At 39.9% G+C, this 72,089-nt stretch overlaps 2 protein-coding genes across 2 annotated transcripts; one reads left to right on the forward strand and one right to left on the reverse strand.

Moving 5' to 3' along the window:
* Positions 1–37,724: 37,724 nt before the first annotated feature.
* On the forward strand, positions 37,725–41,744 carry LOC145004960 (putative protein phosphatase 2C 44). Its single transcript, XM_078963993.1, has 5 exons — positions 37,725–37,915; positions 38,737–38,988; positions 40,141–40,417; positions 41,042–41,196; positions 41,371–41,744. Exons 1-5 carry the CDS (start codon positions 37,865–37,867, stop codon positions 41,506–41,508), a joined length of 873 nt encoding a protein of 290 aa, XP_078820119.1. The 5' UTR covers positions 37,725–37,864; the 3' UTR covers positions 41,509–41,744.
* Positions 41,745–42,306: 562 nt separating this feature from the next.
* On the reverse strand, positions 42,307–45,024 carry LOC145004959 (uncharacterized). The gene has a single exon (XM_078963992.1). The coding sequence runs from the start codon at positions 44,938–44,940 to the stop codon at positions 42,523–42,525; it is 2,418 nt and encodes an 805-aa protein (XP_078820118.1). The 5' UTR covers positions 44,941–45,024; the 3' UTR covers positions 42,307–42,522.
* Between the last annotated feature and the right edge of the window lie 27,065 nt (positions 45,025–72,089).

The raw sequence follows: 72,089 nt of genomic DNA on the forward strand, positions 1-72,089 counted from the left end.
GATCTGAATCCCTTAGCATATCTTAACTCATAAAGTCGACTTCTTGGTGGTTCGCAACCCACCAAATGAACCCAAACTTGGAATATAGCAACTAACTTCCATGGGAATGGCTAGATCTCATGCATGGTCAAAAATAGACCTTAAATATCAAAACTTTACTGCTTATGGGACTCACATGTCACTAGGGGTGGCAACCCTAGACCTAGAAACGAGTTTGAGTTATAATGATCCATTATTGGGACTAAATAGTTCCAAAAGCATCACTACACTAGATCTAAGCATACATGAGGAAAGTTGAAAGCTTTATACCTCCAATGAGTGCCAAATGCTAAGGTAATCTCAGATCCTTGAGCTCAAGATACTTAAGTTCTTCTTCTCCAACTTCTCTTTTCTTCTTCCAAGCACCAAATCACCAAAGTAAGCTTCACAAGGACAAAAACACACAAGGATGAAGTACGAAAGGGTTTCTAGGGTTTTCTAAGGTTGAGAGGATGGTAAGGAGGCTAGGGTTTGATTCATAATGTTGTATTTATATAGCTTAAACACTAAAACTTAAGGTTTGGAATCTACTCAAGTACGCTGCGCGTACGTGCATGCGTTCCCCATATCCAATGCTCCTCTACGCCCCCACGTATGCCAAGGCTACACCCAGCATACGTCTTGTGGGCAGCCCAATTATTTGGCCCACTCACTAATGGTCCACTCAATGATCCATCTATTAAATACATAGCCCAACAATTAATTAAAGAAGTATTAAATAATTATTACCTCAAGTGACGGTTGTTACAAAATCTTTAATGAATATTTTGAAAAAGAACCAAACAAAATGAGTTCTAGAAGACCTAGTATCCTCAATAAAAGTTCTATGCAGACAACAGAACCTCCAACCCAAGAAGATCAGATCCGTGGCTATCGAGCAATTATCAAAAGCATATATCAAGTAGCTAGGGCAACAAGAAGGGTATTTGGAAGAAAAAATTACAGCATTACTTTAGAATTAATTCTGGACCCAGAAAGACAGCTAGAACTATCAAGAGAAATGCGAGCAAACCTTGTCCCAGTAGAAGTATGTTACTCCAACAATAGAAGTACTACAATGCACAGAGTATACCTACACTATTCTGAATAGAGAATCCTATGTATCAATGATAATCAAATCAACCTTCCTTTAAGTTTATGTAACCAACAGAGCTATCAAATCTTAAGGACTTCAGGTGTTCAACATATCCATTAGGGATATTCATGATAAGGTTACATACATTACATCGAAGAAGTGCTGGTACGAATGCTTTGGTGGTTCTAAGAGATACCAGATGGGAAGATAGTTGGCAAATCATCGAAACCATGGAAGTAGATCTCTCTGCAGGAACACAGTTAGTCTACATGTTTCCTGATATGGTTCTAAGTATAGATGAGTTCCATAACCATGTATGAGTTGCTATAGAAACTCACGGATATGATAACTGGCAAGGCGGTGAAAGTAATCTACTAGTCATAATGGCCATGATTAGTAGGCTATCAAATACAAGCTACATGGGATTCCAATATAGTGTGGACAACGTTGTGGTCCATCTCACAACAAATGGCATTATAGCAACAACTGGTGAAAGAAGAAGTGTAGAAAAACTCGAAGGTATGAGATGGAATCTAAAATCTTCTGAACAAACTACGGTACATGCCCCTTCCAGAGTAGCAGTAAATGAAAGGCTCAACAGATCATTAAGCCTTCAATTCGAGAGATATCGTAGAGCACCCCAACTAGCAAGGCACTCAGTTGACAATAATGATCAAGAAATAATGGGTAATGATAACTTAGATGAAGATGAAGAACATTTCATAGGAATATGCCTACAAACCCCACAGACAGAACATATCCCTTGTGATATATGTTTCTGTGAAGATTGCTTAAATGAAGTATTAATAATCCTAGAAGATGAATCATTAAACAAACCTAAGTGGTCCAACAAACTAAAATGATCAAAACAAAAGCCATGGTAAAATGGTCAACACATAATGAACCATCTAGAAAATAGGACTCAGATGTGATGTAACAATAAGCACAGCCCCGATAGAAGAGATTATAGCAACTGGCTGGGGAGATGAATTCTTAGAAGATAAAGCTACCCCAGGATGGGTAACGATTCTTAATGAAGCAATAGAACAAAGTGATTGGAATGAAGATGAAGGAAGTGGAAGAAAGATTCTTGCCATACAAGAGAAAATTTTATAAAATCAACAAGACTTTCTTGATGAATACCTACCACAATGGGACGATCAACTAGCCACTCAAAAACAAAGATCAGAGTTAGAATGGGAAAATCCATTCGCAACAAAGCGTGGTGAGGACCATACAGTGCTCCATCTTTCTAAAAATGACAACACAGACGATGATCTTCCATACCCAAAATTTAGAAAAAACAAACATTTGGCAAAAGAAATCATCAATAAACATGAAGATAACGCATTCCCAACAGCCACAGATGATGTAGAATCGAGCACAAACTATCAACCTCCACCAGATACAATAATGGAGCCAGCAGTATATCCGCCAGCAAGACAAAATCCACAACCAACATACAGGCCAAATTATTAGTCTGGTTACCCTCAGGGAAAAGGCAACACCTTTTATGGAGGATATGGTGAGTATTATAACTCCCAGTAGATACTACCATCTGCATGGATAGATGCGGGAGTAATGCTTGTCCTACTAGCAGATCCAAGCCTATGGTCAGACGTCATATCAAGATGGGAGTCTATAACAGTCAATAGACTAACCAATCAAACATGGTTTCATAACAAGGCAAATTTAGCCTATATGGAGAATCTTCTTGGAGAAAGCGAAAAATTAATGTCGCAACAATGGTGAACTACATACCCAGGAGCATACTCTGCTCTTGAAACAATCGCAGATGGCCCACAAAATATAACTTCACAAGTAAGACAACTAATTATAATGGAGGATCCATATAGAGGATCAACTGATGAACATGACAGGGCCTACAGGCACCTAATATAATCACATGTGAAGAAACCAAAAAGTTATCGTCATTCTTGCAAGATTTTAGATGAATGGCAATAAAGTCTAGAAAATTATACATTCCTTCAACAATAGAAAAACCATTTGCTAAACTTCCACCCTCTTTATCCAAGAAGATAGAAGAATCATTTAAGGCCAAACACCCTGGTCGTAATGCAGAAGTCTTACCTGCAATCAAATTTATTCATAATTTCATTTCAAAAATGTGCAAGGATGTGGCTCTCACCAATGTATTAAGGGATTTATCTCTTTCTTTTGCCATACTAATTCCTTGTTATTATAAAAATGACAGGAAAAAATATGGAATTGAAAATCAAGGACATACAAAGGAAAACCATAGAATTCTCATGTGAAGCCATTCAATAGAAAATACAATGTTGATAGAGGGCGAGTAAAGAAGTATAAATGCTTTATTTGTGGAAAGGAAGGACACTTTGCAAAAGATTATAGAAGTAATCAAGGAAATATCGCAAGATCAACTATTTATCAAGAATTAGATCTTGAAGACAACTGGGATATTATCTCAGCAGACCTTGATGATAGCAGTGTATACATCATATCAGAAGGAGAAAGTGGTGTTCATCGAAACATTCGTTTTTTAGTCCAAGACACTCCTTTTGAAGAAGCAGTCCTCATGGCGATGAAAGAAATTTATGAAATTAATGATGAACAAAGCATAGAAGAAGGTTGTGATAGTCATCATGCATTCATGTTTCACCTTGGACCACCAACAAAAATAGCAGACATGGTCTAATCAGCGGGATCATGGAAGCCAGAAAAAGAATTACCTACCCAAAGCAAAGTTTGTGATCACGATTGGAAAGAAAACACAATCACAAATTATACAATATGCTATTACTGTGGAATATTAACTAGTGACATGTCAAGGCTCAATTGTCCTAAGTGCCAACTGACAACATGTGCTCTTTGTGCAAGAAACTATCTTGGCAAAATAGTTAATGTTAAAGGAAAGCAATCGCATAAACCAGAGGAAGAGGAAAGGAACTTCAAAAGTAATAAAGTAAAGATTCTTAAATAACTTTTAAAAGAAAAGATAGAACAAGTGCAACAGATGATTAGGGATCAAGACAAAGAATACTATGAAAACAAAGCCGCTATGAAAAAGAAGGAGAAATTATGGAAAACAAAGGAATGGTTGTTAATAAGGGACCTTAGAGATGCCCTCAAAATCATTGATTAGCTAAGAACTGAAAAGGAAAGTCTTGAAGAACAGAAGAATGAAGAAATAAGAAAAATTAAGGCACAACTACAAAAGAGAAAAGAAGAAGAAACTCAGTTCTCTAGTAAAGAGTTTCTGCCACCAGGAAGTCGTTAGATAGCAAGACCCTTCATGGAAGCAGAATTTTATTATTCTGGAAACACTACTACAACTCCAAAAGTTAAGAAGGTCACCAATCAACTTTACAATGTGAAGGTTGAGTTTGAAATTCCTAACTGCCCAATGTTTGGAACCACTGCAATAATAGATACAGGGGCATCAACATGTTGTATAAAAAAGAAAGTCATTCCAGAAGAAGCAATGGAACCTCTAAATCATTATGTTTTCTTCAATGGCCTAAATTCAAGACAACAAGCTACCCATAAGATAAAGTAGGGCTACTTCCTAATTACAAGTTAAGAATGGACAAATCTAATGTATGGAGATAAAAGACTGAAGACTTATGATTATGATTTAATTAGAAAAATCAAGTATTACAAAAACACACATTTTTTTATTAAAATACCGCAGAAGCTTGATTATACAATGATGGTGGTAATGGGTTTTTCGATGATTTTTTAAAACTAATACAAATGCCTTTATATCGGCAAAACATAAAGAAATGGCATATGGAATATGCCAAAGCATAAAGGAATAAACCATAGCATATGCCAGGGAATATTCTCGGACCATTATTTGATTATATTACATTGGCCCCACATGATAAATCATATTAATAATTTACATAATAATTCATACTAATGGAAGACATCTTTTATTTCATATGTAGGCCCTTCATGCTTCAAGACAAAGTGGAACGGGACGATTCAATTTCAACACTTGTAGGCAATAATCATCTGATCTCGGGTCCAATATCAATATTGAATGGTCATCTTGTAGTAAGTCTTCATATTTGTCATTGATTACATCATTTTCAGATGTTGTTATGTCCCAGTCAATGTGCAAGTTCTTCCAGTTCGATGAGGTTCTTCTGTATTCTTTCTTTTGAATTTAACATCTTCCCCTTGGTTAGACTAGTGGTTATCTTTGGTTGACATTCCAAATTAGATTTGGGCTTTGCATTGTATGATTTCTTGTAGGTTTCGCATGGCTCTGACTGCTTCATTTGCTGCTAAAACATTGAGGTCTTGAGCGATCGATCTCCATACATTAGATTTATCCATTCTTAATTTGTAATTAGGAAGTAGCCCTACTTTATCTTACAGGTAGCTTGTTGTCTTGAATTTAGACCATTGAAGAAAACATAATGATTTAGAGGTTCCATTGCTTCTTCTGGAATGACTTTCTTGTTTATACAACATGTTGATGCCCCTGTATCTATTACTACAGTGGTTCCAAACATTGGGCAGTTAGGAATTTCAAACTCAACCTTCGCATTGTAAAGTTGATTGGTGACCTTCTTAACTTTTGGAGTTGTAGTACTGTTTCCAGAATAATAAACTTCTGCTTCCATGAAGGGTTTTGCTATCTGAGGACTTCCTGGTGGCAGAAACTCTTTACTAGAGAACTGGGTTTCTGCTTCTTTTCTCTTTTGTAGTTGTGCCTTAATTTTTCTTATTTCTTCATTCTTCTGTTCTTCAAGACTTTCCTTTTCAGTTCTTAGCTGATCAATGATTTTGAGGGCATCTCTAAGGTCCCTTATTAACAACCATTCCTTTGTTTTCCATAATTTCTCCTTCTTTTTCATAGCGGCTTTGTTTTCATAGTATTCTTTGTCTTGATCCCTAATCATCTGCTGCACTTGTTCTATCTTTTCTTTTAAAAGTTATTTAATAATCTTTACTTTATTACTTTTGAAGTTCCTTTCCTCTTCCTCTGGTTTATGCGATTGCTTTCCTTTAACATTAACTATTTTGCCAAGATAGTTTCTTGAACAAAGAGCACATGTTGTCAGTTGGCACTTAGGACAATTGAGCCTTGACATGTCACTAGTTAATATTCCACAGTAATAGCATATTGTATAATTTGTGATTGTGTTTTCTTTCCAATCATGATCACAAACTTTGCTTTGGGTAGGTAATTCTTTTTCTGGCTTCCATGATCTTGCTGGTTAGACCATGTCTGCTATTTTTGTTGGTGGTCCAAGGTGAAACATGAATGCATGATGACTATCACAACCTTCTTCTATGCTTTGTTCATCATTAATTTCATAAATTTCTTTCATCGCCATGAGGACTGCTTCTTCAAAAGGAGTGTCTTGGACTAAAAAACGAATGTTTCGATGAACACCACTTTCTCCTTCTGATATGATGTATACACTGCTATCATCAAGGTCTGCTGAGATAATATCCCAGTTGTCTTCAAGATCTAATTCTTGATAAATAGTTGATCTTGCGATATTTCCTTGATTACTTCTATAATCTTTTGCAAAGTGTCCTTCCTTTCCACAAATAAAGCATTTACACTTCTTTACTCGCCCTCTATCAACATTGTATTTTCTATTGAATGGCTTCACATGAGAATTCTACGGTTTTCCTTTGTATGTCCTTGATTTTCTCATTCCATATTTTTTCCTGTCATTTTTATAATAACAAGTAATTAGTATGGCAAAACAAAGAGATAAATCCCTTAATACTTTGGTGAGAGCCACATCCTTGCACATTTTTGAAATGAAATTATGAGTAAATTTGATTGCAGGTAAGACTTTTGCATTAAGAACAGGGTGTTTGGCCTTAAATGATTCTTCTATCTTCTTGGATAAAGAGGGTGGAAGTTTAGCAAATGGTTTTTCTATTGTTGAAGGAATGTATAATTTTCCGGACTTTATTTCCATTCATCTAAAATCTTGCAAGAATGACGATAACTTTTTGGTTTCTTCACATGTGATTATATTAGGTGCCTGTAGGCCCTATCATGTTCATCAGTTGATCCTCTATATGGATCCTCCATTATAATTAGTTGTCTTACTTGTGAAGTTATATTTTGTGGGCCGTCTGTGATTGTTTCAAGAGCAGAGTATGCTCCTGGGTATGCAGTTCACCATTGCTAATACATTAATTTTTCACTTTCTCCAAGAAGATTCTCCATATAGGCTAATTTTTCCTTGTTATGAAACCATGTTTGATTGGTTAGTCTATTGACTGTTATAGACTCCCATCTTGATATGACGTCTGACCATAGGCCTGGATCTGCTGGTATGACAAGCATTACTCCTGATTCTGTCCATGCAGGTGGTAGTGTCTACTGGGAGTTATAATACTCACCATATCCTCCATAAAAGGTGTTGCCTTTTCCCTAAGGGTAACCAGACTGATAATTTGGGATGTATGTTGGTTGTGGATTTTGTCTTGCAGGCGGATAGACTGCTGACTCCATTATTGTATCTGGTGGAGGTTGATAGTTTGTGCTTAATTCTACACCATCTGCAACTGTTAGGAATGCGTTCTCTTCATGTTTATTGATGATTTGTTTTGAAAAATGTTTGAATTTTTTAAATTTTGGGTATGGAAGATCATCGTCTGTGTTGTCATTTTTAGAAAGATGGAGCACCATATGGTCCTCACCACGCTTTGTTGCGAATGGATTTTCCCATTCTAACTCTGATCTTTGTTTTTGAGTGGCAAGTTGATCGTCCCATTATGGTAGGTATTCATCAAGAAAGCCTTGTTGATTTTATACAAGTTTCTCTTGTATAGCAAGAATCTTTCTTCCATTTCCTTCATCGTCAATCCAATCACTTTGTTCTGCTGCTTCATTAAAATCGTTACCCATCCTGGGGTAGCTTTATCTTCTAAGAATTTATCTCCCCAGCCAGTTGCTAAAATCTCTTCTATCGGGGTTGTGCTTATTGTTACATCATATCTGACATAATAATCCTATTTTCCAGATGGTTCACCAAGTGTTGACCATTTTTCCCATGGCTTTTGTTTTGATCATTTTAGTTTGTTGGACCGCTTAGGTTTGTTTAATGGTTCATCTTCTAGGATTCTTGCTTCATTTAAGCAATTTTCACAGAAACATATATCACAAGGGATATATTTTGTCTGTGGGACTTGTAAGCAGATTCCTATGAAATGTTCTTCATCTTCATCTCAATAATCATTACCCATTATTTCTCGATCATTATTGTTAACTGAGTACCTTGCTCGTTGGGGTGCTCTACGATATCTCTCGAATTGAAGGCTTAATGATCTGTTGAGCCTTTCATTTACTGCTACTCTAGATGGAGCACATATCGTAGTTTGTTCAGAAGATTTTAGATTCCAGCTCATACCTTCGAGTTCTTCTACACTTCTTCTTTCACCAGTTGTTGTTGTGATGCCAGTTGTTGTGAGATGGTCCACAACATTGTGCACGTTGTATTGGAATCCCATGTCGCTGGTATCTGATATCCTACTTATCATGGCCATTGTGACTAGGAGATTACTTTCACCGCCTTGCTAGCTATTGTATCAATGAGTTTGTATAGCAACTTCTACATGTTTGTGGAAATCATCTATAAGTAGAACCCTATTAGGAAACATGTATACTAACTGCATTCCTACAGAGAGATCTACTTCCATGGTTCCGATGATTTTCCGACTATCTTCCCATCTGGTATCTCTTAGAACCACCAAATCGTTCGTACCAGCACTTTTTTGATGTAATGTATGTAACCTTATCATGAATATCCTTAAATGGATATGTTGAAGATCTGAAGTCCTTAATCTTTGATAGCTCTATTGGTTACATAAAGGAAGGTTGATTTGATTATCATTGATACATAGGATTCTCTGTTTAGAGTAGTGGTTGTATACTCTATGCCTTGTAGTACTTCTATTATTGGAGTAAAGTACTTTTGTTAGAACATATTTGGCTCACCTTTCTCTTGATAGTTCTAGTTGTCTTTCTGGTTCTACAGCTGATTCTAGGGTAATGTTGTAATTGTTTCTTCCAAATACCCTTCTTGTTGCCCTAGGTGCTTCATATTTCTCTGATCATTGCTCGATAGCCACAGATCTAGTCTTCTTGGGTTGGAAGTTCTTTTTTCTGTGTAGAACTTTTATTGAGGATACTAGGCCTTTTAGAACTCATTTATGTGGTTCTTTTTCAAACTATTCTTTGGTTCTTTGGTTATTTTTCAAACTGTTCTGCTATCTACATAGAATTGTTCTTTTTCAAAATTCTTATTGAGGATCATAAGCATTTTTGAAGTTAATGGGTTAACAGGGTAGTATGTTGGGCATACAAGCCAGTACGCGTAGCGTACAAGCCATGCAGTAGTACGCTTATCGTACAGTGGAGTACGCCCATCGTACTCTCAGGTTTTGGGCTTTGCGATGTTTGGGCCTCGGTTTGGGCCAATCTTTGGGCTTAGCAGTTATTCAGGTCTCAATGGGCCATTAGAAGTCAAATAATGGACCAATGACATGTTTGGGCTTAATGGAAGGCCCATTTAAGGAGTTTGACCCAATTTAGAAAATTAGGCCATTAGTGGGCCTTTAGTGGGTTTGGAAAGATTAGATGGAACTGGAGCTAGGTTATGGTCCAAATTAGATTAGGGGGTAAAATAGTCATTTTACCCTAAGAAAGGTTATTGGATTTTGACTAAGTATTATTGTGATAATGATACCCAAGGAGTCGTGGGAGCAGCCGATAGAGATTCCTTACCGAGAGGTTCAACAGCCAGCTTTGTGAGGTGAGTTTTCCTCCAGTATGAACAGGTTCAAGGCACCAATGGCGGCCATTTATGTATGTTAGCATATACCGGACTTAGGTCCGATGCCGGGGTTGGCCCGATGTAGGTTAAATGTTTCCGGATTTCGGTCCTATGCCGGGGAAAGCTCGAGGAATGTTTGTATGCTTGATGTCTTCGTGATTCTTGCATGTGTTTATTTATATGTTCTGGGCTTTCATCCGATGTCGGGGTAAGCCCAAGGAATGTTTAGCTTATATGTTATGTTTATATATTTCGGGCTTCGATTTGATGTCGGGGCAAGCCCGAGGAATGATTATGTGCTTATGCTATGTGTATATGTTATATGCTTTGTTGATATTTTATATGTATTTTGGACTTCAGTCCAATGCAGGGCGGGGTCCGATGCCAAACTTCGGTTCGATGCCGGGCGGGGCCCGATGCTGAACTTCGGTTCGATGTCGGGTGCGGCTCGATGCCGAACTTCGGTCCGATGCGGGGCGGGGCCGATGTAGCGGTCAAGGCCCAATGTATGTTATTGTGTGAATATTGTATAGTATGTGGTAGTTTGGGGAGACCTACTAAGCTTCGTGCTTACAGTTTTCAATTTTATTTTCAAGTACTTTCGGTAACAAGAGGAAGAGCTCGGGATGATTGTAATGCACACACCATATGTTCAGCCTGAGATTTTTATACGCTGATCTTGTTGATAGATGTTATGATATTTTGAGATAGACTAGTTATGTTTTATGAGATGATTTGGATTATTATGGTTTTATTTATAATTTAAAATGAAATTTATGGACTGTATTTTTGGGATGTTTTAGATTTTATTAGGATCTTCGAAGACGTATATCTTTCCGTCTGTTCTTTTTAATGGGAATTTACCACTAACGGAGAGATTATCAAGTCTTTTAGTCAAACTTGATATTGAGTCTTCCAAGTCAGTTGGTTGAACTTCCTTTTCTATCAGAGTATGAACTACTTGCTTGAGCTTATCAAACTTTTCCTCAAGTTCAATTGACTTCTGACTTTGATTGATGGCTAAATAAAGTAAAGTGTTATTTTGTTTTATAACAGCATTCACCTGTATAGCCACACCTCCTTTGTAATCAGATGTTTTTGCAAAACCAACTACTGGTGATTCAAGATCTTTTGTAGCTTGTATGGCTTCTTGATATTCAGTAGTTTTCCTTTGATTGGCAAGACTCATCCGGTGATGACCTTCTTGACCTCGTGAAGAAGCTGTTCAACCTTCTGGATTTTTTGATTTAAGTCTTCTATTAATCTAAGGGCCTCCTTTTCGACTAACTTTGGTTGCTCAACAATTTCCTGAACAAGGTTCAAGACCTCTCTTTTAGTGAGTGGTTTAGACCGATGGATCTCAGTTGAAAACTTTTCTGGTTTCACTCTGTGTTTTTCTTAGTAATTCCTCACAAGATTCAAGCTTCTCTTGACAACTTTGGACCCTTGACTCAAAATCTTTTTGTTTTTCAGAAATATATTTGAAATTTTTAAGTGCTACTTTCGAAAATAGATTTAGACAATTATAAACACAAGCTAAGTTATTAGCTAAATTTGTTGTTGTAGGTTTAGGACTATCTTTGCTAAAGGCGATATATTCGGGATCTATAGTTCATGAATTATTGTACCAATATTGTATTTCTTGCTCAAATCGCTCAGAGATAACATTAAAAACTTCAAGGTTATATTTACAATCTTGTTTTAGACTCACCAAACGGTTAACTTCAAACTTTTCTTGATTCTTTTGGTACTTTTTTATAAAGAAACAATTGCGTTGTCTTTTATCGAAAACAAGAGGTTTTTAGAAATTTTTAATAGAAACATTACCTTAGAAATACAAATATTTGGTAAAATAATACCTTTACTATTTTTCCTGAATATACTCTAAGAGTTTAGCCTTCCTTAGAGCTAAGAATGTTTTGATTCAAAGCTCTGATACCAAGATGAAAACAACGTTGCCAATAATTTTTATCTTGTGCTAAAGCTCAAAAACTAAAATTTTAACGTACAAGTACTAAAATTGTAAAGTACAAGTATTACAAAAACACACATTTTTTATTAAAATACCACGTATGCTTGATTATACAATGATGGTGGTAATGGGTTTTTCAATTATTTTTTTACAACTGATACAAATGCCTTTATATAGGCGAAACACAAAGAAATGGCATATGGAATATGCCAAAGCATAAACGAATAAACCATAGCATATGCCAAGGAATATTCTCGGACCCTTATTTGATTATATTACATTGGCCCCACATGATAATTCATATTAATAATTTACATAATAATTCATATTAATGGCTGACATCTTTTGTGTCATATACATCCCCTTCTAGCTTCAGGACAAAGTGGAACGAGACGATTCAATTTTAACGCTTGTAGGCAATAATCATCCCATCCCGGACATTTCACATGTTTTCTATTTAAATGCAAGTCATTAATTCTTTGAAACTAGTATAGTTCAATGTAGATTCATTTATTGGATTAAATGCAATTACAGAATCATCTTCTTGAATAAGAATTGCATTACCAAATATCCAGTTGGATCGGATTTTGGAAATCATTTGACCCTAAGTATTATGATAAATGCAAATCTTGTTGGTCAAGAATGATGACAGTGACACCATCAAGTGGCAAAGTATCTATTGTCATTACTTTACAATAATTGATCATTCTTCGTCTTTGATTGTGTAGATGAAAAGTGCATCACCAAATATTCAGTTGGATAGAATTTTGGAAGTCATTAGACCACAAGTCTTCTGACTGATACATATCTCATAGTATCAAGATAAATGATGAACATATGACTTTGTGATGCTATCAATTGTTGGAATTCATTCATGCTAATTGTCCATTCAGATTGGTCAGAAAATGAAGTTCATGGTTAATCGGGCAAAATGATAAGAAACTCAGATCCAATAGGAAAGTTAGAATCTTGATCAAAAGGTTAATGGTCATCTAATGGAATTGTGAAACAATTTCCCAACTCGTTTTCAACTAAAGTATTGCCATAAGCGATATTGTTGGATAGAAAAACGAAATCCTTTATTTGATTTGAACTGATGAGTCATAATGTGCTTACAAATAGTTCATGGATTGTACCATGAATAAGTGTTACAAGAGCAATTAGTCTTGTACAAATTACGAAAGACTTACCTAACACTCTATGAGATGGGATATTTCGTTGGACACCCTAAGTATGTTTTTTAGAAACCCTGTGAGAACAAAGTATTGGTTGCTTGAAGGAAGTCTTTCGAAAGAGAGAAATAATATCCAAAAGACCTAATGGGATCCATATTGCTCTTGATAAGACTCAAGAATCAATTAACAAATAGCCTAAAGGAAAACAATAACACTTAATTAGAGGATAAACATATTAAGAATGATGACATCCCTATACCTTTTCCATATAGATCTGATAGAAGATGCCATTGACCTCATTGACTCCATGTCACTTGGGAAATAAGTCACCGATAGATTGCAATCAGAGTTTGTCAGCTATCGGAAGCTAGGGAAGTCCCAATAAGCCAAAATTGGACAAAGCTATAAGGGATGAGATTCAGTCCATATATGTTTGAATTGATCCAACACTTGGATTTAAAACCATATAGTGTTTATAGATCTTTAAAAGATGAAAAACATGGATAGGAATACACATATATTCAAACCAAGATGGGTTGTGGAATATATGTAGGCTTGAGAAGTCTATTGATGGACTACAACAAGCATCTAGTGTTTGGATCCTTTGCTTCAATGAAGAATTCAAAATTTGAATTACGAGAAACAAAAGATAGTCTAGATAAATGTCGAAGCTAATGGGAGCATCGTTATCCCTTGTATTGAAATAAAAAACAATATCCTAACTTTTCTAAGTGTAAAATCTTTACATAGCTTAGGATTTGTCTTGCTATGAAACATAAGAGAGGAATAAGAAAGAATGCTTAGAGTATATGGAGATAGATCTAAGTTATTCATTAAATTAAGCCAAAGTACTTGGAATCTTGAGAAAATTTGAGATGCATAATTCTTAAAGATTTCGTGCTAGTAAAAGTAATAACTCATATTCCTTGTGCATGATAAGTCATTTTGGATATAATCAACAAATCAAGAATAAAGAATATTCTTTGGGGTCCTACAAGGACGAAAGAGATAATCTTGTTAGTGTGGAAGAAAGCCATGAAAGAGTTACATTGATGGTCAGTTTCTCACTAATAGAGAAGTTTTTGTTTAGCAGTAAAAGTATGTGCTCTTAATAAATAATAAAGTATTAGCTTGGAAGAGTAGCAAGTAATATAATTAAGTGGATTTGATTGCGTTTAGCAAGATTTTAAAGAAAAACTATGTGACTAAAAGAACTTCAATAGTGACCCCAATGTTGTATTCAATCATTGATGGTTCTCTTGAAGTTTCTTGTGACTATAAGGTGACTTTACCTCTTGTTTGGATTGCAAGTTACATAAGATCACATGGTAAATACTCAGTAAGTACTTTCATGAATGTGAAGAACATCATAGTCAATTGAATCATATAAAGATCTAATAACATTTGATTTGCATGTGTATTTTAGTTTGTTTTAGTTTAGGAACTAATGCAGTATATGTCTCTATTTGATTTGAGGATTATTAAGTGGAGTACTTAATATTTGATGGAGATCGGTCATTTCATGTAGGATATTACTGTGTTCCACTTTTTCATGTTTAGAACCACTTCTAGAATAATATATTATTTAAACTTACACAATTAATCCTACTCTGGGAGATAGTAGTGAACTAAGATTATCATAGTATTGGTAGATTGTTCATAGAGATAAACATAGCTAAGTTTTGCAACCAATATTGATGAGTATGTGAAAATGAAGATTTAAGTATTGGAGTAACCACGCTTAAAGATTACTTCATGGACCATGTCATGAGTAAATTAAGATGACTATATTTCTTATTCTTCAAATGGAGATGCTGTAACGCCCGTGTTTCTGGGCTTGCCATTTTTAGCAATGTAATAGTCTAGGTTAACCTTGTAACTCAACTTGAAATAATAAGAATGTATTATTTGTGAATTATGTGATTTATGTGTTTATTTTCTTGATTTTTATAATTTAATGAATTAAGAATAAAATAAGCGTCAAAATTAAAGTGTGAGATAAGCCCGACATCTTTGCATAAAGTTGTAGCGGTTGAAACAAGGATTCCGGAGATATAAGGAATGCCAAAATTCGAGTTATAACGAAGAAGTTATGACCTGTCGAAGTTTGGCGATAGAACCGACACGACGCCGAGTGACGTAAAATATGAATTTAAGATAGAGCGATATTTAGCCTTAGCGATCTAAATGAAAGTCGTAGATTTCGTTAAACCGAGAGCGTGCATAAAAGGAACGCCCAAATCTGACTTCGTATGAGGAAGTTATGATTTTCTGAAGTTTCGACGTGGCAGTATGTAGCCCGAATACTCGATTTGAGATCGAGCGGTTTTTAGCCGAAACAATCTAAATGAGAAACGAAGATCTTTTTGTTAGTAGCAAAACAATGAAAAGTTAGGCGAGAAAGGACGTCGGACGAAGAAGTTATGAATTTATAACGAAGTTTTTCTGTCCCGGCCTTCTAAAAATAAATACTAAAAATAAAAGTCAAAATTAGCCGACGGAGTCTAAATGAAAGTTGTAGAGTATGGTCTGACCTTCGCGTGGATATAAAGAACGTCGAAAACGGAGCTCATATGCGAAAGTTACGCAATTTAGAAGTTTGACAAGTCAATTACGCCCCGCGTAATTTGAGTACGCCCCGCGTACTCAGTCGGATGCAACTTGTCTGACCAATACTCGAGTGCCACCAGTCGACGCACGCAGTGATGTCAAAGTACACCCCATGTAACGCGAGTACGCCCCGCATACTGAGTACGCCCTGCGTAATTTGAGATTACGCCCCGCGTAATCCCAGACCCAGCAGCCTATAAATAGAACTCGAATTCAGCCATTTTCTCTTGTTCAAACTCTTCCCTCTCTCTAAGTTTTGCCTCGTTTTGCGTGTCATTTATGCCCCAAAGCCCCGGTATCATTCCCGAGCCCCGAAGCAAGATCCGAAGCCCCGAGGATCCCGAAGAGCGTTATTCTCGAGCCGAAACGTTGCCCGCGAGGAGCCCGGTTTTGTGAAGATCTTCCAGATCTACGGAGAAACACCTCTTCTGCAAGCCATAGTGCTGCCCGATCATCTTCTGATCAAGTGAGTGTGTAGTTATTTTCATTCCAACGCAATATTATGAAGTATTTCCTATAAAATACGTGTTATGTGTATATATTTGGTTGTTATACGTGTGAGTGTATATTCACTCTCTTCTATCTTATAGATCTGATGTATTCTCTATGAAATACGTGTTATGTGTGTATGCCTCATCTGTTATGTGGAATATGTGTTGATTAAAACATGTTATACAGGTTTTTAAACAATGTATAAAAATGTATATTTTTATCTACTAATATGTTGGGTAGAACATGGGTAGGTAATTGGTGTGTAATAAACAGATGAGAGGCCTCGGTGTTATTGGTGTTATTCTAGTCATTCAGCAGAGTATGGATGATGACCACGGACTATTCTAGACTGTCCTGTGGAACACTAGCAGGCTCATTACCTGTAGGTGTTGTGAACGACGGGTTCACCGGTGTACTCTATCCCCCACATGGTTGCCTTTAGGACACTTATTGTTGAGGAAGCCCCTCTGCAGTAATGTCCGTCCCGATGAAAAATCCTGAAATAGGTTCCTTATAATAGACGTTATTTTTAGGAACGTAAAGTGAGGATAACGGGAATGGGTAATCGGGTTTATTGTTGATTATTGAAATTAAATATAATTATTGTGGGTTGAAAACCCTATATGCTCACCAGGCTCCCAAGCCTGACCCACTCAGTTGATTTATTTTACAGGAAGTGGCGCAAGAGCTTAAGATGGGCGAACATCAAGTTGTTTTGTTTACAAGTCTGTATATGTATATATTTGTTGAATGACTTGTAATGCTATCATTTATGCTTTATGATCTGTATAGGAACATGACATCCCGACTTTTGATTATGAAATGAAATCATATTTCTTTATGAAATGTTTTGATAAATATCTATTTTATCATGTTTTGTTTTTGGGAACAAATTCCGCATCTCTTTTAAAATTAAAAGGATTTACTCTGAAAATTATTTTAAAAAGCATAAATGAAATCGGTCTTTTCTGGCCGAGATTTTGGGGATGTCACAGTTGGTATCAGAGCATTAGTTTAAGCGAACTAGGAATTTGTAGGATTTCTAGACTTAAACTTAGGATGCTAAGTGGAGATTGTTAGGTGTGTGTCTGATAAATTTTAGACACGAGCACTAGTTTATTTTAGGAAAGTTGCCTAAAATGCTTTTATGTGCTAAATTTTATATGTTGCCATATATGATATTATTTGTTCGGATCTACGGTTTGTTGCCAACCGGATCTGAAGGTTTATGTGTTTAGGATTCTAAGCGTATATATACAATATTAGAACTAGCATGTAATCGTTTGGAGTAATAAGGTGAAATTATTCGGTGTATAGATCAAAATGGTGAGAACAAGAAGCGGAGTTGGAAATGCTAATGAAAACAGGAATCAACCGCCTGTAATCGAGCAAGTACCTGTCGTAGCTGCTACACCTGAGCCGATAACAATGGTTGGTGTACAAATGATGATTCAAATGATGTTAGATCGTCAGATGGAAGAACCAAGACGCCTGCTTAGGCAGAATCGTGAAGAACCGTCAATTCAAGCGGAAGAGCCCGAGGAGAATGGAGGGCAGTCTGAAGGAGAAAACTTTAGTAGGATCATTGGTCAAGACGAACAACCAGTGGTTAGACGCAATAACCAGTATGGAGGAAATGATGGTCGTGGGTGCAAGTATAAGGATTTCATGGCATCCAAACCACCATGCCTATCCGGAAGCCCGACGCCGGTGCAAGTTATGGACTGGGTCTCCGAAATGGAGACTATGTTTGAAAGTTGCGAATGCAGCAACAGGCAGAAGACCGCTCTTGCGATCCCTCTGCTAAAATCTCGCGTGTTGAGTTGGTGGAAGCTGTTAGCTGACTCTATGCCCAAGGGAGAAGCAAGCAAAATATCTTGGGAAGACTTTCTGGAACAACTAAAACTGCAATACTGCTCTGAGCAGGACCTTCTGGAAATCAGTAATGAGTTTCAGAATTTGAAGAAAGGGAAATTGAGCGTTACTGAATACGCTACAAGTTTCACGGAAAAGATGAAGTTTATCCCATATTTGGTACCTACAGAACTCTCTAAGGTCAACAAGTTTGCCCTTGGACTACCAGCGGACTATGGTCCAATGGTTAAGCAAGCAACCACATTGAAAGCCGCCATCTGGGCTGGTAGAAATGTTGAGACCCAGATCAGGGGAAAAGGTCTAGAAAGGTCAGAGGTTGGTGAGAAAAGGAAAATCGATGGATTTTCAGGGTCCAGCAAGAAAAGTAAATTCTCGAAGTCTAGTTCGAGAGGAAGTGGAGGAAAGGTAGAGGCGAAATGGTGCGACAAGTGCAAGAAGAAGCATCATGGGAAGTGTGGCGGGGAAACCACATGCTTCAAGTGTGGAAAGCTAGGGCATTATGCCAATGAATGCACTTTCACCAAGAATGTTTGTTATGGTTGCGGTGAGGAGGGGCACATCACAAGAGATTGTACGAAAAAGAAGGAAGCAGCAAGACCCAACATTCCACCAAAGCCAAAGGCGAGAGCATTCCAGATGACACTGGAAGCTGCTAAAGATGAAGCTGATGTCGCTTCAGGTACCTTTCTTGTTAACAAATTGCCTGCCCAAATTTTATTTAATTCTGGAGCCAACTACTCCTTTATATCGCATGAATTTGGTAGAAAACTAGCTTTGCCTATTGTGAGACTAGATAATGCTTTATTAGTCGAAGTTGCTAGTGGCAAGATTGTACCTGTTAGCCATCGTATGAAAAACATTTTAATTGATTTGAATGGGAATAAGTTCCACGAGGAATTATTACCTATAGAACTTAATGGTTTCGACATCGTTTTGGGAATGGATTGGCTTAGTGCCAATGATGCCGAAATTTCATGCAAGAAGAAAATAGTGAAAGTGAATTCGCCTGGAAAGGAATCGTTTATGGTGTATGGAGATAAACGCAGAGTAAATTCTGGAATCATTTCTCTAATGAAAGCCAGAAAATGTTTGACCAAGGGGTGTACATCATACTTAGCATTCGTGATCGATGCTAAGAAGGAAAAGAAGGTGATGCAAAATATTCCTGTTGTGTGTGATTATCCGGAAGTATTTCCCGAAGATCTTCCTGGATTACCGCCCGATCGACAAGTAGAATTTCGTATTGACTTGTTGCCCTCAACAACGCCAATTGCAAAAGCACCTTATCGATTAGCACCGACGGAGATGAAGGAGCTAATGATGCAACTTTAGGAGTTATTGGACAAAGGTTTCATTAGACCTAGTTCATCACCCTGTGGAGCTCCGGTGTTATTCGTAAAGAAGAAAGATGGAAGCATGAGGATGTGCATTGATTACCGAGAGTTGAATAAGGCAACAATAAAGAATAGATATCCGTTGCCGAGGATTGATGACCTATTCGATCAGCTACAAGGTTCAAGTTATTTCTCAAAGATCGACTTGAGGTCAGGATATCATCAGCTAAAAGTAAGAGAGCAGGATATAGAGATGACTGCATTCAGAACCCGATATGGACACTATGAGTTTTTGGTTATGTCGTTTGGACTAACCAATGCTCCAGCAGCATTCATGGATTTAATGAACAGGGTTTGTAATCCGTTCCTTGATAAATCTGTGATAGTGTTCATTGATGACATTCTGATTTATTCAAAAAGCCAAGAGGAGCATGGCAGACACTTGCGAGAAGTTTTGGAAGTCTTGAAGAAGGAGAAGCTGTATGCGAAGTTCTCCAAATGTGATTTTTGGATTCGAGAAGTCCAATTCTTGGGTCACGTGGTCAACCAAGAAGGTATAATGGTTGATCCAGCAAAGATGGAAGCAGTAATGAAGTGGGAACAACCAAAAAGTCCCACGGAGATTCGAAGCTTTTTAGGATTAGCTGGATATTACCGAAGGTTTATCCAAGGCTTTTCTTCGATCGCTAGTCCATTAACAGCTTTGACCCACAAAGGAGCTACTTATGCTTGGAATGATAAGCATAAAGAAGCATTCGAGAAGCTAAAGAAGAAACTATGCGAGGCACCGATACTTTCTCTACCCAATGGAGTTGAAGACTTCGTTGTTTATAGCGATGCGTCTGGTGTTGGATTGGGTTGTGTTTTGACCCAAAGAGATTGTAACGACCCGTTCCCGGTATGTTAATTAATTGTTAATTGTCTAAGTTTTCAAGAGGGACTCGGCGAGTTCTAGCCTGACTCGCCGAGTTGGGTCGCGTATTTTGTGCACGCGGGAGCCGGGGACTCGGCGAGTCCGTCCGTCTGGGTGAAACCCTAAATCCCCCGGGTTTGCCCACTATTTAAACCACATTATAGGCTCATTCTCGCCACTTTCACCCTGAGAACACAGTGAGAGAACCCTAATCCTCCCTTGAGAGCTTATAAGTGATTTGGTGCCATTCTTGTGAAGGTGTGAAGAAGGAGAAGAAGAAAGAAGCAAGGAAACGAGTTGTAGTGCAAAGATCCAAGGGCAAATCTGAGTTTATTGAGGTATTTTCGGAGTTCCCTTCTTGTTATATGCTTTAAACTTCCATTAGAGCTCTTCTAAGAGCTATTTGATGTTTGTTCCAAGCCTTATGTTTGCATGAATGTCTTAATAAGTCGAAATACCTTTGGATCTGAATGTTGGGGTGTTGTAGAGCCTAGATCTACTGTCTTTTTGGAGTTACATTGCATATTAGCCATGGATCTACTCATTTTGTGCATCTTTTGGCCCTATTTCCCTTATTCATGAGGTTGTGCACGTAAAGTTGGAAACTTTACGTGGTAAAACAGCTTATTGGACCCAGATCTATCATTTGCATGTGTTGGATTCAAGAGAAATCGAGTGAAAACTAGCTGCATGGCAACGACTCGGCGAGTCGGGATGAGCGGCTCGGCGAGTCGGGTCGCGAGTCCCCGATTCCTTCGTTTTTAGCAGTGTCGAGTGCACCCAGTGAGTTAGAGAGTGGACTCAGCGAGTTGAGGGTAGACTCAGTGATGGAGGGACTCGACGAGTTGTTCATACAACTCAGCGAGTCCAAGGCAATCTCCTTAGGATCAAGAACAACTCGTCGAGTCTGTTCATACGACTCGGCGAGTCGGATGAAGATTGTCTGAGTTCTTGGATCAAGAGGGTACTCGTCGAGTCGATGCCACACTCGATGAGTCGCAGTGAGTATGAGTTGGAAGTGAGAGTGAGACTCGGCGAGTTGGGCGGCCCAACTCGGCGAGTCAGCCCCAAAAGTAAGTTGACTTTGACCAAGGGTAAAAGAGTCATTTTACCCCAAGTGCAGTGTTTAGTATTTGATTGAGTGTGTTCATGGACTTATAGCCGAGGAGATTCAGGAGCAGCAGCCGTTAGCTTTCAGAGACACACACTCAGCCGCCAGTTTACGAGGTGAGTTTCCTTCCAGTAGGGACGGGTCTAAGGCCACAATGCCGGCCCGTCCAGTTACCAGTAGTTTCTGGACTTGATCCGATGCAGTAGTTAGTATGTTTGATGCCTTCGTGGCTCAGACAGGATTTGTGAGCTATGTTTTATGTGTCATGTATTATGTGTTCTGGGCTACGGCCCGATGTAGTATGTAGTATATGCGCTCATGCTAGTTGTTATGATATGCTATGCTATGCTCAGTTCCGGACTTCGGTCCGATGCAGTCAGTTCCGGACTTCGGTCCGATGCAGCCAGTTCCGGACTTCGGTCCGATGCTGTTAGTTCCGGACTTCGGTCCGATGCAGTTAGTTCCGGACCTCAGTCCGATGCAGTTAGTTCCGGACCTCGGTCCGATGCAGTTAGTTCCGGACCTCGGTCCGATGCAGTTAGTTCCGGACTTCGGTCCGATGCAGGGGACAAGGTCCCAGTCAGTTTCGGACTTCGGTCCGATGCAGTTTCCGGGCTTCGTCCCGATGCAGTGGGAAAGGCCCAATATGTGTTTATATGTTATTGTATGGTATGTGGTATTTTGGGGGAGCTCACTAAGCTTCGTGCTTACAGTTTCAGTTTTGGTTTCAGGTATTTCCGCAAGCAAAGGGAAGAGCTCGGGATGACGGCATCGCACACACCACCGCCTCAGCTTTAGCCTGGGATTGATCTAGTTGTTTGATTTGATGTAGTATGATACAGTTTTCCGCACAGTATTTTATTATGTCTTGGAATACATCACGCATGGTTCTATTATATGATACTCTGATTACATTTTTGATTATATTAAAAACAAAAATTTTTGGGTCATATTTTTGGGTCGTTTCAAGTTGGTATCAGAGCCCTGGTTTGAGGGATTCGGATACACTTCCGGGTGTATCTGAACTCAAACTAAGGGAAATGAAAGATTTTATTAAAATAAAAACGTTTTATAAAAAGAATTTTGAAAGTACTTAGAAAGGAACAATTTTTTTAACAAGATAGAGGTGTGTGCATGCGGTCAGCCGAGCTCATGTAAGTACTCCCAAATTACCCATACAAGTTATTTGTTCAATTTTAGTTTTAGTAGAACAGCATGCTAGTATAGGACTAAGGATTTAGGAGAATGCCTTATGTGCCTGCTTATGTGTTGCAGCTTTATGAGTATTGCATGCTAGTACTGAGTAGACAGCAGTAGGATAGCCTGATTAGGTTATGCCTGATAGCAGGAGCTTAGCATCTTATGCTAGTGCAGTTTCTTGTTATGAGAATAGTTTGCTTGAGTCTGTTTTCCGTGTCCGAATGCTGCTTGCTTTGTGCTTAGTGGGGTTCCAAGTGATGGGAGTTAGCCATTAGGTGAACACGTCACACCACATGTGACTAGGATTGAATAATCTCAGAGTACTGGAACTGGCCCTATTGCGCAGCTCTTGTTTGAGTCCAACCGTTATAGGGACGGGTCTTTTATTCGAAGGATTATCTGATCCTCATCACATGTGATGGTGTTTAGGTAATGGCTAGTTGGCGTTATGAGGAAACCTTCAACAGCTGAGGACCAGTTGTGTTCAGCCTGAGATTTTCCTAGGGCAAGCCTAGGATGAGAGTAGCAGAGAATAGCAGTAGTAGAAGTGACTTGGTGGGGTCAAGGCAGTTCTTGAGGAAAGTACGGATAGATGTGGAAGGTAGTATGGGCCCGTACTACTAAAAGCAGAGGATCCGTACTCGAATCAAGGAAGGCCAAGACAAGACCAGGAAGCTAGTAGCAGTGTCATGATCCCTTGAGATATTTCAATGTTCTGATGTTGTTATGATATGTTTCAGAATGGTAGTTTTGCGCCCGAGACCAGCAGGCGGCAGCTCAGATGCCGGAGGGGGATCAGGATCGGGATCAGGCCCGGAGGTCGGGCAGATGGATGAGCAGACCAGAGAGTTCCTTTCTTCTGAGGTTACCCGCATCATATTGGAGCAGACTCCTGTGATCTTCGGTTCGATCAAGGAAGGTATTTTGGAGATGATGGATGAGAGACTGAGTACTTTCCGGGCTGAGATGGCGGCCGTGATGGGGTCGCGCACTCTTACATTCAGGGAGTTCAGGGCGTGCGGAGCTCCAGACTATCATGGGGCGCGGGACCCCATAGCGAGTACTAGATGGTTGGCGGATGTGGCCAACGCCTTCCGCACTAGCAGGTGTCCCGAGGGGGACAAGGTCAAATTGGCGTCCTGTCTACTGAAGGACAGGGCACGGGATTGGTGGGAGGAGGTCGGACACGCCATCGGGGATGATGCGGCGTTGGATGCTATGACCTGGACAGATTTCTCTACCAGGTTCAGGGTGGAGTTTGCACCGGTCATTGAGGTGCAGCAGCTAGCCAGGGAGTTCCAGGATCTTACTCAGACTACCGAGTCAGTGGCGGAGATCACCGCCAAGTTCAGGGAGAGGGCTCTTCTTGTTCCTCAGTATGCAGCCGATGAGGAGATGAAGAAGGCCCGTTATCATGAGATGTTGCGGAGTGATATCCGCATGTTTATGAGCCGGTCCAGTTGTAAAACGCTGGACGACATGATTGCTAGAGCCACGGAGAGGGAGATTGATCTCGAGATGGAGAGGAAGAGGAAACCGGAGGCGGTTTCGGGTTCAGGTAGTGCGGGCAAAAAGCCCAAGGTTTCAGATCACAGGTCCAGGAGTCAGCAGAGCCACGGTCAGTGTGGCAAGTGTGGGAGGATGCACGAGGGGGCGTGCAAGGCAGGGAGTTCCGGCTGCTACAAGTGTGGTCGGATTGGGCATATGAGCAGGGATTGTACGGCCCCTGCTACTGTGGTTTCAGCATCAGACCTGATTTGTTTTCAGTGCAATCAGAGGGGACATAAAAAGTCCCAGTGTCCCAGTCTAGCTGCAGCAGGGAAGGTGGTTGCACCTGCCCCTGCCACCTTGAGGATTACAGATGGCCGGCAGGGCCGATCTGATGCACCAGCAGCGAAGAGCCGGGCGTTTCAGATGACAGCAGAGGAGGCGCGAGCGACTCCTGATGTGGTGACGGGTAGGTATCTTTCCTTCACCTTTTGATTATTATTGTTATCGTTTGTATATTTCTTGATGATATGCTTTATTTAGGGTCGTTCTTGGTGAACGGCATTTCTGCTTTGGTATTGTTCGATTCGGGAGCTACCCGATCATTTGCATCGCTTGCGCTTAGCAAGAAATTTAGCAGAGCTCCAGGGGAGCTGGAGTGTCCGTTAGAGGTTGAGATAGCAGATGATAGGACCGTGAGGGTCGGCAGAGTGCATAGAGGGTGTTCCCTTCAGATATTTGATGAGCAGTTTTCAGTGGACCTGGTTCCTATTCCCCTGCGTGGGAATAAAGTTATTGTGGGCATGGATTGGCTGAGCCCCAATGGGGCGGTGATTGATTGTGACCTTCAACTAGTGAGGGTTCGCACTCCAAGTGGGGGAGAGTTAGTGATTCAGGGCGAGAGGCCACAGCGTGGTCCGATCTTTTGTTCCGCCGCAAGGGCGAGGCGCTATGTTCAGCAGGGTTGCACCGGTTTTATCGCATACGTCTTGGATGCCCGGGAGAAGGGCAAGACGACAATTGATGATGTTCCTATTGTTCGAGATTACCCAGATGTGTTTCCCGAGGATTTGCCGGGGATACCTCCAGAGAGACAGGTTGAGTTCAGGATCGATCTAGTTCCTGGTGCGGCCCCGATAGCCAAAGCACCATATCGGCTAGCTCCCCCTGAGATGCAGGAGTTGTCTACACAGCTTCAGGAGCTGTTAGACAAGGGTTTCATTCGGCCGAGCAGTTCTCCTTGGGGAGCGCCGATCTTATTTGTGAGGAAGAAGGATGGGTCGCATCGGATGTGCATTGACTATCGGGAGTTGAACAAAGTAACGGTGAAGAACCGTTACCCACTTCCGAGGATAGATGATTTGTTTGATCAGCTTCAGGGAGCGTCTTGGTTCTCCAAGATCGATCTACGCTCTGGATATCATCAGATGAGGGTTAGAGATGAGGATGTACAGAAGACTGCTTTCAGGACCCGGTATGGTCATTATGAGTTCGTGGTGATGCCATTTGGGCTCACCAATGCCCCAGCCGCGTTCATGGATCTCATGAACCGCGTGTGCAGACCGATGTTGGATCGGTCGGTGATAGTATTCATAGATGACATCTTGGTATATTCCAAGACTCAGGGGCAGCACGAGGAGCACCTGCGGGAGGTGTTGGAGACTTTGAGGAGGGAGAGACTTTTCGCAAAGTTCTCCAAGTGTGAGTTCTGGTTGCGCGAGGTGCAGTTTCTTGGCCATCTCGTCAACCAGAAGGGTATTTTGGTAGATCCGGCCAAGATTGAGGCCGTGATGCAGTGGGAGGTCCCGAGGTCTCCCTCTGAGATTCGGAGCTTCCTAGGGTTGGCAGGGTATTATCGGAGATTTATTCAGGACTTCTCCAAGATAGCAGTGCCACTCACCCGACTAACCAAGAAGTCGGTGGTTTTTCGTTGGGGGCCTGAGCAGCAGGCGGCGTTCGAGACTCTCAGGCAGAGATTGTGCGAGGCCCCGATCCTTACCTTGCCAAAGGGAGTAGAGGATTTCGTAGTCTATCGTGATGCTTCGATCACAGGTATGGGAGCAGTATTGATGCAGCGAGGCCATGTGGTAGCTTATGCCTCAAGACAGTTGAAGCCTCACGAGGCTAATTATCCTACGCACGATTTGGAGCTGGGGGCAGTTGTGTTTGCCCTCAAGATTTGGAGACATTACCTGTATGGGGTCCATTGTACTATATACATGGATCACAAGAGTTTGCGGTATCTTATGGATCAGCCGAGTCTGAACATGAGGCAGAGGAGGTGGTTGGACGTACTAAAGGATTATGATTGTGAGATCCTTTATCATCCAGGGAAGGCCAACGTGGTGGCCGACGCCCTAAGCCGCAAAGTGTCGGCGGCCCCTATCAGGGATCTGTGCATGAGGATGATAGTGATCACTCCGCTGTTGGAGCGGATCAAGGAGGCTCAGGTGGAGGGCCTCAAGGAGGAGAGGCAGAAATGTGAGAGGATAGTGGGTCGAGTAGCATCGTTTGATTACGATAGTCGGGGTTTGTTGACGCTTCATGGTAGGGTGTGGGTACCGTACTGGGGTGGAGTACGGCAGGTATTGATGGACGAGGCTCATAAGTCTCGATTTTCTATCCATCCAGGAGCGACGAAGATGTATCGAGATCTTCGATCTGATTATTGGTGTCCCTGCATGAAGCGAGATGTCGCTTGGTATGTGGAGAGATGTTTGACCTGCCGGAAGGTCAAGGCAGAGCACCAGAGACCCCACGGCAAGATGCAACCGTTAGACATTCCCGTGTGGAAATGGGAGGACATCACCATGGATTTTGTCACCAAACTCCCTAGGACCGCACGCGGGGTGGACTCGATATGGGTAGTAGTGGATCGGTTGACGAAGAGTGCCCATTTTATTCCGATTCAGGAGAGTATATCGGCGGAAAAGTTAGCCGATATCTATGTGCGTGAGATTGTGGCACGTCATGGAGTGCCGGTATCGGTGGTGTCGGACCGAGATGTTCGCTTCACGTCCAGATTCTGGAAGCGATTCCACGACGAGATGGGTACTCGTCTCCATTTCAGCACCGCTTTCCATCCTCAGACTGACGGGCAGAGCGAGAGGACGATTCAGACTCTCGAGGACATGCTTAGGGCATGTGTTCTAGACTTTGGGGGCAGTTGGGATACGTATCTTCCGTTAGCGGAATTCTCGTATAACAACAGTTATCATGTGAGCATTGATCGACCTCCTTTTGAGATGTTATATGGCAGGAAGTGCAGGACCCTGATTTGTTGGGGCGAGGTCGGTCAGCGAGTCATCGGGATCACCGAAGTGGTACTCAAGACGATTGAGTTGATCCAGCAGGTCCGTAGTAGGCTGCAGACTGCGCAGAGTTGGCAGAAGAGCTACGCTGACAGGAGGCGTTCGGACTTGGAGTTCCAGGTGGGAGATATGGTTCTTCTGAAAGTCTCACCTTGGAAAGGTGTCATCAGGTTCCGGAAGAGGGGCAAGCTGGGCCCCAGATTTATTGGTCCTTTCAGGGTTACGGCCCGGGTGGGTCGGGTTGCTTATCGTTTAGATCTTCCTGAGGAGCTTAGTCAGATTCAAAACACTTTCCACGTGTCGCAGTTGAGAAAGTGTTTGGTGGATGAGTCAGCAGTCGTTCCCCTAGAGGATATTCAGGTTGATAGCAGCCTGAATTATATTGAGAGGCCGGTCGTGATTCTGGATCGGAAGATCAAGACCTTGAGGAACAAGGTCATTCAGCTAGTGAAGGTGCAGTGGCAGCACCGGAAGGGATCTGAATGGACGTGGGAGGCTGAGGAAGAGATGAGAACGCACTACCCGGAGTTATTCGCAGATCCAGCTGTAGCAGACTTCGAGGACGAAGTCTGAGACAAGTAGGGGAGAATTGTAACGACCCGTTCCCGGTATGTTAATTAATTGTTAATTGTCTAAGTTTTCAAGAGGGACTCGGCGAGTTCTAGCCTGACTCGCCGAGTTGGGTCGCGTATTTTGTGCACGCGGGAGCCGGGGACTCGGCGAGTCCATATCCCGGACTCGGCGAGTCCGTCCATCAGGGTGAAACCCTAAATCCCCCGGGTTTGCCCACTATTTAAACCACATTATAGCCTCATTCTCGCCACTTTCACCCTGAGAACACAGTGAGAGAACCCTAATCCTCCCTTGAGAGCTTATAAGTGATTTGGTGCCATTCTTGTGAAGGTGTGAAGAAGGAGAAGAAGAAAGAAGCAAGGAAACGAGTTGTAGTGCAAAGATCCAAGGGCAAATCTGAGTTTATTGAGGTATTTTCGGAGTTCCCTTCTTGTTATATGCTTTAAACTTCCATTAGAGCTCTTCTAAGAGCTATTTGATGTTTGTTCCAAGCCTTATGTTTGCATGAATGTCTTAATAAGTCGAAATACCTTTGGATCTGAATGTTGGGGTGTTGTAGAGCCCAGATCTACTGTCTTTTTGGAGTTACATTGCATATTAGCCATGGATCTACTCATTTTGTGCATCTTTTGGCCCTATTTCCCTTATTCATGAGGTTGTGCACGTAAAGTTGGAAACTTTACGTGGTAAAACAGCTTATTGGACCCAGATCTATCATTTGCATGTGTTGGATTCAAGAGAAATCGAGTAAAAACTAGCTGCATGGCAGCGACTCGGCGAGTCGGGATGAGCGGCTCAGCGAGTCGGGTCGCGAGTCCCCGATTCCTTCGTTTTTAGCAGTGTCGAGTGCACCCAGTGAGTTAGAGAGTGGACTCAGCGAGTTGAGGGTAGACTCAGTGATGGAGGGACTCGACGAGTTGTTCATACAACTCGGTGAGTCCAAGGCAATCTCCTTAGGATCAAGAACAACTCGTCGAGTCTGTTCATACGACTCGGCGAGTCGGATGAAGATTGTCTGAGTTCTTGGATCAAGAGGGTACTCGTCGAGTCGATGCCACACTCAACGAGTCGCAGTGAGTATGAGTTGGAAGTGAGAGTGAGACTCGGCGAGTTGGGCGGCCCAACTCGGCGAGTCAGCCCCAAAAGTAAGTTGACTTTGACCAAGGGTAAAAGAGTCATTTTACCCCAAGTGCAGTGTTTAGTATTTGATTGAGTGTGTTCATGGACTTGTAGCCGAGGAGATTAAGGAGCAGCAGCCGTTAGCTTTCAGAGACACACACTCAGCCGCCAGTTTACGAGGTGAGTTTCCTTCCAGTAGGGACGGGTCTAAGGCCACAATGCCGGCCCGTCCAGTTAGCAGTAGTTTCCGGACTTGATCCGATGCAGTAGTTAGTATGTTTGATGCCTTCGTGGCTCAGACAGGATTTGTGAGCTATGTTTTATGTGTCATGTATTATGTGTTCCGGGCTACGGCCCGATGTAGTATGCAGTATATGCGCTCATGCTAGTTGTTATGATATGCTATGCTATGCTCAGTTCCGGACTTCGGTCTGATGCAGTCAGTTCTGGACTTCGGTCCGATGCAGCCAGTTCTGGACTTCGGTCCGATGCAGTTAGTTCCGGACTTCGGTCCGATGCAGTTAGTTCCGGACCTCGGTCCGATGCAGTTAGTTCCGGACCTCGGTCTGATGCAGTTAGTTCCGGACTTCGGTCCGATGCAGTTAGTTCCGGACTTCGGTCCGATGCAGGGGACAAGGTCCCAGTCAGTTTCGGACTTCGGTCCGATGCAGTTTCCGAGCTTCGTCCCGATGCAGTGGGCAAGGCCCAATATGTGTTTATATGTTATTGTATGGTATGTGGTATTTTGGGGGAGCTCACTAAGCTTCGTGCTTACAGTTTCAGTTTTGGTTTCAGGTATTTCCGCAAGCAAAGGGAAGAGCTCGGGATGACGGCATCGCACACACCACCGCCTCAGCTTTAGCCTGGGATTGATCTAGTTGTTTGATTTGATGTAGTATGATACAGTTTTCCGCACAGTATTTTATTATGTCTTGGAATACATCACGCATGGTTCTATTATATGATACTCTGATTACAGTTTTGATTATATTAAAAACAAAAATTTTTGGGTCGTATTTTTGGGTCGTTTCAGAGATAAGGTGATCGTGTATGCATCTCGACAGCTGAAAGAGCATGAAAAGAACTACCCGACTCATGATTTGGAGTTGGCAGCGGTAGTTTTCGCTCTGAAAATATGGAGGCATTACCTCTATGGCACGAAGTGCAAACTTTTCACTGATCATAAGAGTCTCCAATATCTCTTTAGTCAGAAAGAATTGAATATGAGGCAACGACGCTGGCTGGAACTACTTAAAGACTACGACTGTGAGATACTTTACCACCCCGGTAAAGCCAATGTTGTCGCTGATGCTCGCAGTCGGAAAGTCAATCTTGAAAAGAGAAGGCCAAGAGCGTTGAGAATTGAAGTTGTCTCAACCATTTTGGAAAGTATAAAGAAAGCTCAAGAGGAAGCTTCGGAGAAGAATGACCGAAAGGAGGAACGTTTGGGCAAAACGTTGGTGTTCGGTGTAAACAGTCACAGACTGAAGGTGTTCCAAGATCGGATTTGGATACCTAAGACAGGAGGAGTCAGAGATCTTCTGATGGAAGAAGCTCACAAGACCATGTACTCAATTCATCCCGGTAGCACTAAAATGTATAGGGACCTGAAACCCTATTATTGGTGGCCGATGATGAAGCTCGACATTGCGAAGTATGTGGCCGAGTATGTGACTTGTGCAAGAGTCAAGGCACAACATCAGAAACCGTACGGGAGTTTAGAACCATTGTCTGTGCCTATGGGTAAGTGGGAAGACATTACTATGGATTTTGTCACTAAACTGCCCAGAACAAAGAATGGTCACGACATGATTTGGGTGGTCGTTGATCGATTCACTAAGAGTGCGCATTTCATAGCAGCCAATGAGAAATGGTCTATGGAAAAGCTTGCGAATTCTTACGTGAAGGAAATTGTGAGACTTCACGGTGTTTCGCTAACAATTGTGTCGGATCGTGATAGTCGTTTCACCTCAAGATTTTGGAAAAGTCTACAAGAGGAATTGGGTACCAAGTTGTGTTTAAGTACAGCTTACCATCCGCAGACAGATGGTCAGAGCGAACGGACAATACAAACACTTGAAGATATGTTAAGAGCGTGTACCTTGGAATTCCTAGGTAATTGGGATGAACATTTACCTTTGGTAGAATTTTCCTATAATAATAGTTTTCACTCGAGCATAAAGATGGCACCTTATCAAGCTTTGTATGGACAGAAGTGTCGTACGCCGTCTTGTTGGCTTGAGGCTAGGGAAAAGCAGTTTATGGGGCCGGAGATAGTCCATCAAACTGCTGAAAAGTTGAAAATAATTAGGGAGAGAATGTTAGCAGCTCAGGATCGTCAAAAGAGTTATGCTGACAAAAAGCAAAGACCGATGACTTTTGAAGTTGGAGATTCGGTTTTGCTTAAAGTCTCGTCGTGGAAGGGATTTATAAGATTTGGAAAAAAGGGGAAAGTTAAGTCCAAGGTTTATTGGACCGTTTAAAGTTCTTCAGAGGATTGGGAACCAAGCTTACAAGCTCGAACTACCAGAAGAACTGAATGGAATTCATAACACTTTCCATGTGTGTTATTTGAGGAAGTTCACGGGAGAAGTTCCCGATATAATTCCACTTTCAGAGTTGAGGATCGATGAGAACAAAAGGTTGATTGAGGAACCGGACGCAATTGTTGACCGAAAGACTAAGAAATTGCGACGTGAGATGGTGGAGTTAGTGCTTGTCCGATGGAAACACACGAATGGGCCAAATCTCACCTGGGAGACGGAGAGTGACATGATGAGTCGCTATCCGCATTTGTTTGCTGATGTGTGATTCCGGGGACAGAATCATTCTAAGGTGGAGAGAATTGTAACGCCCGTGTTTCTGGGCTTGCCATTTTTAGCAATGTAATAGTCTAGGTTAACCTTGTAACTCAACTTGAAATAATAAGAATGTATTATTTGTGAATTATGTGAATTATGTGATTTATGTGTTTATTTTCTTGATTTTTATAATTTAATGAATTAAGAATAAAATAAGCATCAAAATTAAAGTGTGAGATAAGCCCCACATCTTTGCATAAAGTTGTAGTGGTTGAAACAAGGATTCCGGAGATATAAGGAATGCCAAAATCCGAGTTATAACGAAGAAGTTATGACCTGTCGAAGTTTCGCGACAGAACCGACACGACGCCGAGTGACGTAAAATATGAATTTAAGATAGAGCGATATTTAGCCTTAGCGATCTAAACGAAAGTCATAGATTTCATTAAACTGAGAGCGTGCATAAAAGGAACGCCCAAATCTGACTTCGTATGAGGAAGTTATGATTTTCTAAAGTTTCGACGTGGCAGTATGCAGCCCGAATACTCAATTTGAGATCGAGCGGTTTTTAGCCGAAACAATCTAAATGAGAAACGAAGATCTTGTTGTTAGTAGCAAAACAATGAAAAGTTAGGCGAGAACGGACGTCAGACGAAGAAGTTATGAATTTATAACGAAGTTTTTCTGTTCCGGCCTTCTAAAAATAAATAATAAAAATAAAAGTCAAAATTAGCCGACGGAGTCTAAATGAAAGTTGTAGAGTATGGTCTGACCTTCACGTGGATATAAAGAACGTCGAAAACGGAGCTCATATGCGAAAGTTACGCAATTTAGAAGTTTGACAAGTCAATTACGCCCCGCGTAATTTGAGTACGCCCCGCGTACTCAGTCGGATGCAACTTGTCTGGCCAATACTCGAGTGCCACCAGTCGACGCACGCAGTGACGTCAAAGTACACCCCACGTAACGCGAGTACGCCCCGTGTACTGAGTACGCCCTGCATAATTTGAGATTACGCCCCGCGTAATCCCAGACCCAGTAGCCTATAAATAGAACTCGAATTCAGCCATTTTCTCTTGTTCAAACTCTTCCCTCTCTCTAAGTTTTGCCTCGTTTTGCGTGTCGTTTATGCCCTAAAGCCCCGGTATCATTCCCGAGCCCCGAAGCAAGATCCGAAGCCCCGAGGATCCCAAATAGCGTTATTCTCGAGCCGAAACGCTGCCCGCGAGGAGCCCGGTTTTGTGAAGATCTTCCAGATCTACGGAGAAACACCTCTTCTGCAATCCATAGTGCTACCCGATCATCTTCTGATCAAGTGAGTGTGTAGTTATTTTCATTCCAACGCAATATTATGAAGTATTTTCTATAAAATACGTGTTATGTGTATATATTTGGTTGTTATACGTGTGAGTGTATATTCACTCTCTTCTATCTTATAGATCTGATGTATTCTCTATGAAATACGTGTTATGTGTGTATGCCTCATCTGTTATGTGGAATATGTGTTGATTAAAACATGTTATACGGGTTTTTAAACAATGTATAAAAATGTATATTTTTATCTACTAATATGTTGGGTAGAACATGGGTAGGTAATTGGTGTGTAATAAACAGATGAGACGCATCGGTGTTATTGGTGTTATTCTAGTCATTCAGCAGAGTATGGATGATGACCACGGACTATTCTAGACTGTCCTGTGGAACACTAGCAGGCTCATTACCTGTAGGTGTTGTGAACGACGTGTTCACCGGTGTACTCTATCCCCCACATGGTTGCCTTTAGGACACTTATTGTTGAGGAAGCCCCTCTGCAGTAATGTCCGTCCCGATGAAAAATCCTGAAATAGGTTCCTTATAATAGACGTTATTTTTAGGAACGTAAAGTGAGGATAACGGGAATGGGTAATCGGGTTTATTGTTGATTGTTGAAATTAAATATAATTATTGTGGGTTGAAAACCCTATATGCTCACCAGGCTCCCAAGCCTGACCCACTCAGTTGATTTATTTTACAGGAAGTGGCGCAAGAGCTTAAGATGTGCGAACATCAAGTTGTTTTGTTTACAAGTCTGTATATGTATATATATTTGTTGAATGACTTGTAATGCTATCATTTATGCTTTATGATCTGTATCGGAACATGACATCCCGACTTTTGATTATGAAATGAAATCATATTTCTTTATGAAATGTTTTGATAAATATCTATTTTATCATGTTTTGTTTTTGGGAACAAATTCCGCATCTCTTTTAAAATTAAAAGGATTTACTCTGAAAATTATTTTAAAAAGCATAAATGAAATCGGTCTTTTCTGGCCGAGATTTTGGGGATGTCACAAATGCATGAGGTTTTGTCATGCAATCCATCATATCTTGGTTTTCCCCCAACGTTGTCTGTAAATAGCAGTTATACAGTGTTTGACTAGATATTGCATGAGGAATAATACTGACCTATGTAGTCAAATTTCATTTGATCCTTCTACCAGAAATGGAGAAGTAAATATATTTAGAATCATCGATGATTTGGTGTTGACATCTAAAGTGCTCAGCCGAGCCCCGACTAAAATTGATGTGCTCAATTTAGCAGTTAAAAGCAATCATCACAAATCTATGTTGGGAAACATAATCTTGAATTATGATATTGGATATTATCCATGATTTGAATTCATACAGATTTCATGAAGATCAAATGAATTTGAAGTCAATAGACTTAGGACTGTTTATAGCATTGTTGTGATAAGTACAGTGGTTTGCATTAGATTGCCACTCACTGTTGTTTCTAGTAAGTATTGTATCTATCAATTGTTAATGCCTAAGTGTAAATGGTAGCTGATGGAGAATAATGCTCATAGCCATAACAAGCCCTATAATATTATTATAAATAGTAGTGTCCTTTTAGGTTACATACAAGAACAAAATAAAGCAGAACTGAAAAAGATATTTATTTGAGGGATTTGTTTTGTTAATTAATTAATAGTAAATAAACGAATATTGAATATTCCGGAATGATTTGAATACCATAGATAATTATTATTATATTTTGTAATTATCTCCTGGGTTTCAAATCACCTCCATATAAATAGATGGCTCCAAATTCAGCTTTAATATATGAGAAAAATACCTTTCTATGACTAGAGTTCGGAACCCTTGATAAAACCATAGAAAAACCGAAGTCTTGATACCACAACGTGGCCTTATATGCCACGACGTGATGATGATCAGATTCATCGTTTTGGATCAATTTCGTGTTAGTGCTTAATGGTCCTTTCTGCTTGTTTTTGCATCTTGGATGCGATTACAAAAGAGGAACTCTATGTTGGGTTCTCAAGTTTGATCATCTACATGGCTCGTCAAAAGAAGAAACCTACGAAGAAGTCAAATCTTTGTTTACGTTCTATTGAGTTCTAATGAGTTGCATAGATTAGTTGAGTTTAGATTCATACGTTTCGAGTGTTAGATCAAAATGTTTGGTGTTTTCACCATCATTTTGTTTGTTTTAATAAGACCCAGAACCAATCATTTTGTTCAAATCATAATGATTATAAAATTATGGGGTGTGGTGACATTTTTTTCCGCCGGTATTATGATTTAGCTATGTTTTCCGGCGGCAAACACCACCCTTGGATCCATATTATTGTGGACGACACATTTGAGCGACAAACCTTTGTCGTTTTCTCTCTGCTCTTACTAGTTGAATTGATTGGCCTTTTATTTTTATTTTTATTTTGTAGATTTGCTAATAAAAAAATATAAAATGTTTTATCAAACGTCATTTTACAGCCAACTTCTTTTGTAATTAGATTTTAAAACAAATTTTTTTCCTTTATTAAATGTTACCATCTAAAACTCATAGACAAATAGAAAAATCTTCAATAAAGTCCTAATACTTTATGTTAGTTCACGGTTTAATACTAAATTAAATTTTGTTTAAAAAAAAAGACAAAATACCGGCTAAAATTTCGGAATAATCCTCCGGGGCCGGTTTTATAGACTTAGCCAGTATTGCGGCTTTTTCATCAATTCGTCAAAATATCGGGACTTTTTCATTAATTCGGCTCAAACTTCTGAATAACCTTTTTGTCAATATACTAAAATTAGTATGTTTTTCAATGAGTGTATTTTTTTCATATTCTTTTGCACAACATTATATACTGAGTTTTAAAGTCACAAATTTTAGAAAAAGTATTTATACGATGCAAAAAAATTAACAAACTTCATAAATTTTCAGAAAAATTGTACTGGAACATAAAGTGCTCCATGATTGCAAGATGAAATTCATAAAAAATTATTGTATATTTTCTTTTGATTTCAACATTGGTCTAAGTACCAGGATAACCACAAAACAGACGTAATAATACTAATTGAGTATACTTAAATCCATGGGATAACATTTCTCGTTAATGAACTCCTCCATTCTTCTTCATTCTATTGGTTGTTTAAACCCTTAATCCATGTGTCAACTTTCTCCCACTATTTCTTTCTATCTATTGCAGAATTAGGAAGGATACGATAAGGGATACATATATACACCCCTCAGATAGATCTTTTTCTTTCTTTTCTACGTGCGCACACACATCAAAGTTTTTGATCTGGAACGTGTGTGTGTATGTGAAATGAAGGTATCAGAGTTCAAGCGAATCTTCGTTTTGTGGTCTAGACAAGGCAAGACTAGCCGCTACCAATATGTTGCTACTCTCATTGGCAAATTGGGTACAGGTTCAACATGAGCATGTTGAAGTTCATGATTCAACAGAAAATGAGTATTAACATAAGTTAATTTCTTATTATTTTCGCGCATTAAGCTTAAGAATATGTTTATTTGCTAATATGATAGGAGGTTATCTCATATGTTTTGTAGTTATCCCAATACTTAGATCAATGTTGAAATCAAAAAAAATATATACAAAAAATTTGTATGAATATCATTTTGCAGTTATGAAGCACTTTATCTTTAGTAAAGCTTTTTAGACAAGTTTTATGAATATTGTTAGTTTTTGGCATTTTATAGATATATTTTTTAAAAATTTTGTGACTTTAAAACTGAATATATAATGTTGTATAAAAATAAATGAAAATTACACTCAGTGAAAAACAAACCGTTTTAATATATTGATAAAAGTGTAATTCCGAAGTTTTAGCCGAATTAACAAAAAAGTCTCAATATTTTGACGAATTAATGAAAAAGTCGGAATACTTGCTAAATTTGCGAAACCGAGCATGGAGGGTTATTTCAAAGTTTTAGCGGGTATTCTGATTTTTTTGTAAATAAAATTTAATTTGAAATTACAAAGTAAACTGACATTACTTTGTTGAAGATTTCTCTTAGACAAATATTGACAAAATGAAAAATCATTATTTAACCACTAATTTTAATCCACAAAACATCACAAACCGTTTAGGGAAGAATCTTGAAATTCCTACAAAGACTTTCAAATTGCACCATGTAATTATTATTGTTTTGTTACCACAAAAAGTGAAGCGATTTATCCTAAGCATAAACATGGAGATTCAATCGATCTAGGCTAATATCATACCTGAGGGTTACTATTGACAACTTGCGACAACCTTAAGGTAATTTTAGCAAAATTCTCACAGGAGAAACTTCCCGGTCCTAGAAAATTCAAACAGGTAGTTGGTGCATTGAAAATAAGGGGTTTCTTATAAAACATTATAAGATAGGGGACCACTACGTACAGTAAATATAAGTTGAGGGGGCCTAAGATCAAATATCATGATCTTGATAAAACCGCCATAAAGTAAACGACCTTGTATTCCCTTTCGAAGACTTGAGAATTTGTCTCTGACTTTAAACACTTGCACAGAAAGATTAGATATAGAGATCTGTGTGAAATCGTTCATAGTGATTGCTGTACGCCAACCCTTTTTGACAAAGTAAGAACAGTTGATCGATTCTAAAGATATAAAACCGCGGGAAAGAATTCCGTTTTGATTTTATGTTTTAGAGAGAAATTGGCGATGGAGAAGAGATATCCCGTTGCAACTGGTGGAATCCTCCACAAAATCAAGGTGAATTTCGTGTTTGTGAAATCGTAGTTATGAATAATTTTGTTATTTGTTGTCGAACAATTTAATCTCATCATTTTTACTCGTTTTGTTTGAATTTTTGGTGTTCCGATCGCTGAATTTTGTGCATAAACAGTTATGATCTTCGAGTTTGGTTTGGTATTCATGTGTATAGTTTTGATTAAACGAACTGTAAATTCATGATTTGCTTCCAATGAACACGTATACTTGTTTGTAAGAGTGGTTGCAACGGTTTCACCCGTAATTCATTATCCCTTTGGTTATCGAAAAAATCTGATCCATAGGATAAGATGATTTTCTTATTAGTCTTTTCGATTTGAATATTTTAATCTACTACTTACTGAATTCAATTCGAACACATCATTTTTAAGGATAAGAACTTTAATGCTTTTGCAGTTAAAAAGTTCAAAAAATTGACATCTAAAACTCGAAAAGGACTTTTATCGTAGGGCAGAAAATATATTTTTATTGTTTCTGGAATGAATGCAGATGAACATACAAAATCATTTACCATATGAATTTTATTGAAATTGAACTCAATCAAAGGCATTTTCGTTTACTCCATTTTAAGGAATCTGTATGAAAATCTAATACAAGTTTATAAGAAAATTAAAGATCTTACAATTTTAGGCTTCACTTGAAACTTGAAATAAATGTTTGATCAATCAACATGTGTTACAACTTAAGAATTGGGATTTTGTACCCTTTTGTTATCTTATACTTGTACATATATGAATAGACATTCTGATTTAAAGTTTTGTCTTTTCCCTTTATTAATGATTCCTTTTATGATGGAATGACAGAAAGCTGCTTGCCTTGATGCATCATCATCTGACACTGGAAAAGGAAAAAGTAAGTCATCTGATAATCAAGTGTCTCATGGATTCCACTTGGTTGAAGGGCAATCTGGTCATGACATGGAAGATTACCACGTGGCAGAATACAGAAACATAAAGGGTCATGTTCTTGGACTATTTGCCATTTTTGATGGCCATTTGGGTGATCGTGTGCCAAGTTATTTGAAAGATAATCTTTTTAACAACATTCTTAATGAGGTAAGTTTCACTATCCATTTTACCCTTTTATTGTTTCATTCTTATAACACAACAAAATGTTGTGTGAATCTTTATGAATTTCATGAAATGGAATTATGTTTGAGTAATATTTAAATTAGGGAAAAAAAAGTAACTTAGCAAACCAAGGAATAAAGTACATGATATAGGAAACATAAGGTTGCTTAGGTTATACTTAGCTATGTGATGGTTTATATTTTCAATATCAAAATTCTAGATCCCAAAGCTTCTATTGTCCTATGGAAAGAGAAGATGTTTAATGTTAAAAATTAAAATAAGCAAAAGTCTGAATATTTTAAGTGAATTTAGATATGGTGATATTTTCCATAACTATGCACAAGCAAGTTGTTATGTATTAAATCTATATATGAAGAAATTCCTTTTCAATGGCTTTAGTATTGGTAGCAATTAAAGGTGGCAAGTTTAATGCATTTACTTATGAAAAAATTTATTTGGATTATACTTTAAATTATAAAGGGTCGAATGGGTAAAATTAAAAAAAAAAATGCTAAAAAAGAAAACGGGTTGAAACTTGTTCAAAATATATTTTTAATCCATACAACCTGTTGTGTAGCTTTATTCAAATAGTTAAATTATTATTACTACCATAATATAGTTGTTTTAATCATATTTAATATATTGATTATTTACAAAAAGAAAATATACAAAAAAAGATATTTTCACCTCAAAGCGAAAGCTTTTGTCATATAGGCTAAAAATGGCTATAAAATATTTTGTTTTGCTTTTTTTTTTTTTTTTTTTCTTTTTAAGATATTTTAAAGTCAATCCTCATACTTTATTGGACCCAGATGGAAATTTGGAATTGGTCTACTCCTACTCCTTGAAGATTTTTTATTGGGTCAATGGCCAAATTTGACTATGAAAATTTCCAAAATCAGTCAGAAAGAATTGCCACGTGGACCATACTCTAGTGGCAATTAGACGAAAAAATAAAACTTAAAAGCCTTCAAAAAAGTTAAAAACCCTACAAAACGATAGAATTTAAGATTAATCGATCATGATTCTTGGATCAAATTCATCCAACGGCTGTAATTTATAGACTAATCAATATGCAATTTAGAAAAAAAAAAAAAAAAACGTATTAACTTTTGTCTTCTCTTAAACATTGTGTAGCCAAGTTTTTGGAAAGATCCAATGAAGGCAATAAAAGATGCATATCGTTCTACCGACCAATTTATCCTTGAGAATTCCGGGCAGTTAGGTCCGGGCGGGTCAACTGCGGTCACCGCAATTGTTATTGACGGTAAAGATCTGTGGGTGGCAAATATAGGCGATTCTAGGGCGGTCTTGTGTGAGAGGGGTTCCGCCAATCAACTTACTGTGGACCATGAACCGCACGTAGAAAGAAAAAGGATCGAGAAACAGGGTGGATTTGTCACTATTCTTCCAGGTAAAATATTGTCCTGATTTTTAAACAAATAATGTCATAAATGAAAACATTTTATTTTCACAAAATATCATTGTTTCATGGTATTTTGTAGGGTTAATCTCATAAAAGGTTTTATATTTTGTGTTTGTAAACTGGGAGGGTTTTTTAGAGAAAAAATAAAAAGTTGAGGGTTCATTTGGAAAACATTTAGAAGGTTGAGGATTTTTCAGAAAAAAAAAAAAAGATACAAAGTTGGTGGGTTTTTCAGAAAAAAAAAAAAAATTACAAGGTCTTTTTCAGGCAAAAATAAATTTGAGATTTAATCCGAAAAAAAATATAAGTTTTTTTTTTTATGAGATTAACCCTATTTTGTAAACAAAAATACTTGCTTATCTATGATAGTATATTTTTAAAAAACAATGGTGTTCTTTAAAAAAGAAAAAAAAAATTAAGACTAGACTGGCGGTCTAGTTCTTTTTCTTTAGGTTTTTTTATGATCGATAAGTCTAGTTTTGTACTTTTTCGATCCGGATCAATTTTCGTTTATCAAAAAATTTAAAATTTTAATTATTTTTTATAATCATTCTCGAGACAAAGTGGTATTACTATCGGCCACGTAAATTTGTTGTTACGATTTTCTTTAAGGTGATGTTCCTCGAGTGAATGGCCAGCTAGCGGTTGCTCGTGCTTTTGGGGACCAAAGCCTAAAAGCACATCTAAGTTCAGAACCCGACATACGACATGTACCCATCGACCCCACCATAGAGCTTGTAATATTGGCAAGTGATGGCTTATGGAAGGTCCGTTATATTCACTCACTTTTCATTTTATATTATCCGGCATTACTTATACACTCAACAAGGGTTCAATTCTCAACAGCTACAATATTGTTGTTTAACTTTATCTCAAATATCAATGAAAGTACGTTGCTATTTCTACTAATTAACCATTGACATAAGTTTCTATTGGTATAGGTGATGAGCAACCACGAGGCAATCGAGATGGTGAAATCCATCAAAGATCCCTTAGCAGCCGCCAAGCGTTTGACCTCAGAGGCATTAGCAAGAAAAAGCAAAGATGATATTTCATGCATCGTTATTCGATTCGGTTGATAACACCCATTAACATCTTCTATTATTCGCATATTCGGTAATATCTTCCTATTACTTAGAATAAATATGTCGTATATAATAGGCGATGATTTAGTATTTTATTTTATTTTTTCGTTTTTTTCGGATTGTATATTCTATACATAAATAAGAATTGTAGCAGACCATGATGTATAGTGTGTTAGGTTTAATATGTTTGTTTTAAAGTGTGCTTAATTTGTCTTCATGTCTTTTACAAATTAATAATGCATCATCAGATTTGGTTGGGCATTTTTTTATGGGAGAATAATTAAAGAAAATATAATGAGGAAATTGAATGTGTGTAGCTGGCATAGTGAATGCAGAAAGTAGAGTAGTGAGTGTAGTGTGTATAATTTGAAGAACAGATGCATGTGATGAAGCACATGACTTGTTATAAAACGGTGGGCAGGTATGTATGGGAGCACTACAATTATTCATCTTTTATTTTCACGTGTATTCTACCGTTGCAAATTATCATTTATTATTTACATCGACCCATAATTAAATATAATGGACGTACTTGAAGATTATAAAATATTAATTATTAATATTTAAATATTGTTTTATGAACAGATGCATTGTATCATTAAATATATATGTATGGGTATCTAATCTATCTAGTCGGGTTCATTTCTCTAAAAGATTTGTAAAGGTGACATTGCACTATCACAAAAGCAATGAGATGGAAAACAGAAGTTTATTACATTCATAATACATAGATGTATACATAAATAATAATGAATAAGAATAAGCTAGGAATTCCTAATTTGGAAGCTGAAATTGTACATGATTATGATTATGATTATATCATGAAATGTAAAATACTTAAACAGATTAATAAAGTAGGCAGATCTTCATGAAAAGAAGATTACATCGATCGATCTCAGCCCCCGAATCCCCAAAAAGCTGCAGATTTAATCCATAATTCTCTATGTTCTTCTTTTCCTTGATTTTCAAGGAAAATGTATGTATTGATAGATTAGGATATGGGTTTGATTAGTAGTACGGAATTACCGGTGGTGGTGGGGAGGCGTAGGATACCCCGATCACTGGCGGAAGAGGGGTGTTGTCCGGTGGGGGTTGTGGGTGTGTGGGTTTATGGGGTGGTGAGGGTGGTTGGGTTTGATGTGGAGGTGGTGGTGGGGAATGATGATGGGTGGTGGGTGGCGGTGGAGATTGAGGTTGTTGTGTTGGTGATGGTGGTGGGTGATGCCATTGTTGTGGTGGCGGTGGAGGTGGTGGTGTTGGTAGAATGCATCCAGATGATGGTGGTGGTGGTGGAGGAAGTGAATGGGATGATGGAGGTGGAGGCGAGGTGCTGACGTGGCCGGGTGGAGAATTGTCCGGTGATGGAACTGGAATATGTTGGGGTGGAGGTGGTGAGGTTTGGCTTCCATGAGGCGGCGATTGGTGGCTACCGTGTGGTGGAGATGGAGTGCTTCCCTGTGGTGGAGATCCATGGCTTCCATGTGGCGGTGATGGTACAGGTTGACCTGCTGGTGGAGATCCGTGGCTTCCATGTGGCGGTGAATGGTGGCTTCCTTGTGGCGGAGATCCTTGGCCTCCATGTGGCGGTGATGATACAGGTTGACCTGCTGGTGGAGATCCGTGGCTTCCATGCGGCGGTGACCCGTGGCTTCCATGTGGAGGTGATCCGTGGCTTCCTTGTGGCGGAGATCCTTGGCCTCCGTGTGGTGGTGATGGTATAGGTTGACCCGTTGGTGGCGATTGATGGCTACCATGTGGCGGAGAATGGTGGCTACCATGTGGCGGCGATTGGTGGCTTCCATGTGGTGGCGATTGGTGGCTTCCTTGAGGTGGAGAAGGTGTGCTTCCCTGTGGTGGAGAAGGTATGCTTCCCTGAGGTGGGGATCCCTGACTTCCATGAGGCGGTGATGGAACCGGTTGTCCAGTTGGTGGTGTAATCTGGGACACTGGTGGTGGTGGTGGATAATGGATTGATGGAGTAGTTCCCTCTCTAGGTGGTGGTGGAGGGTGTAACTTTGTATTTGGTGAACTCTCAGAAGTAGGCGGTGGTGGTGATGGCTGAACAGATGGCGGATGTGGTGTAGGCATGGTAGAAGGGGGTTGAGACGGTGTCGGAGTCGTTGGTGTCGTTGGAGTAGGAACTGACGTCGGAGTAGGGGCCGACGGTGACGTCGGAGTAGGAGCTGACGGTGTATTGGGACCAGAAGGTGACGTCGGAGTAGGAGCTGATGGTGTAGTGGGAACAGAAGGTGTCGTCGGAGAAGGAGTTGAAGGTGAAGTCGGAGTAGGAGAAGATGACGGCGCCGGCGATGAAACACCACCACATTGTAGCTTCCTACAATCAACAGGACGAGCATCTCCAGATGAACACTCCCTCACTGATCGCTGGTTCGTCTTTCCAATAATACAATTCTTCCCATCATCAAACACCTTACCACCACCACCTCCAGCAGCAGAGCACGACGGCGCTTCACCAGTGAAGTAGTTAAAAGAGTAAGTAAAGTTCTGCAATCTCGGCAACCTACAAATACTATCCGGCACCACTCCAGTCAGCCGGTTATGCGCCACATTCAGCTGCTCCACACTTCTCATTCCACCAATCGCCGCCGGCAACGGCCCTTGAAGATTGTTAAAGCTGACGTCAAAAACAGTCACCTGCTTCAACATTCCGATTTGCACCGGCAAACACCCCGTTAGATTATCATTCATGAGAATAATCTCGTTCAACGTTTTCCCCATCTGACCAATACTCGCCGGAATACAACCACCGAGATTATTGTTCGCTAAAACAAGAACAGACACCGGCGAGTTACCCAAGTTCGGCGGAATACCGAACTGAAACCGGTTATCATTCAAAAAAACCGCATCAAGATCTTTATCAAACAGCTTCGTAGGTACAGACCCTTCAAACTCGTTGAACCGGAGATCCAAATACTTCAACGCCGGCAAGGATAACACCACCGTAGGGAAAACTCCGACGAAGCGATTGTTACTTAAATCGAGCTCGTGTAGTAATGTAAGGTTCTTGAAAGTCGTCGGAACAGTGCCACAGAAGCGGTTTGAGTTGATGTGGAAAAGGGCTAGGTCAGTGAGTAAGCCGAGCTCCGGTGGGAGATAACCGGCGATATCAGCATGGTTGAGGTCTATTCCGGCGACGACACGGATAGAGGGGTTGGGCAGGGAGGGGGCGCAGTAGACACCGCTGTAGGAGCAGACGTTTGAGCCTTTCCAGTTGGTGGTGAAGTTGTAGGGGTCGGAAAAGATGGCGGATTTCCATGCTTGTAGAGCAATGTAGGCTTGCCGGAGCCTTGGGTTTTCGAAAACAAGACGGTTTACGTCGTCGTTTTCGGCGGCGGAGCAGATCTGGAGGGTGGTAGTGGAAATGAGCAAGAGGAGGAGGAGGGAGCGTAAGCGCGGTGGAGGCATGATTTAGAGGAGAGAGAGTGAGAGAGAAAGAGAAAATAATGAATAAATGTTGAAACAAAGCAATGTGGGATTCCTGTTATATTTCCCCCCAATGTCAGAATTTAAAGCCTTTGGTTTTATTAACATGAATAATTGATATTTGAATTATTATGGTACCTTTTTAAATCTTACAATATTTAACTTGAATAGGTAAAAACTGCTAAAAGTATCTGTAATATGATTTTTTTTAGTCTTTTGACCTTTTTAACCACAAAAATCTCATTAAAATTGGAATATCTATTCAAAAAAAGTTTTTTTTTTTTTTTTCATTCATAAAGTTTTTACAAAGTTGTTAATTAACAAACTAAACTATCTTCATAATTATTTTTAAAGATTTGATTCAACCAATTATAAAGTAATAAAAAAAGGAAAAAAAACAGATTAGAAAACTATTTTGTTGTGGAGTTTTTTTTTTAAATGGTTTTTTCATAAAAGAATTACACCAAAAACCATGCCTTTACTTGTTAAATTAAATTATATTTATATAAATGGTCTGGATGTTTGGTGGAAACTGCGACTGGTTTTTAAGCATCAATTTTTTGCAAGAACGGTCCCTTTTATTGATACTGTTAGTTTCTAAAAAAACGGGTATTAAATACTTATATATAAAAAAAAAAAAAAAAAAAACCTAACTTACCACTATTTTTTACTTTTTATTGTTTATTTTACTATTTATTTATTAATAGCCGAATCACATCATGTTCTTTGAGCGGAACAAAAACAAATATATGATGCTTTTGGGTTTGCTTTTAGAAACCAATATATGGTTGCGACTGGAAAGGGTGTAATGTTGGTTGTAGAAAAGTGATAGATTAATTATAGACAGAATTACATATTTGGTCCTTTTGGTTTGTAAAGAAGACAATTGTATGCCCTTTTGAGAAATTTTGTATATAAATTGTCATTTTCATGTTTCAAAAGAACACGGAGGGTTCCTTTAGGTAACGTGCTCACCGGATTATTTTTTTAATTAAGTCCAATATGAAACGAAACATTTGTAATTGCTATCGCATGGACCATTTATATAACTTTTTCTTGCGATAAAGACCATTTATGTAATTTTATTTATTATTTAGACAACTACAAAAATAATCATTATGATATGCATTTTTTCTTAGGTTTGATCCAAACCTCGAATTTTTTGATCGATGGTTCTTTTGACCATGATTGATCATCACTTTGACCGTTCGTAAAATTGAAAAGACAAATGCCTTTCTTATATACTTTTTATATTTTCTCTATTTAATTTAAAACTATTATTAATTAAAATATGGAGCCTCTCTCTCCCTCTCCCTATTCCTGAGTTTATATGATCTTCTTTGTTTAATAGATCAAATCCTTTCCAATTTAGCTCCGAAAAAATTGCAAAAATGGTCCCCATTGTATGTATTTTTTCTGAGGTTGGGTTCAAACCTCGACCTTTTTTTGGATTGGTAGTCTTTTTAAACTAGTTTGATTGCGTATTTGGGCTCTCTAAATATTGAAATGACTATAATATCCTTAGGGTATTTATTTTTCATTTTTCTTTCATTTTTTTGTAAATCAAATCATTATTTATTTATTTTATTACTCAGAAAAAGAGGTCTCTCTCTCTCTCTCTCTCTCTCTCTCTCTCTCTCTCTCTCTCTCTCTCTCTCTCTCTCTCTCTCTCTCTCTCTCTCTCTCTCTCTCTCCGGTTCCCAAAATGTGCATCATCTTCTTACTCATGCAAAAGAACAGCCATGGTTGTGCTCCACTTCTCTCTTTTCAAACAAACCCTTATACCTAAATTACACAAACGAAATCCCCCTTCCTTTTTATTCTCACAGATTCTCTGTCTTCTAATCAAGAGTCCTTGATAAACCCTAACTCTTAATCGTACACCCCAGAACAAGACGAAGAGAAGAAAATCTTATAATTGCTCGAGTTTTTATAATTCTTGACAAACCCAGTTCTTAAATCCACACCGACGACGAAAAAAACCCTGTAAATTGCGATTAAATCTCTTTGAGCTGCGGTGATTGTTGACCTAATTGTGGTGGTGATAATGGTGGTAGGAATTTATCAGTGACCATCAAACTTGGCCGACATATTTCTTCTAGACTTATTACTATGTTCTCAAGTAACTACGTCAGAACTCAGAATATTGGAATTAATTATTATTAATTTCACATCACAATTCTCAAATCTATTTGGGAACTGAGTTTGTAGGGATAAATGGGTTGGATGGGTGTTGAAATTGCTTATTCTTATGTTCTTATCATTGATTTCTCAACTAATTTCTTGCTTCAGGATGGATTTGGTGGTGTTACAATTTCAGTAGAATTTGTGCTTCAGATTCACAACAGTTTTTCATGGATGTGGCGGTGGTTTTGTGTTTGGTGGTGTGATCATGACGCGGCAGAGCACATGAGCAAAGAGAGTGAGAGATAGAGAAAGAGATAGGGGAACTAGATGTGGGCAGACCGAAGAAGAAAACCTTGAAGCACAAAATCATTGTGTGTGTATCAGTGTATGTGTGTGTAGAACCTAAAAATTTGTTGGGTAATTCATGTGTGTTTGTATGTTAATGTATTTACAAGAAAAACAAAAATTTGTAAATCTTCAAAAAAATGACTTTTCTAAATCTTTTGTGGTGATTGTTGAGACAAGTAAAATGTTCTTGATTTGCCTTTCTTCTAGAAACCTAGTTTATGGACCAGAGAAGAAGGTACGGGATGGCGAGAGGTGAGTGATGAGAGATAACATGGGAGTTTTTAGTTGTTGATAGAGAGAGAGAGAGAGAGAGAGAGAGAGAGAGAACGATAGAGAGAGAGAAAGAAAGAAAGAAAGAAAGAAAGGCTCCATATTTTTAATTAATAAAACTTATAAATTAAATAGAGAAAATATAAAAAGTGTATCAAAATGGCATTTTAGTCTTTCTAGTTTTCCAAGGGACCAAAGTCACAATCAAACATGGTCAAAAGGGCCACCAATCCAAAAAACTCGAGATTTGGACCAAACCTCAGAAAAAATGCATACCACATGGACCATTTTTGCAGTTTTGTCTAAAAAGTATATAAAAATACAATAATAAATAATAGAAAAAACTACAAAAATAGTCCTTTTGGTATGTATTTTTCCTAGGGCTTAGTCCAAACCTCAACTTTTTTTTGACTTCGTGGTCCTTTTGAGCTAGTATCAATATGGATTTGGTCCCTCAGTAAACTAAAATGACTGTAATACCCATGGGGTATTTATTTTTCATTTTTCTTTCATTTTTTTTAAATCTAATAGTTATTTGTTTATTTTAATAATTAAAAAAAGAGGGGCCCACCTCCACCTCTCTCTCTCTCTCTCTCTCTCTCTCTCTCTCTCTCTCTCTTCATGCAATTCATCCAATTCTCTCAGTACCTTCAAAACTCATCTCCCAAGAAATCCAAGGTTTTAAATCATATGAAATAAAAACCTAATCCCCTTTGTTTTGTTTCTTGGTACGATTTTTGAAGAAAAAAAACCTTATTGGATAAATCGTGTATAATATATTAGAAAGGGAGATACAGACAGTGGTGGTGAACATGATCTTCAAAAATAGAAGATGCAATGGAGATGAATCAATGATAAGGTGATGAAATTTCAATTTACAAATATCGATTTATAGATGTTAAAATCTCGATTTATCGAAAAAGCTCCACCTTCAAGATCCAAACTTCTGTTCTTCTTCAGAGATGAAACACAAACGCCCCACCTTCGAATCTAGGGCTTTACTTGTTCATTAGATGCCAAAAATGTTAAGGCCATCAGTCGTCGATTGAATCGGCCATTATAGAACATCGTCCAAATGAGGACAGACTGGCGAGGGCATGATCCAACTTCAGAGCATCCACTTTCAAGCATCGTTGAATCGGATGCATCATTGATCAAAAGGAGGAAAACATATGTGGTTATTGATATACGTATGAAGATGAACATCCACACCCAAATTAATTTCCAAAAATTAAAACTACACAAATGCACACACATATACTCAAATCAATTTCTAAAAAGAAAACACAAACACACATATTAATAAATTTCATGAGTGAAAAAAAACATATGCATTTTAAGATTTAGTTTCAGGGGATCAACACACACACATGATTTCATATTCTATTTGATTTCAGTTTTTCGATTCTCGAGTTCCAGTTGAGAAAAACCCAATACCATTGAGTTCTGATTCTTGAACTCGTTATTTTAGTGTGCATTTTGCAAGTGTTATGTATGAAGCCACTCAATATATATATATATATATATATATATCGTCAGAAGACAACCCAGAAGATCCCCTTACAAAGGAATAATTAGGGTTAAGCACTTGCAACATGTGAGGGGCATTGGGCTAACGAATGATATTAGTTTTAGTAATTAGATAAATCGAAACTTGTAATAGCTAAATAGTAATTGACATTTGATGATTAAATAAAAGGAGTTTTATTTATAAGTAAAGTTATTATTTTGTGTCAATTATTTACTATTGTTTCACTTTGCATGTTTTGGCTTCCAGAAGAATAAGAATTATTCAAACTATCCACATTCGATCATACATTGGAAGTAAGTATGAAAGAAGGTTGTCATGAGTTGGATTGTAGATTGCTTAAGGGGCTAGACATACCAAAAGTTTGCTACACCATTCAAGAGTGCTCCTGAAATAAGATTTGAGTATTGGATTCAACCCGCACTCGCCTGAATTACTTCATGGAATTTATCACGAGTAATTGTGAGACGATAATATCATATAACCTTCAAACCAAGATATATGAGTTGTTGACTGGGAGTTGGTTGTGCATTGATGGCATGAAAACACATCAGTAGCTTGATGTTATAAAACGTGTTGTTGTGCATGATTTTATGAGTAGTTAGTACAAGAATATAATGTCGAAGTTTATATGTTCCTTTTATCCTATGGGGATTAAAAGTGATATCTTGGGCCCATCGATGATTATGTTTTTACTATGTGCCGAGATCGGTTAGAACTAAATTGATGTGTTCAGTTTTGTTCTATGTCAGACTAATCAGAAATCGGGAAATAAACTGTAGTACAATAAATATGACTATGTTCCATGTATATGTCCGTATAAATATATTTAGAACAGAGGAATATATGATCCCTTATCTAAAGGATGAGTCACTGGCTGGGTCAGATTTCGACAGCAGCTTTTGAAAGCTTACGATTGCTAATCGGATCATGAAGTTGCATTGGTAGTTATAGTTACTAGACTTATCCAAGTGGGAGACTGTTGGGTTTGGTGTCTAAGCCCATAAGTATAACAGGGATTTATTTGACCCGATTGTAGCATCGTCCTTTTGGGTTGCCTTCATCAGTACAATTTGATAGGATGGACTTTTGAGAATAATGTTATTTGGGATTTATTAGTATATTATAAGTATAATATATTAATTAAGAAATCATATTATTTAAATTAGTATTGATCATGAATTAATTTGGAATTAATTTTGTGATCAAAAGAGACTAATTAAATATATGGGGATTAATTATGTAAATCAATCATTCTTATAGTGTGGGCCAGTGATCCATGGTTATTTAGGATGCGCTAAACAATTGTGATAATCCATGGAGGTTTAACCCATGGAGCATAAGAGTGTGAAAATTCATGGAGCATTAGGGTTTGCATGGATGTAACCCTAGCATTTGCTAGACTATAAAATGGATCCCCTAGAACCAAAATCGGTTGCCACTTACATTCTAAGAGAATGAAATTGATTTTGTGCTAAGCAACTTATTCTGTCAAGCCTCTTCTTGCATTTGGTATTTGTGAACCATTAGAGGCATCACACTTGGGGTGCTCAAGCTTTCAAAGGTCAATAAGTACAAGTCCTTCTAAGTGGTAAGTTATCTAACTAGTTGTATTGTACTTTTGATAATTTGTATGCTAGTTAGGATATATGCTTTGGAAAACTGAAAATATGCATGTATAATTAGAAAAAAACATAGATCCAAAGCATTTAGGGTTGCATGTGCACCATAGGAGTGTTGTAGTGCTCAAAACCGAATAGTAGATCCCGTCTATACCTACGTGTGGATATAAAAAACATCAAAAATGGAGCTCGTATGCAAAGTTTATGGATGTTAGAAGATAATTAGTTTTTGGAATAACCATGAGGCAACACGTGGTGCGATCTAATCTACTGCTTCCTTACCACAACTTGCCACTGGATGGTGACACCTAGCCACAAACACCCATAGTTCTGCTAGGGAATGCCCAGCTTTCACAAACGCCATGTGTTCGGCTCTAGAACGCCCTAGGTTCGCCACGTTCACACCGAACTCAGCCAATAAATAGAGGTGCAAATCTCCCATTTTCTTCACACCTCTCCACTACTTTTCTCCCAATTACTCCGAGAAGAAGAGCTTTCGGCTCGGTAGTTCTTCTCCCGCAGAGGAAGGTTCCAAGCCAAACCTACTAGTAAGTGAGTTATGCTTACCCTACTTTAAGTATAGCTTATATTTAAGTTCAATATCGTTATTATGAACTTATAAACAACGTATACATAAATATACATATACATACACACACACACACACATATATATATATATATTATAAAATATAATATACATAGTGTTATTATAACATTTTTTAACTACTCGCGATACGGAGAATCTGGTTTGAAGGGTTGCATAGGGTTGTTGGATTTCAGAAGTGCTAAAATGGTCCTATCCTCCGGTGTTTCATGTCTTGCCCCTGTCTGTACATAGTGGTTGAAAAGTGTTGTTTAACACTTATGAAACAATATTGCTCATAAATAGTCGTCATAAATATTAGACTAAAATCTAGTGGTAATAATACTAGGTTTCTTCGAAGGAAAATAGAATCGTTAGAAACGAAGCGTTGCTCGAGTTTGGAATCATCACTTTAACTAACGAGTGCATAGTTACTTTCATCTTACACATATATATGAATTATTTATTATAAATTACATGCTATGTATGCATATTATTTGTGTTCTTGATATCTATGATGGGTGAACCGAATATACATGTTTTATTTGATGTGAACTATATATGTATTTTATACCTATAAAAATATTGGGTAAAGATGGGTGGATGAATGATGAGGGATGAAACATAATATAGATGAACATTGGCAACTGCGCCACAACCTATATATGTTTTTGAACTACGATTACTATAAACATCCTAGCAGTTGCGCCTAAAGGATAATATCGCCAGATGCACCTAATAGAGAACATCATAATCCTGGCAGCTGCGCCTAAATGATAATATTGGAAGCTGCACCTAATTGAGAACGTCATAATCCTAACAGCTGCACCTAAATGATAATATTGATAGATATGCCTAATAGATAATATTGGCAGCTGTACCACTGGCAGCGATGGACTTCGCACCTATTCCTTAGGACAATCCTTAGGAATGAATGAGTGAATGATAGATGATTCTTAAGGTAGATCCTTAAGAAATAAAGAAGATAATGGGGATGGGTAATTGGGTTAATTTTTTGATGATGAAACATAATAACTTTATTATTGTAGGTTGAAAACCCAATGTACTCACCATGTTTTCCAATCTGACCCACTCAGTTTATTTGTATCACAGGCGTCGATACGAAGCTATATTACACTGAGAGATTAAAGGAGATGGAAATCACTAGTGTAAATGAATGTAAGGTCTATTTATGCTTATGTTTCTGTATTGACGACGACATCCCAAAGTTTGAATATAAACAAAATACATCTCTTCGGAAATGCTTTGATGATATATTTATCATGTTTTTTGGGGAACAAATTCTGCAACATTATTCTTTAAAAAGGATACTCTGATTATCAAATAAGCATAAATAATATTTTTTTAAATGACCATGAATTTGGGGATGTTATAGGATTCTTCTAGTGGTGCATGATGACACACGAATTATATTGCATAGCTCAGTGGAACTGACCGATTTTGGCAGCTTGCGTTTGCTGATGTTTTGTCGCATTATGAGCTATAGTGACAACTGGTTCAAGGTTGCCGAAAGCTAGGAATCAAGATGTTGGCGAGAGATGATCCGCGCGACTGCTAGGAGTTGGGCTGTGAGGTTGGTTGAATAAATAAAGGCAACAAGATTTTTCGGAAATGCATGTTGTCGAAGAGTGTCCTCCACATACTAGGATGTGGTGTAGAGGAAGACATATTTGTCATCTAAGCATGGGAATTCCATGTTCATTATAAGGGAAGGATCACCAAATGCGTGATTCAAAGTAAGTTGTAGTCTTGTGACACTTGACTTACGTTGTGCAGCTTAGCTGGATGGACCGAGCTTAGTATGTAGCGATCATGGAGATGTCACCCAGGAGAGCGCCAATTAGGAAAGATCGGGCTTAACAACTGCCATCATGAATACATCACGTGGGATGGCATCGTGTGGAAATTGATTGGGCTTAGTGGCTAAAGATTCAAGAATATGTCATGCGGGATGACATCATGTGGAGATGGGTAGGTAAAGGTCATGAGCCTTCAAGCATTGTTCGCGGTGCGTATCAAGATAGTGGGGTTTAGGGTGATATGCCTAGCAACTCAAGGCGAAGGTTATGTCTGAACTTTACGAGCAGAGCATGCCGCTATAATGGAGTCGGCCTAAAAACCATATGACTCAAGGCAAGGGTTATGAAACTTCTGAACCTTTAGCAAGATTGGGCTTTGTAGTAATCAATTTATGTGTTCGAACCAGAAAATAAAGGCACTCGATGCTTTGCTACACCTTTGGTTGTAGCAACAATTGGTGCCCTGTTGTCTTGGGTATAGTGATAGTGTTTGCTGAGGGTTGAGGTTACTGAGAGTTAGAAAACAAGGTTATTAAGAGCCAGGAAGTGCAACTGCGGAGAGCTTGCATGGCTAGATTTCCAGGGCCTGTCAACACAACTGCTGAGGGCTAAGAAGCGAGATTGCCAAGAACTGGTAAGCTCGGTTGCTAAGATTTAGGCATTACGCCTATTGAGGATTGGGCCATGAAGCTACTCTTTCATTCATAACACTGATGTCTTCCCGGAGATGCACAATCATATACGACACTCGTTTATTACATAGTCCCGTTCTTTTCTTTGAAATATAGTTGATACTTCTGCATAGTGTTGTGCGGCTTGTTGACAGCTTGATTGTGATCAACATGGAAATGTTTTGGCAGTTTTGTTGTAAGCATGGTTGTTTAGAGATTGGTATCCCATCAAACCTCATTATTTTGTGGGTGCTTTTCTAGTATCATGTACTAGCATGGATAAGCTTGAGGTTTTTGGTATGCATTGGCTCATGCTTGCACATTTTGGCCTCGTGCATTTGTACATGCCATTCTATATAATGATAACAAGTTATCTATCTCTATAATGTGTAAATAATAGTAAGATAAACACACGATAATGTCAAGGTAAGGTGTATATAAGCATATGTTTAGGAAATTGGTCACAACATGTCCCTTTGTAAGCTTGTAAGGTAAAATACTTGGATATTGGGTAAAAATGTTTCAGTGGTATGGAATTAGTACCTAAGAACCCATGATAATAGAAAATTTTGATTAAACCGAAAACGATTTATCAAAATGTGGCATCTTTGGATATGGAAATGAGATGTTGTGGTAGAAAGATTTTCTAATAGGTATAGAAGGTTAGCATTTGTTGCATAAATCCTTTAAATCCCTAGAGCTAAATGCATGCCACGATTGTCATGATAAAGCTTTGGTAAATATTTTTGGTTTACTAAATGGAGATAATATGTAGATATGTATGGTATTGATTTACTTGAGGAAAGAGAGATAGGTAGAGCTTGTATCTGTAGTAGGTCGATATGTGTTTTACTTCGGTTTTCACGTTGAGCCTTTTTGTCATGATAATGCTCAAGAACGCTTTGTAGAGTAGCGGGGATGTACCAAACACACACCCGGATAACTGAGAAGCATGGTCTCATCGTGCCATCTTTGAGACTGTTGTTTGATGTGGTTTTTGCATCGAGCTCCAAGGTCTATAGACAAATGCAACATGCTTGGTTTATGGTTTCCACAGTCTAGTTACAGTCAAAATTTAAACACAATTGGAGGCAATCCGTATGCGCCCCGATAATGGGGATGAGATCCGCAGCCAACGTTGGGTAGAGGATTATATTTTTATTCCTATTGGTAGAGAGCTTGGGATGATTGGTCGACAGTGCACACTCCGTGAGTTCCGTGCAAATGCTCTACTAAATGAGCTTTGCTCCACAAGCTTGTCATCGGTGCGTTCTAAGTGTCGCAACACTGGAGCGGTTATATGAAAAGATAACACAGTCAAATCATAAGTCGATTAGAGTTTCCTCTCGCTATCATTTCGAAATGCTTTGCGGAGTAGCAGTAGTAGCGTACTGCTCTTCTCCCATACTAATCTGGAAAAAATAGAGAGGTTTGGATCACAACATATATTTTGAATATGTGTCTTGTCGGATGGAATCGTAGCACTTGTGCATAAATAGATGATTTAATGGAATCCCAAAAATTAGCCCATTTTTCTTTATTGAAATAGCCCATGTTAGGAAATGGTAGCCCATATGTGTTGGGAACCCATTTTATTTAGTTGGGATTGCCTAAGTAAAATGTATAAGCCTAGAAGATAGCCCAAAATAAATTAGGTTGGTCAACCTATAATAAGATCACTTAGCCTATTAGGGGAACCCAAAATGAGACTCTTTGGAGCCCCATATAAATAAAGTGAGTCCATCTAGGTTATTAACCCAATTGTTATTTTTTTTGGATATGTGTGTGAAGCTGTGATGGGTGCTAAGAGGTACCATGTGTGGCCCAATTTATCTTGAAAAATAAGTCCATCTTGATGTTGTTGGACTGGTCCAATGATATGAAAAATTCAATTTGGGGAGAGCCCAAAGTGAAATTGCAGCCTAGTTAAAGCACTGCAACCAATGGAAAAGGAATTATGCCCGATTTCTTTGTTTTTTTTAGCATGTGTGTGGAACAAACTGAGCCCAGATATCACACATCTATTGGTCCCATTTTTTTCCTTTGAATTGAACTTGTGGGCTAATCTGGTTACTAGGTCAAAAATATGCCCACTACTTTTCTTATTCAGGTTTGAGGGGATCGTCTTTAACATCTCATTCTCACGTCTTCTGTCTCCATCTTCGTTATTAGATATGGTTGGTGCATCTGTTTTGCTATGTCGCCAATTGAAGGTGGTCGGTGACCATAGGTGTAACATCCGGATTCCCAGGAATATTATTCTAATATTTTATTTTTGGAGTTTGTGAAGGAACTCGGTGAGTTGATGCTTAGACTTGCCAAGTAGGGTCGCGGATTATCATTCGAGTTCACTACTGGACTCGGCAAGTCCATTAGTGGACTCGGCGAGTCCACGCTATTTAATGAAACCCTAATCCCTCGGGTTTGGAGCATACTTAATGGCACTCATAGCCTCCCATTGCGGCTACCAGTCCCTTGAGAGAACCCTAAATGAGCTAAATCGTTTGTGAGGAAGGAGAAGCTATATTTGATCTTTCTATCTTTGGTTGAGCAAGAAGAAGGTGATCAAGAGCAAGAGGAGACTGAAGGAGGTGCGATTCTAGTGGTTTCAGAGTCCAGAGACTTCATCTTGAGGTATTTATTCGGACCTTCTTCAGTTTTGGTGTTGATTCTTAGAGTTAGGATTTTCTAACCCCTTTTGAGGATGGTTATGTGGAGCAATTGGTCCCTTTTTGAGTTTATGCTTTGGATCTGGACTCAAAGAGGTCCAGAGACCTTAACCCTTGGAGATTTATGAGTTATTTTGGGAGTCATGAACTTAGAATGTCATTTTTGGGGCTAAATCACCAAACGATACCATCTAGATGATATATGAGTGTCAAGGTCTGAACTTTACGTGATTATTATGCTTACAAAGGCCAGATCTATGGATTAGAGGAATAGATCTGACCTCAGGAGGTCAATGGAGTATGTGCATGACATGTACTCACCGAGTTGTTCTTTGAGACTCGGCGAGTTGAGTCGGGGTGGCCCCGCGATTCATTCCTGGGGACTCGTCAAGTAAAGGGAGGGAATCGACGCGTCAAACGGGACTAAAGAGTTAGTAGACACGTGTAGACTCGCCGAGTCGCCAATGTACACTCGACGAGACGATTCAAAGTTGACCACTGACTTCCGTTGACTTTTAGGGTTTGGTCAACAATTGTACTTTTGGATCAGAAAGGGGAAAAATGGTCTTTTACCCTTCTATGGACTTTAGGAAGGGGTGTAGTCTAGCCTTGAGAGCCGTCAATGATTTAAATAATTACCTTATGTGATTAGGCGGGGCTAGGTCATTGTTTCGAGGTTCAGAGATACCGAGTTATGACTTTCTGAGACATTGCCGATGTGAGTCTTCTCACTATACATTACCTAGTGTGGAAACCCTGAGCAAATCGGAGGGTCTTATATGTTATGTGTTATGTGATATTTGTGTATATGTGTTTGTGATATATGTATGCTATGTGATATAGACCGGATCGGAGGGTCCAATGACATAGACCGGGCCGGAGGGTCCAACGAGACAGACTGGGTCGGAGGACCCAACAATACGGAACTGGAGGGTTCCGCTGAGACACATTGACCAAAGGGTCATATTGTAGCCTTGAGTGGCGTATGTGCTGTATGTGGTATTTTTGGGGAACTCACTAAGCAATTAGGCTTACCGTGTTGTGTGAAATGTGTTTCAGGTACCAGCGAGGATCGCGGGAAGGCGCTAGCTTGATTGTACACATTGTTGGAGTAATTTGATGAGATTCTGGGGAGATGTTTTTGACTACTTATAGTTGGAGATGGATGTTTATGATTTGAGATACATTTTTATTTTCTTTATGAGTTATGAAATTTGAAAATTTTGTTTTGAAAATTCGGTGTTACAATAGGTGCTCGACGACTGGAGGTTCTGGTAATTCACAGAGGAGTCACTTTTTTGTGTTCCTTGATCCTCATCGAATTTCTCCATCTGTAGGGATGGCCTATGACGTGACTCTGCAGATGATGCCGCTCTGATGCATTATGATGGTGATGGTTGGTGACTAGAGGCTATCGACGAATCAGATGTACAGGGAGGATATCCTGATGGTTCTTCACCTATACTTGAACGGAGTGAAGGGGAACGTAGCTAAGAGTTCGCCGTCGAACAAAGACAATGTGCAAAAAGGTTATTGGAGTGGTGATCTCATCGGTGGCGTTGATTAGCCAGGTTAACATGAGGCGGCAAAATGGTTGGATCTATTATTGCTAGGTGTTTCGGTTGGAGGAAACCATCGTCCAATGCTGCTTTCGCTTTGTTTACCAGTAGCGACCACCATCGGGGAGGTAATTGACTAATGATGGTGGAGATTGATGATGGCTATAAGTTGGTTCTGGTGGCACGTGGTGATATCTCGTCCCTTTTTTTAATAAGTTTTGCATCAAGAGTCTTCAGCTCAACACTTTTGATTTGAGTCAGAAACTAGGTTATGTCGGAGGGACCGACATACTACCACCAGTGACGTTGATGATATGCGTTATAGATGTTGCTGTCAGTGGTTCATCGGGATGGATGGACTGGAGATGTTCCATGGTCCAAATGAGAGGTGGATCAAGTGGTTCATGGTTTCTTTTGGCTTTTTCTGTAGGTTTTCAAACTATGTGTGACCCAACTACATTGATGTTGCTATACAAGATATATGTCTAGCTACCCCTTTTATTTTATTTTTTGTCATCTGATGATAGACGAAACTAACATGACCAATCTTGTTTCATGTATATATATATATATATATATATATATATATATATATATATATATATATATATATATTACAATTTACATGTTGTAAATTGTGAATATGATATACTAGGTGTAATTTTTGAGATATGCTACTATTTCTCTTTTTCCTTTTTAGTCAGAAAGGCATATGTATACTATTCTTGTACATGTTATTACCCTGTATATAACAATGAGTTGTAAAATTGTTCAACTTTTGAGGTTGAGCTTGATTTGATGAATTTTTCAGATGTACAAATATCACAACTATGTGTATAAGCAATGGCTTCAGAGAATGAGACTAGTTGGTCTCTCCTTTATTTTTATAGTAATTGATAAGAGTCTAAGAACTCATAAAACTTTCTTTATTTCCCATTTTTCTGAATAAATGAAGAAAATAAACTGCTAAAAGAGATAAAAAAATTCTTTTCTTGTCAACTTTCTAAATAAGTCACCAATATACGAATGAAAACTGATCCGAGAGACTTGTCTTATGCTTGAAACATGTTTTGATGTGCTAAAAATAGATTTTGTTGGTTATAAGAACTGAAAATTGTGTAAAAACTTATGAAAGCTTCTGTTCTCCTCAATAATTGAATAAAACACAAAAATAAGAACAAATAATGGGTAGAAGTTCATAGAAACTCATTCTCTTCCTAACTTGCTGAACAAGCTACCAGAGCATAAATGACAACAGATTTAAAAATATCTTTGCAAGCTTGGAAAATGTTCAACTAAGCAAGAAATAGAGTAGATCTAGAGCTATGCGGGGAGAAACGAAGGAGATCTAGAGATCTGAGCACTCGATAAATATAATATGCATAAATCTTGGTGAGAGCCAAAAGAATATGAACATATGATGGTTCAAATGAACACATCTGAGTAGCCCTGAGGTGAAGAACAACATATCTGAACGTTTGGTAAATAGATCCGGGTAGATCTTGGCGAGAGCCAAATGGATATGACCAAATAATGGTTCAAATGAACGGATTTGAGGCGAAGAACAACAGATTTGAACATATCAGAGGTGAAACCGAGCTTGAGACCAAGAGATGACAACTATTCATTCTTGGTCCCACGAATGACGCCAAATGTTGTAATATCTCGGTGTGTATTCGAATCTTGGATTCCTAGATCAAGATCGGAGATCTAGGTATGATGTCGTCTGCGTATTCCGGGCTTGATACCTAGCAAAAATCACAACATATTGTTTGTAATGCCAGCAGATTTGGGCTAGTCAATTTAGAGACAATGAGCGTCAAAAATGAATTTTTTATGGAAGATTATTTAGATTGAATAATCTTAACCAAATCATAGTATATGTCACAAGGGTTCTGTACATATAAAGAACGCTAAAATCCAAGTTATGACGAATAACTTATGACCCATCAAAGTTTTACCACTAAACCGGCATGTCACCACGTAACATGAAAAGTGAATTTTTGATAAACTAGTTTATAGTCTTAGGAATCTAAACAAAAGTCATAGTATATGTTAAACTAAGAAGGTACATAAAAATAACGTCAAAATCTGACTTCGTATGAGGAAGTTATGATTTTTCGAAGATTTTGCATAGCAGTGCACAGTCTGAAATTCGAATTTTAGATCGACCGATTTTTAGCCGACACAACCTAAACGATAATAGAAGATCTCGTTAATAGGAGTTCAACGATAAAAAGACAGACAAAAACGGACATTGGATGACAAAGTTATGAATTTTTAACGGAGGCCTGTTAAAAATATAACTTTAAAAATAAATTCAAAATTAGCCGACAGAGTCTAAAAAAAAGTTGTAGAGTATGGTCCCACCTACGCGTGGATATAAAAAAATGTCAAAAATGGATCTCATATGAGTGACATGTGGCGCAGTCTGAGCCGCACCTTCTTGCACACGACTTTTCATTAGATCGCGACACGTGTTGCATTACGCCTAACACAATTTTGAGTACGCACGTCATAACCCTCAAAAACCCATTATGCTCAGCATAATTTTCTTGAGTACGCTCAACGTACTCAATACTTTTCATTAGATCACGACTTTTCTTGAGTACGCTCAACGTACTCGGCACTGGAAGCCTATAAATAAAGGCATAAATCACCTTATTTCTTCACACCACAACCCTTCTTTCTCTCTCAACACTCCCAATCTCTCCCTCCTAATCCCTAGCAACTTCTAAGTGCTAGAGGTGAGTCCTGGAGTGCGTGAAGGCTCTAAGAAGAAGAGCTTTTGGCTCGGAAGTTCTGCCCCTGCAGAGCCTAACTCATCGCCAAACCCCCGGTAAGTGGGTTATGCTTACCTTACTTTAAGTGTAACTTATCTTTAAGTTCATTATCATTATTATGAACCTATAAACAAGATTTTTCAGTGATTCCAAGTCGTTATACCGATTGATCTACTTACGGGGATGATGTCTAGGGTGTGATTTAGTGAGGTGTTTAAAGTGGGATTTCCAAACAATATACTTTGTATACCAAGAGGACCCTACCTCCGATATGATCCTACCTGGTGTTCCTTACATGAGAGATCATGAAATAGACTCTGATTTAATGAAGAATCTAGACTAATAATTAGTCACAATAAATATTAGACTAAAATCTAGTGGTAATAATACTAGGTTTTGTCGAAGGAAATCATATTGTTAGGAAGCGAAGCGTTGCTCGAATTTTGAGTCGTCTCTTTCAGAAGTGAGTGCATAGTTAATTCCATCTTACACATAGATACAAAGTATTTTATATAAATTACATGTTATGTGTGCATATAACCTGTATACTTGTTGTCTATGCTGGATGAACGATTTTATACATGTTTTAAATAATTCAAATTGTATATGTATTTTATATCTATGACTATGTTGGGTAAAACATGGGTAGATGAATGATAAGAGATGAAAGATGATATGAGTGAACACTGACAACTATAGACTTAGTGCCTAATAAATAACATCGGTAGTTATGGATGTAACATCCCAAAAATTCAAGCCAATTTTAACTTTTCGAAACATTTAAAAACAACAGTCATTACATATATGTTTTCAAATAGTCTAATGTTAGAGTTTTTCACAGAATCAAATCATAAAAATCATAACAACAGGAGGAGCGGTACGATCACGCCTTCACCTTACCACGATCTCCAAAAGTACCTGAAACAACAAATTGAAACTATAAGCCCGAAATCTTAGTGAGATACCCCCAAAATATCATCCTCGTAAAATCATAGTCATATCGTAACAATAAAAACAGAACAACATGCATAATGATCCTTCCGCCTGACTGGACCGCCTCGCAGGCCTTCAGTCTATCTAGACCGCTCTCTGAGCCTTCGGCACGTCTGGACTGCCTCGTAGGGCCTTCAGCCTATCCGGACCGCTCGCTGGGCCTTCGGTCTGACTAACATCCCTTTTGGGCCTGTAGTCTATCCAGACCCCCTGGGTATGTTGGCCTTCTGCACAAAGCAGGACCGCCTCAACCGAACCCCCAAAAAATAATCATGTGCACATAAATATCATACTATATCATACATAAATGTCAAACCGATCAACAGATCACAGAGCATGATAGTAACTCTATAACCAGGATATCGACCTAACAGTTCACTAATATAACATCATCCTATATACCAGGATACCGAGCCAACCGGGTCACTAAAACATAACACATCACCATCCCAACTACCAGGATGCAAATCCGTAAGCATAACAAGTAATAATATGAATAAAATCCATAAAGGGTCGGCCTTGGTTCCTTAGACCATGTTGATATAGTGAGGATAACTCACCTTGCAACTACCGATTGGAAATAGAAAACTCAACTCTCGAATCACTGCCATGAACTCCACCACCTATATCCAACACATCACAAGGTTCATAAATTCCCAGATACCCCTAGAAGTCAACTGGTCAACCCTTGGTCAAAGTCAAATTCATTGCGAGGGTCAACAGTCAATGTTGACCTGAACTCGTCGAGCGCGACCTGTCACTCGCCGAGTTCCTTGCATAACTCGTCCACTCACCGAGTCACCAGAGTGACTCGTCGAGTTTCTAAGGCTCGCAGTCAAAGCTCCTTGTCCACTCGTCGAGTTTTTCCCCTTGCAATTCGACAAGTTCACACGCATCCAACGATTGGAAAAACACTAACCGACTCGCCGAGTCACTCTACTGACTCGCCGAGTCTACGACAAACTTCATCGGACTCGCCGAGTTTTTCATCCAACTCATCGAGTCCAGGACCATCTTCAAATGACTCGTCGAGTCGACCATGTGACTCCTTAAGTCCCTTTATTCCTTCATCTATACAAATGCTTTCTAAGCCATGCAAAGGCTCCATACTGGAAATCTAAGCTCTTAGGGCATGTTTATCACGTAAAGTTGCAAACTTTACGTGCATGCAAAATGATAATGACCCAAAACAAGCTAAATGAGAAGCCTAAGGTAAGGGAAAGGCAATAGCTTTCCAAAGAATGAAACTTTATAACAAAGAGGGGCTAAAGGAGTCCAGATCTAAGGTTGCAACCTTAGATCTTGATCGAAATCAGAGAACCACCACACAAAACCCTAAAAAAAGCCCCAAACCCATAAATGAAGAGATCTAACTAAAAGAGAGCCAATGTAACAACTTGTTACCTCCAAAGTGATGCCAAAACAGAGAAGAATCTGAATCTACAACAGCCCCTTGCTCCAAACTTCTTGAACTCCAAGATTTTTACTCTATGAATCCCTCTTCCAAGCTAAGAAGCACACCAATTTAGGGAGCAAACACGAATTAGGGTTTCTAAACTCAAGGGAGATAGTAAGAGAGGCTAAGGGAGATAACTGGTCCTTAAATAGGGTGCAAAACCCCGAAAATTAGGGTTTCATCCTCCAGCTCCTACTCGTCGAGTCCCTTCTTGGACTTGGCGAGTTGGTCACTTAAATACGCGGACCAACCCGCTACTACTCGACAAGTTAGAGAAACCAACTCATCGAGTAGGCCTTGAAATCAAGAGGAATTCTTACATAGTTAATACCTGTAAATCGGGGCGTTACAATTCTCCCCCACTTGAACTAGACTTCGCCCTCGAAGTCCGCTAGGGTGAACAACGTCGGGTAGTGTTCCCGCATCTCTGCCTCCAGCTCCCATGTCCACTCGGATCCCCTTTGATACTCCCACTTCACCTTCACTAACGTTACTTCCTTGTTCCATAGAACCTTCATCTTCCTTTCCAGAATGGCCACAGGCCTCTCCACGTAATTTAGGCGCTCATCGACCTAAACATCATCCAATGACATTACTGCCTCCTGATCCATAATGCACTTTCGCTGCTGTGAAACGTGGAAAGTTTTGTGAATCCGACTAAGCTCGTCTGGTAGCTCTAGCCTATATGCCTCCTTGTTGACCCTGGCAAGGATCTTGAATACACCAATGAAACGGGGACCCAATTTCCCTTTCTTCCTGAAGCGGATCACACCCTTATAGGGTGAGACCTTCAGGAGTACCATATCACCCACCTGAAACTCTAACTTAGATCGACGTTTGTCAGCGTAACTCTTCTTCCAACTCTAAGTGGTCTGCAAATGCTGCCTAATCTGCTGGATCTTCTTGGTAGTTTGCAGAACTACCTCCATCCGTCCCGTCACCATGTGCCCAACCTCACTCTAACAAACCGGGGTGCAACAACTCTGCCCATACAACAAGTCAAAAAGCGGGGCGCCAATGCTGGAATGATAGCTGTTGTTGTAGGCGAACTCTGCAAGTGGTAGGTGGGAATGCCAACTTCCAGCAAAGTCAATCACACACTCCCTCAACATATATGTGAGGGTCTGGATGGTCTGCTCACTCTGACCGTCGGTCTGCTGATGAAATGATATGCTAAAGTGCAACCGCGTGCCTAGCTCCTCGTGGAACTTTTGCCAGAAACGGGAGGTAAATCTAACATCTCGGTCGGAAATGATGGAGACCGGGACCCCATGGCAAGCAACAATCTCGCAAAGATACACGTCGGCCAACTTCTCGGCCGATGAACTCTCCCGATTAGCCAAGAAAGGAACACTCTTGGTCAATCGATCCACGGTGACCCATATGGCGTTGAACCCCTTCGTTGTGCTCGGTAGTTTGGTAATGAAATCTATCTTGATCTATTCCTATTTCCACATGGTAATCTCCAGGTGCTGTAACATACCGTGCAGTCTCTGGTGCTTAGCCTTGACCATCCTACAGGTCAAACACCTCTCAACGTACCAAGCAATTTCTCGCTTCATACATGGCCACCGGTAACTCAAACATAGATCCATGTACATCTTGGTAGCCCCTGGGTGAATAGAGAAGTGCGACTTATGAGCCTCCTCCATGAATATTTATCTGACCCCACCAGACATCGGAACCCATACCTGACCGCATCGGGTCAATAATCATCGGCTATCCCGCACGAACCGGGTGTTATCACCCTTGATCCTCTCCAACTTCTAGTTCTCCGGTCGCATACCCTCGACCTGAGCATCTCTAATCAATTCCAGAAGCGGAGAATCCACCGTTATCCTCATACATATCTTTGGGGTAGAAGACCCAACAGACTTGTGGCTCAAGGTGTCCGCCACCACATTCGCTTTACTCGGATGGTAAAGGATCTCACAATCGTAGTCCTTGACCACATCTAACCACCTACGTTGCCTTATATTTAGGTTCGGCTCATCAATGATGTTTCTCAAGCTCTTGTGATCCATGTATATGGTACAACAGACCCCATATAGGTAATGCATTTATATCTTGAGAGCGAACACCACCACTCCCAGCTCTAAATCATGAGTAGGATATCTCATCTCTTGGGGCTTCAGCTGCCTCGATGCATAGGCTATCACTTGTACTTTCTACATGAGGACTGCTCCCAAACCTGTGATGGATGCATCACAAAATACTACGAAACCATCAACTCCCTCCAAGAGTGTCAATACTGGGGCCTCACACAACCGCTGACGGAGGGTCTCAAACGCCCTCTGCTATTCGGGGCCCCACCGAAAATCCACCCCTTCCTCATCAGACGAGTGAGGGGTACTACAATCTTGGAGAAATCCTGAATGAATCTCCGGTAGTACCATGCTAATACCAAAAAGCTCCTGATATTCGAAGGAGACCGCGACACCTCCCACTGCATGACTGCTTTGATTTTGGTTGGATCACCAAAATCCCTTCCTTGTTGACGAGACCTCCGAGGAACTGGATCTCTTGTAGCCAAAACTCGCACTTCAAGAACTTGGCATAGATCTGTTCTCGCTTCAAGACTTCCAATAACTCTCGCAGATACTCCTTGTGCTGCTCTCGGGTCTTGGAATACACCAAGATATCATGTATGAACACAATGACCGAGCGATCAAGAATCGATCTACAGACCCGATTCATCAGGTCCATAAATACTGCTAGCGCGTTGGTGAGCCCAAATGGCATCACCACGAACTCGTAATGTCCATATGGGTTAGAAACATGATCTTCTCAACTTCATCCTCTCTGAATCGGACCTAATGATATCCTGACCGCAAATCAATCTTGGAGAACCAAGATGCACCCTGTAACTAATCAAAGAGATCATCTATCCTAGGGAGTGGATAACGGTTTGTAACGTCCCAAAATTCAAGGCCAAAAAAATTTCATTTTAAAATAGATTATAACATAAAACCATTGATATAAAAACATTCATAATGATATCTCATGTCCCAATCAATATGTCAATAATCCAAAACATGTTACCATAAAAACCATTTTGTCCAAAAGTAAAATAATTCAGAGTAGACTCCTAGGAAACTCCATGCGGAAAACATGTGTGTGTGTATGTGATGCGTTGCTACACCGCCGACTCCTTCCCCTTAGACGAAGAGGTACCTGAAACCAAAACTGAAACTGTAAGCACAAAGCTTAGTGAGTTCCCCCACCATACCGATAGCACATAGTCATCGGTATCTTTCAACCGGTAACTGGGAGCTACCCCTCCCCTTCGATATCTTTCAACAGGTAACCGGGAGCTACCCTCCCCTTCGGTATCTTTCAATCGGTAGCCGGGAACTATCCTCCCCTTCGGTATCTTTCAACCGGTATCTGGGAACTAACCTCCCATGCAGTATCTTTCAATCGGTATCCGGGAACTAACCTCCCCTTCGGTATCTTTCAACCGGTATCTGGGGACTATTTCACCTCTACTCCTATCACATATTACATGTCATAACATATTGGTTTCATGATAACACACATAGGTATACTGATTCACACAATGGCATACCATACGCATATAACTATACATGCGTGGGTTTGTCCACCCCTTCGGTATCTTTCAACCGGTAATCGTCTTCGGTATCTTTCAACTGGTAACCAGGGTTAGCGCGCCCTACTACTACTAACACATACTCAACACATATATAGCAACCAGACAATTATCACAAAGATAACCATCTCACCCATAATCTCCAACTGGTGGGCCAGCATTGCTTTCGTAGACCGATCTCATACTGTTTTGTCCACCCCTTCGGTATCTCTCAACCGGTAATCATCTTCGGTATTTTTCAACCGGTAACCAGGGATAGCGCACCCTACTACTACTAACACATACTCAACACAGATATAGAAACCAAACAATTATCACAAAGATAACCATCTCACCCATAATCTCCTACTGGTGGGTCGGCATTGGTGCCATAGACCCATCTCTACTGGAAGGTAACTCACCTCGAAAGGCTGACTGCTGACAAGCTGACCGACAGATGTCTGACCGTTGCTCTAGTGATCCTGTGGCTATAATTCCCATAAAACACTTAGTCCAACACTGATAATTGTTCATAGGGTAAAATGACTATTTGACAAAGTCAAAGTCAAAGTCAACTTCCAGTTGACCTGACTCGCCGAGTTGGGCCTTCAACTCGTCGAGTCCCTACCCTTCATTTTCCCTTCCTCATGTTTTACTCATCGAATTTAGCAATGACTCGACGAGTTCTCCTTCCAAAAAAACCTCGAATGAACCTTCATCCGACTCGCCAAGTTGTATGAACAACTCGTCGAGTTCATTCTCGTCCTTCAAATAGTCTTGTCCTTGACTCGTCGAGTTCTATGAAAAAATCATCGAGTTTATCTTCAAAAGTTGGGAGATTGCGTTGGACTCGCCGAGCATGCTCATGAAATCGTCGAGTCCGATGAACTCCACGTCTATGGCTAAGTCCAAAAATTTGGGTCACTCCCTTGAACCCTCTAAAACCTTTCTAACACTCGACTGGGTTCCTTTGAACCCTAAAAGAAAAGCGGAGTCAAGCCTCGGACTCGTCGAGTACCAAGAACAACTTGCCAAGTCGAGGTTGTCCAATCCTCATTTCTAGATTTCTGATGTACAACACTTGTCCAAATTATAGTTCTAGGCTCCTAAGATCGATCTAGCCCGTAAAGTTACAAACTTTACGTGCATGCATGGGAGAATAAGCTCAAAAGGCTCTAAAAGAAACTCTTACAATGCATGGGGTTTTCTAAGGCCCTAAAGTCATCCACCTAAAGTCATCCACTTTATGTCTTATAGTCCCTTAAGGACCTTGGATCTTGAGTCTTAGCCGCAAGCATGCTTGCATTCGTAGTTGGTTACCAAAAATAGCTCCTTAAATCCCTAATTTACTCCAAAAAGGGATCTAGAACATGAATGAGCCGTATAAACTTTTTACCTCCAAAGAACTGTAGATGCAGCACAAACTCGAGATCCTCTGATTTCCCCATGGCTCTTCAAGCTTTTCCTTCCTTCTTGTGATCACAAACCACCAAAATCCACCAAAGCGGCCTTAGATCTTCACCAAAGATGATTAGGGTTTAATGTGAGGTGTTCTGAGAGCATAGGGGACGATGGAGGCTGTATAAGGTTGTTTAAATAGGGTGCCAACCCCAGATTAAGGTTTTATCCAGCCAGAGCCTACTCGTTGAGTCTTTCCGCCGACTCGACGAGTCCCCACTTAAACCCCGGGTCCAAACCGCTACTACTTGGCGAGTTGGGCCATCAACTCACTGAGTCTCATTCCAAAATGCTAAGCAAATACTCAATGAAATACATACTAGGAACCGGGTGATACACAGTTCTTCACCGTTAGCTTGTTCAACTCCCTATAATCAATGCACATCCGGTGTGATCCATTCTTCTTCCTGACGAAGAGGATCGGTGCTCCCCATGGAGAACTGCTAGGGCAAATGAACTGCTTGCCCAACAGTTCCTACAGATGTGACTACAACTCGACCTGCCTTTCTAGAGGTATCCCAAGAAACTCCTCCGAAAATACGTCTGCAAATTCCCTAACTACAAGAATCTCGAAACTGAAATCTGATCCCTGACCCGCGATCCACCACATATGATAAATAACCCACACACCCGTGCTAAATATACTGCCGAGCCCTGGCAGCTGAACAAAACCGTAATCGCACTCTGTCGCCCTTGCCATACACGATTAGTTCTCCCCTGCTTGGGGTTCGAACTACCACTCGCTAGCCCTTGCAATCTATCATGGCACCGAATCGACTAAGCTAGTCCATCCCCACAATCACACACACATCCCTCATGGGTATCGGGATCAAGTCTATCGGGAAGGATACTCCAAAGATATCCAAATCACATCCTCGGTAGATCGAAGAAGCAGAAACCCCGTGTTTGTTAGCGATGGAGACTCACAGCGGACACTTTAGCTCGCTTATTGGCACTCTAAACTCCCTACTAAATGTCTGAGATACAAAATACCGACTCGCCCCCGAGTCAAATAGAACTAATACAAGCAAGGAGTTCACTACAAACGTACCCAATCATAGGAACAACAAATAAGCAAAAGAGGTAAATGATGGAAACATGCCAACAACCACATCCGGTGCTACCTTGGCCTCCTCGACCGTAAGCTGAAAGGCATGTCCTTGAGCCTTTGTAGTCTCCACCCTAGTTGGCCTCCCGTCTATAACCCTCAATGTAGTCGGTGCTAGAGCCTGCACCGGCTTCATCACAAGCTGTGGACAGTTGGTCTTCACGTGACCAACCTGGCTCCTTAAAGCCCTAATTTACTCCAAAAAGGGATCTAGAACATGAATGAGCAAGGAATAAACTTTTACCTCCAAAGAACTGTAGATGCAGCAAAAACTCAAGATCCTATGATTTCCCCTTGGATCTTCAAGCTTTCCTTCCTTCTTGTGATCACAAACCACCAAAATCCACCAAAGAGGCCTTAGATCTTCACCAAAGACGATGGAGGCTATATAAGGTTGTTTAAATATGGTGCAAACCCTCATATTAGGGTTTTGTCCAGCCAGAGCCTACTCGTCGAGTCTTGCCGCCGACTCGACGAGTTCGCCACTTAAACCCCGGGTCCAAACTGCTACTACTCGACGAGTTGGGCCATCAACTTGCCGAGTCTCAGTCCAAAACTCGAAACAAGTACTCAGTGAAATACATACCATGAACCGGGTGCTACAAATCTCCCCCACTTATTTTAGACTTCGTCCTCGAAGTTTGTTGCTCGTTCCTGGAAAAGCTATGGGTAATGCTCCATCATCTCGTCCACCGGATCCCACGTCCACTCTGAGCCCTTCCTATGCTGGCATTGCACCTTCACCACCTCTACCATCTTGTTCCTCAGATCCTTAGACTTCCAATCGATGATCGCCATGGACCGTTCAATGTAATTCAAGCTGCCGTCAACCTGAATATCCTCCAGGGGAACCACTACCGAGTTGTCCACCAGGAACTTCCGCAGCTGGGAGACGTGGAATGTGTTGTGGATCTGACTGAGTTCGGCTAGTAGATCCAACCTGTACACCACGTTGCCCACCTGGGCTATAACCATGAAATGTATGATGTACTTGGGGCCCAACTTGCCCCGATTCCTGAATCAGATGACGCCTTTCCAAGGCGACACCTTAAGGAGAACCATATCCCCGAACTGGAACTCCAGGTCTGAATGGCGCTTGTCGGCATAGTTTTTCTGCCGACTCTGTGCAGTCTGGAGCCTGCTGCTGATATGCTGAATCCTTTTTGTCGTATTGAGCACCACTTCGGTGCTTCCCATGACCCTCTGGCCAACCTCACCCCAACATATCGGGGTACTTACTCCCATATAACATCTTAAAGGGAGGACAATCAATACTCATGTGGTAGCTGTTGTTGTAGGAGAATACAGCCAATGGGTGGTCAGTGTCCCAGCTACAACCGAAGTCTGGCACACATGCATGTAGTATATCCTCCAGAGTCTGGATGCTCCGCTCGCTCTGACCATCCGTCTGTGGGTAAAATATGGTGCTAAAATGAAGACGAGTACCTAACTCATCGTGGAATTTCTTCCAAAACCTGGAAGTATCTCACAGAGACTGGCACTCCATGCTGAGCCACTACCTCTCGAATGTAGATGTCGGCCAACTTCTCGGCTGAGATACTCTCCTGGATCAGAATAAAATGGGTACTCTTGGTCAACCGATCCACAATGACTCATATGGAATCCACTCCTCGCGCAGTCCTAGGAAGTTTGGTGATGAAGTCCATGGTAATATCTTCCCATTTCCACATGGGAATATCCAACGACTACATTTTGTCGTATGGCCTCTGATGTTCGGCCTTGACCTTCCTGCAGGTCAAGCACCTCTCCACATACCATGCTACGTCCCGCTTCATGCGGGGACACCAATACTCAAAGAGAATATACCTATACATATTCGTTGCCCCGGGATGGATAGAAAACCTGGATTTGTGTGCCTCCTACATCAATTTCTGATGCATGCCTCGATGATAGGGGACCCACACCTTACGGTGGAGGGTCAACAACCCTCGACTATCATAGTTGAAGGAGGATACCTGACCCACAATACGCTCTCTCTTCCGATGTTCCTCCTTCATAGCCTCCTGTTGAGCCTCTCGAATCTGCTCCAACAGTGGAGTCACCACGGTCATCCGCATGCATATATCCGTGATCAGTGCTGCGTTGTGTCTAAGTGCATCGGCCACCAAATTGGCCTTACCCGAGTGGTAAAGTATCTCACAATCATAATCCTTCACGACATCTAACCACCAACGCTGCCTCATGTTCGAATTCGGCTGGTCCATGAGATACCTTAGGCTCTTGTGGTCCATGTAAATGGTACAACGAACCCCATAGAGGTAATGATGCCAAATCTTGAGGGAAAAAACAACCGCCCCCAGCTCCAAATCATGCATCGAGTAGTTCGCCTTGTGAGGGTTCAGCTGCCATGAAGCGTAAGCAATAACCTACCCTCTCTACATCAACAACGCACCTAAACTCAAGATGGACGCATCCCACTACACCACAAAATCCTCCATGCCCTCCGGAAGGGCTAAGATTGGCGCCTCGCACAATCTCTATTTGAATGTCTCAAACGCAGCCTGGTGCTCAAGCCCCTAGCGAA

The sequence above is a fragment of the Lactuca saligna genome, chromosome 7 (genome assembly GCF_052625555.1).
Source record: "Lactuca saligna cultivar CGN05327 chromosome 7, ASM5262555v1, whole genome shotgun sequence".
Classification (NCBI taxonomy): domain Eukaryota; kingdom Viridiplantae; phylum Streptophyta; class Magnoliopsida; order Asterales; family Asteraceae; genus Lactuca; species Lactuca saligna.

Excerpts from the sequence above, each read along its gene's own strand:
- LOC145004960 (XM_078963993.1), top strand. The coding sequence starts at position 37,865 with ATGGAGAAGAGATATCCCGTTGCAACTGGTGGAATCCTCCACAAAATC. Across the intron at positions 37,916-38,736 it reads GAATCCTCCACAAAATCAAG|AAAGCTGCTTGCCTTGATGC; the intron begins GTGAATTTCGTG and ends ATGGAATGACAG. Across the intron at positions 38,989-40,140 it reads TTAACAACATTCTTAATGAG|CCAAGTTTTTGGAAAGATCC; the intron begins GTAAGTTTCACT and ends AACATTGTGTAG.
- LOC145004959 (XM_078963992.1), bottom strand. The coding sequence starts at position 44,940 with ATGCCTCCACCGCGCTTACGCTCCCTCCTCCTCCTCTTGCTCATTTCC.